Below are 72,089 nucleotides of genomic sequence, written 5' to 3' on the forward strand. Positions count from 1 at the left end.
TTTTTGAAAATGTTTATTTGACTGGAGCAATAACCTGAAAAAGGTAAAGTTAGTTTTTTTATGCCATGTCATGATGCATGGGTTATGTAATGAGTCCCTCAAAATAAATGAGAAACTTTGTATGTTATGCATGAGTTCATTATGAGGTAATGTATGCAATGTATGCATATGTTTATGACATATGATATGTGAATATGATTTATGTTGTCTTGATTGAGAAAATAAATCTCTATGTCTTTGTGATTTTATTGTCGGATCTTGTCTTGAAGATGCTCAGCTGGGGATTTATGGTTTCTGCTTGGGGATGATCAGTAACTTGATGTTCCCTGATTGGGGATGAAGACATTAATAAACCATGTTGGCGAAGAGCAAAGTGTTGGAGAAACGACAGTGTTGAAGATGTAAACTTTGTTGGGGGATCCATATTTGTGTCGGGACGAGAGCTTTTGAAGATATCTTCTTAATGATTACTTTGTGGGGATATGGTCTTATGAACCTGGCTCTGTGGGGAGATGTGGGTGTCTTAAAAGTTGCCCCCAGTATCATTGTAACTTACTACTTGATTCAGGACACGCCACTGAGTATTGATCAAGATGTTGAACTGGACTTGCATAGATTTGCCCCAGTTAGCAGGAACTTTTGAAAGATTCGCCTTGCGAAGATTTTATGAGATGTTCATTATGGGCGATATGCCCCCAGTAATCATAGACTCACGACAATGTCTCACGTTGATTGGGGAGTAGCTTTAGATATACTTGGATGCATGCCCCTGATTGTTCGAGCATCCATGAGAGATTCTCGGAATCTTGACTCGATTGCCCCAGATTGATTGGACAAAACATGTCATGCCCCTTGTATACGTAAGAGACATGGCTTCTTGGAATAATTTTGTTTGTCGGGATAACCTTCAGTCATTAGCCATACCCTGTGCAAGTTTATTCTGATGCTAACATTTTGAAATTATGTAGCAGAATATGTTTAATAATGAATTCATGAGATGCAATGCATACGTCTGTCTTGAGTTTTTGAAAAACATTAAAACTGGAGATGTAAAATCATGATATTTGTAAAAATGCGGCGTTTTGTAAAAAACGCGATGTTTGTAAAAGTGAAGTATCAACTCAGCATTCGTGGTAAACCTTAAGGAGTCAGGATACCTTTTTGGTAACAGTATGCTTTCGAACTAACCATGCTTCAGTTAGGACTTTTAAGGATTGTAACGTGACTCGGTTCACGGTTTAAGAAACAAAGGATAAAGGCTCAAAGTTTATTTATACCCATACCTCTTCATGATGATCTTCAGTCCTAAACTCAGTTAATTCAACTTATGCACTCGGGTTCCAAGAGATTTCTAGATTTGCGCCTTTGATAATGTTGATGGTTCGCAAACAAAGAGAATTTTTGAGATGGCAGTCACTTCTTTCTTTATGTAGTCACAACTTTGTGTTGTTCAAGAATTTATTGACTTCTTCTTTTTTTTTAATCTTTTTGATATCCCTGACTTTTGCCTGAACTGTCTATTTTGAACTTACAGTCAGCGGGATGCCTTGATTTTTGCCTAAGTCTTCTTTTTGATTTTTGACTTAGCAGGTTTTTCTTTGTATATATGTTTTTTCATTTTTTTTGAAAGATATTGACTGCCTTGCTTAATGATTGGTGAACCATCATTGGCTTTTGATTGACATCTCCAACACTTCTTTGATGTGTGCGGATGAACGCTTGTGATTGAAACCTTTGTTGAAAGGTGTACTGAATGATTCTCTTAAAATAGAACGCACAGCAAATTAACTGAGAACTACCCTGCCCCAGGTTATAATCAAGGGTTTTATTTAGTACAAGAAAGAAACTTCTACTTCTTAGGCTCAAAAGGGGTTGACGAGGGATTAACATCCTTATATCTCCACTGTTTAGGAATTGAAACAATGCCTGTACATCGTCAACATAGTCCGTCCAAAAGCATACTGTATGAGATTGCGGTATCATTTTCGTCATCCTCCCTCAAAAGGCTTACAGCTTAGCAGGAGTTGAATAAACACAAAACATATGCAAAGTAAATACGCAATTTAAAATGAGTGATAACGAAATAATGTATTCAAGACAAACATATGCAATGCACTGATAATGATTATTAAAACAGATAATGTCTATCATGATTCGAATGTTTAAACAAACAGAATAAAATTTGCGCATGAAAGTAAATCTAATGATTAAAAGTTCATCCACTTAGACATTAATCAGTCTTGTCGTGATTAGGCATAGGAGCGGTGATCACCACAGGAGTTCTCGGATGGTTGAATTCAATTTCTCCAGCATCGATCATGTCTTGAATCTTGTTTTTCAATGACCAGCAGCTATTTGTATCATGACCAGGACTATCAGAGTGATATGCACACCTCACATTAGGATTATAGCTACGAGGAGAAGTACTAGGATTCTTAGGGGGATCCTTTAAAGTGATCAACTCCGACTTTAGTAGGTGTTGTAATGCTTTAGCCAATGACATATTGATCTTTGTGAATTGACGCTTAGGTACATCTGACTTGCGTCTTTGTTGTGGAACTGGTGTAGAGATCACAATTGTCCCCACAGTTTGGTTATGTTCATTGCGACCTTTCCGATTGTGCACAACATTAGTCAAGTGGAGTTCCTCAGGTGAATTGAAGTCAATGATCTTTTCATCGATTAAGTCTTGAATCTTGTGCTTCAATTGCCAACAATCCTTTGTATCATGACCAGGACTATTTGAATGATAAGCGCATCTCGCATGGTACTTATACCCAGGAGTGGGGTTGGTAGGAAATGAATATGGAGGCAATAGAGTTATCAAGTTCTGATTGAGCAGTTGTTGCGGAACTTGAGACAGCGGCATGGATAACAGAGAAAATGATCGCTTAGGCTTGGATCTTTGATTATCTTGACCACCTTGATGCTTATATTGATTTTTCTCTTTCTCGATCAGAAGTGGCTTCAATTCTTCTTGCCCCTTGGCCAAGTGAAAAATTATTTGGTTATTCTGAGCTTGAAGATTTTTGACAGATTGTTCGAGATCCATTATGCTGAAATAAACAGCGAGGAAGGATGAGAGACCTATTGTAAGAAACCTGTTATGCGATGTTATGGATGCAAATGCAATGTTTTGAAGGATCTATAGGAATTTAGTTAGCAACATTAAAAAATGATTTGGTCGCGTCTTTGTCTGAAGAATTCTGAATTTTGTCTTTGAACGTCTTTCTTTGAGAATCAAGCTCACCATATCGAGTGGGTCATCACCTCTGATTCGGGATACTTCTGAATTTGAAAGCACATGGCTAGAGGAAAATAAATCCTCTTGCCCCTTGATTAGGTACTGTGTCTTTGAATTGGAAGGTATACGGCTAGAGAAAAATAAATCCTCTTGCCCCTTGATTAGGAAATCAACCTTTGATAAGGGCACCTGAAATTGTGCGCCCTAAATTCCTAAGATCCTTAAAAGGGTTAGTTAAATCATGTTATGCTTATGATGTCATGATGTTATGCGAATGCAGTTCATTAGGCATAGTGTGGGGTAGTAAGGACAAACAAGTCCTTTTAACAAAAACCTGCGATGAAACAAAGGTTAGTAGCAAACGCAAACAAGTCACACAAGTCACACAATTTTGCCTTATGGTTAGGCTTGCACGTGGTCTATAGGTATATACCCTCCCCCTGAAGTTTAGTTGGTTCAAACCTGTCCTATATAAAGATCGGGTTCTAGGGAGCTCATATCATTGACCTTTCTCGAAGGCGCTTATCTCAGTTCGGCAATCGAATCGCCAACCGAAAAGGTCCTGAAAGTCCAGTCCATATGAGTGTAGCTTCGAGTATCAACCAACTTCAGTCGGAACCAAAGCCAGCTATCTCGCTACTTTCTAATAGGCCAAAGTCAAGTTCGACTAAGGTTCTAAGGGCAAATTAGTGCTTAATGACACCACGCGGCAGCCAAGCATTTCCTCAGGTCGGATCCCAAGGAACACCAGGACAAACCAATGTGTCACACTAACGATGGCCATCAGATCAACCACATCAGTATACGCTGTGCAGTCTCCTTGATCTCATGCCACTTACCTAAGGTACTCAGATCCGGGTTAGGATCTTTCACACAGCAAAATAACCAAAACAGCCCTGCAAAAATAAAGCAAACAAAGCAAACAATAGAAAACATTTTAAGTGAATCCTAAACTTTTAAGGTAACCCCTCTTTTTAATCGGAAGATCCCCAGCAGAGTCGCCAGTTCTGTAATACGGTGAACTGACTTTATATCGATCGAAATGTCGCGGTTAAGCAAGAGTTGCCACCGACTTTTATTTTATCCAAACAAATTCAGAAAGACTAAAAAAACAGAAAAAAACCTTTTAAAGAAATCTAAGTTCGGGGGGTAATTTATGCAAAGGGAAGGTGTAAGGCACCCTTTGCATCCATGGTTTTCCATGGGCTCTTAATTGCTTTGCTTGCTCGTTTTCAGAAAATGTAGATGAAAGAGGAAAAAATGGGCTTTAGCTCGTAAAATGAGCGTAGCCAGTTTTTTTGAAGAATTTTGAGAAAGAATATAGAAAATAGAGCATGGCAAGGCAATTAGGGGCAATTACCTTAAACTCAGATGATAGGTCTCTTTTTAGCCTTTTAGAATGAAAGGGTCAATCCTTGCCATAGGAGGGCAGGAAGCCTTTCGTTTGGAGGTTGAAGGGTCATCGAGTTATCATTCGCCTTAAGACTGACCCATGCCATAGAGAAGGCAGGTAGTCTAAAGGGAATGATCAGAACAGCCTTTATCGTAGGCAACCAGAGGATACCTCAGCCTTTTCGTAGGCAACTTCCGAGGGTCGAGATCATTTTTTAGTGTATCGAAGGCAGCATCATTAGGGACCATGATCTTTAATCGAGGCAACATGGCTGAGGTATCCTCGTATTCGAGGGACTGGCTATTCTGCAGAAAATCACAAGGCAACAGGCAACAAGGCAACAGGCAACAGAGAGGTTTACCCAAAAGCGTGCGTGTGTGCACCAATCACGTGATCATATTTCAATTATATTATCTTATAATTAGTTATTCTAAATTGATTCAAGACTTGCACTCCCTAAGATTACTAACCATAGCAATATATACAATATAATTAAAACAATACGGGGAAGGGAAATTGTAACCAGCGGAGGAGAGGAGAATTGAAACCAGCGGGATTAAAGCAAAAATGGGTTTGAAACAAGTAATAATATATCTAAGGTTAGGGTTTAGGGTTACCGACACTCGACGCTTTGGCAGTTGACGAACCCTGAAAAGGCAGGAAAAATAAAAAGGCAAAACATAGTGAGTGCATTATCGGTTCAAAGGCCCATTAGGGTTAACCCTAATTTAACAAATAAAAATAAAAATAAAACTTAATAAATAAGTATTTAGAACAGGAAGAACACTTATCTTTTGATTTGATCTGACATGGTTGGCATTCGGAGGAAACCTCGGAGGTAACCCTAAAAAAGGGCAAAGGCAGGAAAGAAAGGAGTGAATGTATGCATAGTTCAAAAATATAAGGGCAAACCCTAAAATCAAAAAGGAAATAAAATAGACTTTAAAATAAATTAAATACTTAGCTTCGTATTTGACGTGGCGCGTAGTCGGGGTGTATTTGAAGAGTCAACCCTGAAAAGGCACAGAAAAAGAAATATTTTTAGTGTAGGGCAAATTCTCATAAACCCTGCAAATTCTCATAAACCCTGATTCGGGCGTAAATTGAATAAAGCAACACAAATCGATTTAATTAATTATGGATTTCGCAACCTAATTAATTAAATCGGAGAGAAAAATAAAAACGGGCTAAAAACATTTTTTATGATTTTTTATGGGTTAAAATAAATAAATATGATTTTATTAAAATATTTAGATAAATTAAAACTAACTTTAATAATTAACATAAATAAATAAAATAAGAATTTAACTACACAAATAACATAAAAGAAATAAACTAATAAATATAATAATTATCTATAATGTAAATAATATAAATTTTATTATTTGTAAAAGATAAAAGGGGTTTTAACAATACAATATAAAGAAAACAAATTTATATAATAAAAAGAAAAAAAATTGAAAAATACTCAGCTTTCGTTCCAGTGTGGTAGCATCTTGGGGGTCCATGATGGTGCTGTGTACTCCCCAACGTTGGATCTGGGTAAAGAGGGATCCAATGGCCTAAGCATGGGGTGTATCGTGGTCTCGATAGTGTTGCACGTACACGATCTGCAAGGGATTTACCATAGGAAAATAAACAAAATAATTTGTGTGAGGCAACCCAACTCCTGGCACTCATGAGAATTTCGAGCATTCCACCACCAGGCCATTATTAACAAGCTGCTAGTGAAACCAATCCAAATTATAACATAAAAAACGAAATTTTGTTAGTTAAATTCAAAAACTCGCGCCCAGCCCAAATGGTCTTCTTCTCCACACGTTCCTTTTTCTGCAAAATGGCATAAACTTCTACCTACGGTTTTCCGCCATAGCTATATGTAAGTACCCTTAAAACCTGTGAATCATCACCGAAAAACACAAGAAAGTGGTCACCCTCAAATATGAACAGTCTCACGAACTCATTGGATCCGCTAATTTGTATTGAATTTGCCCTTGATCAAAACCCCTCTTTGTGAGGAACCAAACCCTAATAATGGCAAACTCTTTATATGTGCGAATAAAAGCAATTAAACCTCCAGATACAATCGCAACGTGATGATAAGCATAGATATACAGTCAAAACTCATTTAAAATTCGCGAGCCTACGTAATCGAGAGAGAAAAAAAACTGAGCAAACCGTTAGTCACAGCCCGCGATTCTGAAGGCGTGGAGCGTCGTTGATGCCTTGTAGCGCTTCAGGAATGGTCGAGGAATTGATCTCTATGCTCGGAATAGCTTGAATTCGCTTCAAAATTTCTCTGCTATTTCACTCAGTTCCATGTTTTTTGGCTTAGAACAGAGACTTGGAGCGGCCAAAAAAAATCCCCTTATGTTCTTGACAAGTTCTCTATATATAATAGGTCAGATTAGGTCTACAAAACTTTGCCAAATCTCCTTGAATCTTGGTGTTGAAGGTTTGAGAAATTTGATTGAGATTTGTTAAGAAACCTTTCCTAAAATTGATCAATTTCAATCTTTTTGCTCCAAATTTTCTAGGGACGAGTTTTGAAACATATTTTTGGCATTTGGATTGGTTTAAATTGATTGGAAATCAAATCTTTAATTAAAAATAATTTTTCATATTTTACAATGATTTATTCAATATTTAAATGAATTAAAATTCAATTAAATAAGGTAAATATTATAAATATAAAATAATTATTTTAAAAGACTATTGTAAGGCCCATGGATAAGTTTGGAGTCAAATATTTGGGCATATTCGTAAAGAGATCCATTTTGAAGCCTTTACTTCACATTTTTCCCTTTGAAATCGACCAACTTTGACAAGGCGTATCTCCCTCAATTTTTAAGATATGGAGGAGTTTCAGGACTTTTTAGAAACCTTAGAGAGTCCTCTAACCTTGTATAGGAGAGTGTGTCTAGGAGCTTCATGTATTGATTTGAATTTGTATGAGAGAAATAATATGGGCAAATTTTGGGGTATGACAGGATCGAATGTAGGCGTTATCATACGATATTGCCTCATTCCACCAAGCTCTGCCCGTGGATATGTGATCAGATCAATCAGGCATACGCCTTCTGTCCGTCACGACCACTCTAGTCCTAGTTCCTATGGTATCACTCATAGCCTGGGTATTGGGCCTTTTACCTCTTGAAACACCCCACCACAAATAGAAATCCAGACAGTCCAGAATATAATGCAGAAAAGTAAAAGCGCACATAGAATGCAATGCAAACAGATAAATATGCAAAGCAATAAAACACCCAAAGATAAACACACAAGCGCTAGGATCGACTCGCTGAGTCCGGACCAGCAACAGGTCGAGACGTCCCCAGCAGAGTCGCCAGCTGTCGCTACCGCGAAAATTAACAGAGTCGCCACTAACATATTTATCCTGAAAAGGAAGGGAATTCCAGCAAACCACAAAACAAAACAACGGTCTCACAACCAGAGAAAAAGGGTGAGGGAGTCGGTTAGTATTAGCACCCCTCCCGCCCATCGTACTCGATGGTATCCACGCTTGTGTCTAAATCTATGGGTGTGTAACAAATCTATGCTAATCTGGACTAAAATGAATGCATAATGTACGGAAAATAAAGGATTATGCTCGCACGGGCCCTACCCCGCTGCTTACGTATCTGTTTTGCAGAATCAGAGCTACCGTAGCTCGGCTAACTAATTTATGTTTGTTTTATGTTTTTTAGGTGAACAAGTTACATTCACACTCCGCTGCTCGACCTTTGGAGACTTATGCTGGGAATGGAGCGGAAATAACAAGCTCTTAAGAAAAGAAAATCAAAGAGTGTGGTTTGTGTTTTAAAGAATGCATGAGGAAAACCTAAGTTAAGGGGGAAAGCTTGCTACCTAATATTATCATACAAAGGGTACCAGTCAAAACTAGAACTACCAACCTACGAGGGAAAAGGGAAGCAAACAATAATATCACACAAACGAGCTCCGCTCGTAAAGCAAACAAAACCAACGGTACTGACCGAATGGTAGAAAAGCGGTCCCTCCATAGCCAAGGGGAGCAACTCAACCCAAGTCAACCAAGCATTAGACCTCGCGAAAATGATCGGGCCATAGACAAGAGGAGCGGATCCCTCTCAGCAACCAAGCCGTCACGGATCGTAAAGGAAAACGGTGCGTGCGTACACCGAGCATCAACGTCGAGCAACGCGAGCTATAGGAAAGGCGGGGGTCCGGCTGCATGAACCCTTTTCCTGACATACTCGATAACAAGATCTTGTGCTGGTTCGGAAGCGAGCAACGCGTAGCGTGTGCATACCGAATGGACTCGATGAGACTAGGCGGGGGTTGATTGCTAACCCTTTCCGCATGCCTTCCATGAGGACTTAACGGAGTGCCATATAGGACTTATTACACCGTGACTCCCTGTCGCAAAGCACAAATGTAAACACACCAACAAAAACAGAGCCTCTTTCGAGGACTTGGCCAGATGCACGTCTAGGTCCTACTTCTCATGTTAAAGGATGATGCGAGAAAGCGATAAAGTGCGGGAAAGATAAAATGAAACGGAATCAATACCAAAATGGATGATGATCCGTAAACTAAAGCAAAGAGAACAAGGAAACTAGGATCCCGCGAGCGAGCTAGCAAAGCAAAAGCAAATAGTCAGCACACCGATTAGCCATGAAACCACACAAATGTCGACATGCGCGTCGAGCATAATCACAATACACCTGCAAGAGGAACAAGCAAACCAAACAAGCAGATATAGAGTAATAGGAACGTGTCTCCAAGATGAGAACACGAAGGGACTGAATGAAATCGTGTCCCGCCAGTAAAGCGGAACACTCACATAATAAGCATCGATCGGTGACCGTCCAAAAGCCTCGCACACTAGCACACACGTTAGAGATAACAAGATACCGCAATTGGAATTGCGTTATTGCTATTCTAAAATAAACCGGACAAAGCAAACATGGAAAAGGTGCGGTAATACGCGAATAAGCATGCAAAAATCGCACCGGAAGCCGACAAAAGTACCATCATGGAAAACACAAAATTCAGAAATACAAATCATTCCACAAAATAGTACATCTCACAAGCTTTCCAACGATATAAAGAACATGCAAATCGGAGTTACGAGTCAAAAGATATGAACATTCAAAGTTGGAAAAAAAACTAAAAAAAAAGCATGTAACCGGTTACATGAATCAGGTAACCGGTTACATCACTGGCAGTGACTATTTTTTGAGAAAAAAGGGGCATGTAACCAGTTACATGAATCAGGTAACCGGTTACATCACTGACAGTGACTATTTTTTGAGAAAAAAAGGGGCATGTAACCGGTTACATGAATCAGGTTACCGGTTGCATCACTGATAGTGACGAAAAATGACCAAAAACAAATCATGTAACCGGTTACATCAATCAGGTAACCGGTTACATCAGCACCAGAAGTGAAAAATCAGCAAAATCAACATTCAAAAGCACTTCAATCATGCATCCAATAAGAGATGTAACCAAGCACGAATTTGCCTCAATTTGTACAGCATTATGAGCATCAAACAAACACAATTAGGCATCAATCCACATAGATTTCAAGTCATCATCAATAATCATCAAGCAACAAGTTCATGCAAACATTATAACAAACACACAGTGCACCAAACTTGTATCCACATGCAATTGCAAGCAAAGATATCAATGAATCCAACATTTAATCATCATCAACATCAATTACGCATAATCAACCACTATATCTAGCATTCAAATCATGTTAACATCAACAATTAAGCACTTAATTCAAGGTTCAAAGGCTTACCGGATGAAGATTTTTAACCGACGTACGAACACGAACGCGAACACGACACGAACGCGACACGAACGCGAAAGCAAAATCCCAAGGGAGAGAGAGTGAGGCGCGCGAGCTAGTGAGGAGAGGGAGAAGAGATTCGAACTTCGATCTTTGATCTTCAATTCATATTGCTCTTGATTCTTGAAGAAAATTGATGAAAGTTTTATGTAATTTGTGGTTTTGATTCAAGAGAATTGAGAGAGAATTGAGAGAAAGTGTTTGTGAAAATTTTGATGAATTGAAATTATGAGTCCTCCCTTGATTTGTGAAGAGCAAAAAGTTTATATAGTATCAACGCGAATTGTCCAAATTGCCCTCGGTGTGTCTTATTTTGGCTCGTTTTTAAGGAAACCCGGTTCGGCTCTGAATTCCGGAATGAAACCAATGCCACTGTGAAGATGACCAAATTCGTGACTTGTCGCCGCGAGAATCACCTCAATCCGATAAGCGACGAAGAAATTACACGCGTTTGAATGACGAGAAACGTCGATTCCTCTGGCGCGACTGTGCAGAATTTTGTGAGTACCGCTCAAAGAACTCAATAAAACTCCGACTTCGGCTAAGAATCTGAACAAGCATGTGTGACGAAGAATCGAAGCTAATGAAATTTCCGAGAGAATGTCGCCGGAATGGACTTCATACGATAAAAATCGAAGGAGTTATGAATTTTCGAACTCGGCGTGACGTACTCGAAAACACACTTTTTACCGAAACAACGCGATGATCTTTAAAATTCAGGGAGTTTTCCGTGCATAATTGGCCTTTGGTCCGAACATATGAAATCTTGGTAATGATGGTACGGAGCTCCAGTTAAATTTTCAAGCGAATCCGACGAGCGGATTAGGAGATATGAATTTTACAAGGTCCGAAACCCTACATTCAGCACTGTTTTTCACTGCGAAACCTCAAGTAATTTGCAAATTTGACGACCTTCCTCAAAGAATTGGCTTCCGAGCCGAAAATGAAAGTTGTAGATATTGTCGAATCAGTCGAGGTCTCGCGAGAACTCAGCTCACATCACCTTCCAAATAGGACTTGTGAATTTTCTCGTATTTACACCGTTTAAACCATTTTTCACACCTTATCTTCTTAAACCCGTGAAAACTCTTTATTATTTCTATTCAATTTTTGAATGACGAAATAAACGTCATTATTAACTTATAGCTCAAATAAAGAGGGCAAATTTTGGGGTACAACACACATGACCTCACTTATGGATGCTACACGACCCATAACACATCTGAAAACATGCCATGCATTCATTTTCACCATAGCATAAGAATTGAAGAATATTCCCAAAACAAGAACATGTGATTATGTAATGATTGCATTTTGAGAATTTATGACAAATGGATGAATCATCAAAGGAATCTTCCCACCAACCAATTGGAACACTCCTCTGCATCAGAAATGTTCCTCAAGACCAGATAAGATCAATGGATAGGGAGCTAGCTCGATTTGGCCATCATTGCATTTTGGAGATTCTTTGAATTTCTTCATGGCCAAGAAACCAAAACTCCCTCATTAAGCAAGCTCACTCTCTCAATCAGTACTGAACCATTTGCCTATAAATAGAGGGCTCTTTCTCATTCAGAAAATACACCAAAGCAACCATATTCCTTGCTTTCTCTTTCTCTTCTCATGCTTATGGTTTTTCAAAGTTCTTTGGCAAGAAGAATCGTTTTCTTCAAACCAAAGCTCCTCTTTGGAAAGTAAGCATTCTAACATCTCAAGGGGGTTTATTTGAGGTGATCCAAGCACCTGGATCACTTCTGTAAGTGGAAGAACACCATTGTTGCTTTCGTTTTGGAGCATATGCAGTTGGAGGTCCATGGAGTAATTCAGAAGGTGTCAAGCGAATCTAAGTGTTCAAACACGTTCCTTAGGGTGTGGTGAAGCTATCCAGATGGCTGCAGCTCATCTGTAACTGCAAATTCATCAACCCCCATGTTCACTTGAAGCTCAATTGGAAAGAGTCGAGTTGAATGATTCAGAGGGATTCAAGTCACAATAAGTGTTCGGTTAGCATCACTGAGTCCCCAGGAAACTTTTAGGATCACTCACACAAGCCCAGGTGTTCCTCATCATCCTCACGACTTCCATTTTCAGAGGTATTTTTTCAAACTCTACCTCACTTATTCAAGTACTCTTTCTTATATATCTCGATACCAGTTTGTTTAGCATCATCAGAGGATTAAAAACCCTCTATCATCATTCATTTATATATCGTATCCATCATTTAATTTTAAATTTAGGGTTCATATGTTCTTTGTGTTTTCTGAAAAATTAGGTAGCTGTAGTTAATATAAATAGATATTAGTTACATATTTAGATTCGTGAGAAAATTTGGAGTGAAATTCATGTTTACACCATCACGTTTGGTTGAGAAACGAGCAAGTTCAGAAATTCAAAAAATGGAGAGCTTGAGGTTGAAGACGAAGATGGTGGGTGGCACCATTTTTGAATTCTCAGGGGAGAGTTTAAAAGATAATTAACTGAAAGCATGTTTTAAACGAATACATCGTTTAGCTCACTTGGTCACATGCACTTCCACTGTCTCTTACCATAAGGTCTGGGGTTCGATCCCCCCCTCGGACCTTTTGTTTTTATTTTTCATTTTAACGCGCGTGTTTCACATATAAACAACTAGGATCCCCCTTTAGTCACACTGAGCGTGTAGCTCAGTTGGCTTTGTTTTGTGTGGTAACCATGAGGGCGTGAGTTCAAGCCTTGGTGGAGACAATCCTAATTTTTTATCACTTTTCACACCTATTTTCTTCACAACTTCACATGATTATTTAACCTATCAAACTAAATTATTTTCACTTCATTTTTTACACACTTATCATTTAATATATCTATTTTATGAATAATCAAAAAAATCACAAAAATATTATTTACTTCATGTATTTTTATTAGGTTTAAAATGTTGTATTTTCCAAAATACTTTTAATACATTTTCATTTGTTTTAACCCTAATTATTTTTTGTAAATGATTTTTATGATAAAACCCTAATCATTTAGGTCTTAATTAGGTATAGATTTTGTCTTTACCTCAATTAGGTTGACTTTTGTCAAATTTCAAAAATATTTCAATCTCTTTTAAACAACTGTTTTTCATAAACAGTAAATCATAATCTTCGGGCCTCTAATAGAGTGTAAGTCCCATCCATCTTTTTATTATTTCAAATCATTCTCAACTGTTTTTCATAAACAGTAAATTATAATCTTTGGGCCTCTAATAGAGTGTAAGTCCCAACCCTTTTTATTTCATACAGTCAATGAAATTGTTTCAAACAGTACTTCATTTTTAACTGTTTCACAAACAGTAGATAAATCTTTGGGCCTCTAATAGAGTGTAAGACCCAACACCTTTTTCTTTTTATAGTTTGTTTTCAAAAACTGTATTTACAAAATCTCCTTTCTGTTTTCAAAACATTCTTCTGGTATTTGAAGGGCATTATTCCCGGTGAAACTCTTCAGATACCTATGTGACCTTTGTCCATCTTCACTTCTTCTATTTTCAAAAACCTTTTACTGTTTATCATAAATATTCAACTGTTATCAACAAAACAACAAAAATTGCTGGTAAGGCTTTGTACATACTTCTTCAAAGGCCTCCACTCCATCCAGGTTAGGCTTTACAAACTTTCAATTTACAGTCTTTATTTAAATTATTGTCAAATATAGAACTGTTTATATATTTGTTTAGAACTACGTTTGAGTGTAAACCCTAGGACAGTTAAACTGTATATATATTATAGGAATATGACCTAGGATTGAGAATGTCTTCCCGGTGAAGGCTCTTTCCTAATTAGAGATCTGTAGTTCAAACCCCCAAGATGAATTATTCCCGGTGAAACATCTTGGCAAAAACCTTAGAACCCAAAATAGGACACATCCACCCAAAGAGGAATTATTCCCGGTGAAACCTCTTACCCATTTGCTTAAAGCCAAAATAAGTTCAAAACCACATAGCTTTCTCTTGTGCTATAACAAGGACCCTCGATGACCCTCGATTAGCCTCCTCTTGGGCTTTGTACAAGGACCCACAGGCTTCTTAAAAGCATTCCCAGCTTCCTCTTGAGCTTGTATACAAGGACCCACCAGGTTTCTTATAAACATAGGAACAAGTCTTTAGTTACCTTTTAGCCTATCCTGGTGAGTTTCTTCCTTTCTTTAAACCAGACTTTAAACAAGCTAAGATTGTCTCAATCTCATACTGAGCACACCTTTTGGGATGAGAGACATGGACAGTCTATGTTACCCTTATCTTCATCAATCTTCCTTAGCAGAGTCTAGGATCCATGTTTTGTTTATCCTCAGTCAGTGTCAGCCTTAATCTTGGGTTTTAAAACAAGAAGTCTCCACTAGATAATCTTTCTGCCATTCATTTTAACAAAAACCCCTGGAAAGGGTCAGCCTCCAAAATCACTCCTTCAAAATCCAAAGATTTATTCCTTTAAAAGATAAATTCCTCAAAAAGAGTCAAAACCCCTGGAAAGGGTCAGCTTCCAAAAACATGATAAAAATTCAGTCTTTTAATAGTCAATTCCTCCAGCTGAGTCAAAATCCCTGGAAAGGGTTAGCTTCCAAAAAACATAAAAATAAATTAGTTTGTTAAAACCTCTAGCAGAATAAAACTCCCTCGGTGAGTCTTCCATTTTTAGCCACAACCTTGGGCTTTGTACAAGGCAGATCAACCATATTTCCCTGTGTCAAAGATTCCTAATCTCAAGGATCTTTTCCCCATAGAGTCCTCCATACTCAGTTTCTTTAAGAGTCTGCCACAACCTTGGGCTTTGTACAAGGCAGAAAATAATCTTTCCCCTAGCTAGAGTAGCCGCAACCTTGGGCTTCATACAAGGCACAAATTAATAACCACCCTCAGTTAAGAGTCAGCCACAACCTTGGGCTTTGTACAAGGCACACAAAATAGAGTCATCCATAGTCTTAAAAAACTCAGTTATCCTCAGCAGTCAGCCACAACCTTGGGCTTTGTACAAGGCACACAAATAGAGTCTCCCTAAGTAGAGTCAGCCATAATTCTGGGCTTTGTACAGAACACCAAATAAAATTCATCAAATAAACACTCTCCAATTATAGTTAGCCTCAATTCTGGGCTTTGTACAGAATACAAAAACCCCTTAGTTTAAATTCTCCCCAGTAGAGTTATCTTTCAATAAATCAATCAAAAAGCCTCAAGCTTGGGCCTCATGCAAGCCAGCTAAAGTCAAGTCTTTTATACAGTAGATAGACATAGCTTATCTCTATAGAGAGATATTTTTACTACCCTACCACATTCAAACAAACAAACATTACATTTCATTTTAATTTCAATCAAGTCTCCCATTTAGGATTTTGAAAGGCATGGGCTGGCAGTAAAACCCAGACATGTGATTAACTTTCCCTAATTTGGACGAGCATCTTTCTTTCATTTAAGAGATACTAGCATACTCTTAATGAAATGAATTCAATCATTCTGTCACTCTTTTAATGTTTGTGGTAGAATAGTAGAAATACCTCTCTGTAAAGATGATTTTATGTCTCTTTACTGTAAACAAAGATTTAATTCAAAGCTTCAACCTTGAGCTTCAAGAAAGGCACCAAAAATAATTAATTTCCCTAGTTAGTTCCCCGAACTACATTAAGCTCTGAGTTCCACTAGGGATATGTAGGCATGAGGTCCACAAGGAATCTCAGCGAGCTAATAAAATACCAAAAATAGTCAGTTTGTCTATCTATCTGTCTGTCTGTCTTTTCAAATCAATTCAATTCTCTCTCCTAATACAAAGGAGAAACTTTCCCAATCATTAGTAATAAACACAATCACAATGACACAGAGAAGGTTCCCGTAGAGTACTACGAATATGTAGGGTGCTTAAACTCTTCCCTATGTATAACCGACCCCTCGAACTCCAGAATTTTTAGTCTAGGTGAAATCCCCACACTTAGCAAACTCCTAGGGTTTAGTTGAGATCTTTTTTCCCCTTTCCTACTCGTAGGACAAATAAGAAAGTTTGTGTGATATCGTAGGAAGAACTGAAACAAAATTCATCCCATCCCGGGCGCATTCTCCTTCCAAATTTCGCGTGAAGGGTCTAGCATGCCGTCCTCCCAAGTGAAACGGGGAGGTAAAAAAAATGAAACCACAGAAAAATGGCGACTCTGCTGGGGATATAAGTGTTAAAAACCTTGGTTTTTCATCCAAACCAATGGTTGACCTGTTGCTGGTCCAGCCCCAATGAGGAATTAGGGATGCCAAATTCCCCCTCAAACAAGAGAGGTCCTGCCTAACCTCTGTGTCATTTCATGTGATTGTTGCATATATATTTGTTTATTTTGTTTATTCTGTATCGGGAAAGGGCTTGATTCCCCCTTGTGGTGAGAAATCCTATACCCGGATTTGAGTGCAGCATAAGATAGGATGGAGGATGTCTTCCCGGTGAAGACCCTCTAATCTTGGTTTCCAAATCTACTCTTGGGATTTGCCTGGCTGGTTGTGATTAACTGCGCCACTGCATTCCGAGACTGATTTGTACTAGGAGGACCTAGAAACACATTAACCCCACTTAAAGCCTTTTTTAGGACATAGAGCGGTGATTACGGAAGTAATTGTCACGCAGATACTACACTCGGAGAAAACTCTCTTATAGATACCAATCAACGTATCTTTAAGGTTGAGCAAAAACTCTGAGACCCCTAGAACCCGTTCTACAGGTACAAAAATCCTTATCCTTAGTCTACCATTGGGGCGAGGTTTGCGTTTTGACTTCATGACCACTATACCCTTCAACGCCATGTTTGTTTAAAACTCTTGTGTGTGCATTCATGCATTCATTCATTCATTCATCATAATAATTAAAACAAAAAAAAAGTCTTTTTCGAGTCGTTTTTCAAGGAAACTAAATAACGAACGTTTTGAACTTCATAGAAAGAGAGAAACGGAGAAAGGACTTAAGGATCTACATCATGGATTACGGAAGAAAGAGAGCTAGGAAATACACCTTCAAGATTCCTAAAGTCGAGGAATTGGAAAAGCTCGGAAAACTGGTGGTCAACCCCCAGGCTTTCAAGGAGAAGTATGGAAAGCTTCTGCCTCTTCTCAGCACTAACATTATGTATGGGATCCTTCCCACATTGGTGCACTTTTACGATCCAACGTATCACTGCTTTACCTTTCCAGATTATCAACTCATGCCTACGTTAGAGGAGTACTCTCGTCTGATTGGAATACCCGTGTACGCGCAAGATCCGTACTCCGGTTTGGAAAAGAATCCTGACGACATTATCGTTGCTGCAACTACTCCTTTGAACGTAGTCGACATCAGAACTCATATGGTGAGTAGAGGAGGAATTCAAGGATTACCCTCCAAGTTCTTGTTAGATCAAGCTCGTTACTTCGTCAGCATCCAAGATATGAGCACATTTGAGGAAATATTGGCTTTGCTTATCTACGGATTGTTTTTGTTTCCTAACATTAACGATTTCGTCGACATCAACGCAATTAAGGTCTTCTTAATTGGAAATCCAGTTCCAACCTTGCTTGCGGATGCTTATCACTCTGTGCATTCAAGAAACCTGCAGCGAGGAGGATTAATCACATGCTGCGCACCGTTGCTATACGAATGGTTCGTATCTCACCTGCCAAAGTCTAGCACTTTCTGGAATATGAGGGATGGCCTATACTCGTCACAAAAAAATCATGTCTCTCACTCATACAGACATTGATTGGTGTAGTCCTGACAACGACGAAACCAAGATCATCTTCAGTTGCGAAAGTTATCCCAACGTACCCCTTATTGGAACTAAGGGAGGAATCAGCTATAATCCAGCTTTATCCCGTCGTCAATACGGCTATCCTATGAAAAATATTCCAAGTAGTATCCAATTGGAGGGTCTGTTCTTCAAGAACATCGACGATCATGGTAACATGCTGAAGAAGGAAATTGTTCAAGCCTGGCGTCTTGTTCACACAAAAGGGAGAAGATTGTTAGGAAAACATCTTTGCATCTCTTTGAATCCTTACCTTCAATGGGTACGCGTCAGAGCATTCAAGCTCAGGATACCATATCAACATCAAGAACCTATTCCCCTGAGGGAACCAATTTACCTTTTCTCCACCGATGTTGAAAAACTGCAAGCGGCATTAAACAAGGTATGCCAAGAAAGGAATGCTTGGAGGAACAAGTATCGAATTGTCAACACGGAAAATATTGAAATTCAGAACATCCTAAGAAGGAAGGATGAGTTACTTGAAGTACTTGATCGACAAGTGACACAATCATCACTTTCTCATCATATCCCTCCTGCTTCCTGGATCATCGATCAGCTCACGTCAGAGAACGCTCAGCTCAAGAAATAGAAGAAAATGTTAGAACGTGAAGTCGGCTCATCATCAAAGTTTTAGAGTCCTTTCTCTCAGTTTCTTTGTATTTCCCTTTTCAAAGTGTGTAAAAACGGTGTTTTCGCTTGATTAATAAAAGTTTGATGTTTCATAACGTAATTATGGTGTTTCCTTGAAAAATATAACTTAATTACATATCATGCATCGCTTTAGTTGTACGCACCGACACGAGAATTGTCGTGTATCTAATAGTCACTTTCCTTTCTCCAAAAAGAGAGGAGGAGAAGGAGGTGAACCAAGACTTTCAAGCTGTCTCATCCATACAACACTCGTTCAAGTCGCAAGAAAAGAATGGAAGACTTTGAGCAAGAGAATGAAGAACTCAGAGAAGAGATTAATACTCTCAAAGGTACTATTGAAAGACTCAATAGTATGGTAGAAGCCCTGGTGGTTGCGCAGAATCGACCAACGCCAGAAGAACCGCAAAGGACTGTGGTTTCCGAGATTGTTTCTACTCCTATTCCTCAGTATACCATGCCGCCCGATCGACCTTGGGGCATGCCGTATAACTTTACTCCATAAGGGTACATACCTCCAGCTTCTGAAGCTCCAAAAGTCACCATGGATATGCGTCCACCGGAGGGTTACAAACCTCTGGAAATTGAAGTTCCAAGAGCAACGGCAATGGGTTTCACACAACAGAATGCTGAGATACCAAGATCTGCTGTCATTGCTTCTCCGCGACCTATTATGCATACTTTTCCTCCACAGGGCGGAGAAGTATATCATTGATAACACGATTTTATATCGTATATTTAGCTTGAAATCCGTAGATATTTATAGCGTTTTCCGTTTATTATATTGATTTATTATGATATTACGCGAGTATTTGCTTTGTTTCAGGTTTTACACTCTTATTATGACTATTTGTGAAAAGGAGAGGAAATGGAGCTAAAATGACCACTATTTATGCCTAAAAGATGAAAAATGGGTGCTGAAGTGAAAAGGAGGTGTAAATAAGGCCCAAATGTGCTAAAGGAGACCCAAAGGCCCAAAGAGACAGACCAGCCCACGAAGAATCAATTGTGCGTGGCCCAAATCACACAAGCAAGTGGAGACGCACGTCTCCAACGTTCCATGCCACGTCACCAAAGAGGAGACGCCCATCTCCAACCACTCCTAGATTCTCTCCACTTGAGACGCACGTCTCAAGTCGTGTGCTGAGTCTTCCCCAAAAAGTGGAGACGCACGTCTCCAAGTCCTAGTCTTAGAAGTCCCTATTTTCACGCATTCCAACTGCAGTCCCTCGCCTATAAATAGAGCCTGCCACTTCAGTTCAAAACGTCCGATTTTCTGCTAACGAAGTGCTGCCGAAATTGTTCCGCGCTTATTATTTTTCTTCCTGCTTTCATTCAAACAGTTTATTTTCTCACAACAATTTCTACACCGGAAATTGTTGTGAACCTTTTATAAATCTAGCCTTACGTTAGATTTATCGCTTTTATTTCCTTGTTTTAATTTCCGTCCGTTTAAATTCCGAAGAACGATCCAGCCAACCTGTGGTGGAAGTTCGGTACTTGAAGATTCAATTGCAATTTATTTTATTCAGGTTTATTATTTACCGCCTTTATTTATATAGTTATTGCATGATATATTATATGCCAATTAACATGCCTTTTATTATAAGCCAAATTAATTTATGCATGCTTAACCGTATTAATATGTCTGGCTAATTTACTAAGATATCGGTATGTAAAGTAAGTTAACTGTGGGATCCGAAATAAATTGGCTTAAACTATGTTTTATTAAACTATGTTTTGGTTTGTATGTCTAATTTAATTAGTAAGTCTTAAAACCAATAGAGCGAAAGTTTGAGGGTTTAAGACGGTCAAAGGTTAAAATCAATAGAGCGAAAGTTTGAGATCTTTAACTGGATAGTAGACATAGGACATTAGTTTTAAGGATGGCGAAAGCGTATTAAAACTAATTAGCACTTATTTATTTTCAAAAAATGTTTTTACACCCGAGCGGGATGGCGAAAGCGTACGTTAGGGATATTAGCATGTTCCGAGTCAACAGAGCGAAAGTTTGAGATTAGGAGATTTAAATAGATAACAACTTCATAAAACAGACATTTTATTAATTACGTTGTTTCCAAAAAGCTTTTCTAATATCTAATGGGATGGCGAAAGCGTACATTAAGAGTTAGGATAGTAATCTAAATCAACAGAGCGAAAGTTTGAGACGAGGATTTTTAACCAATTGAATTAGTAAAGATTTTTAATTGAATTATGCATTAGCCAATGGACCTTCGGATCACCTAAAGTTAAACGAAATACATACTGATATCTGTTTATTATTATATTTCTTATTATTCACAATCACTCTCCCTTAGGAACAAATCAAAATATTAGTAGCCTTAGCTTTACATAGTAACCTTAGATAACGGTAGATCGATTCATAGTCCCTGTGGATTCGATATCTTTTAAAACTACACGACACGACTGTGCACTTGCAGTCATCAGACTAATAGACACGTAAAGTCGCGATCAAGTTTTTGGCGCCGTTGCCGGGGACTATTTAAGTCGATATCGTAACTCACTGTTACACCGTAGAGACTAGGGCAATTCTTTCCTTTCTTTCTGAACGATTGTATGCCAAATACTCGTTCACAAGGAGGAGATTTAATACAACGAATTAACGAGATCGAACGTTTCATTAACGTCAAACGTCGAGCTCGCAATCTTCCCGAAGTAGCACCAATTCCGACTAATCAGGAATTGACCTTTACTGATCAAATCAATCAAATTACCCCGAAGTTAGAGATGGCTGCTATTCATCCTCTTAGAGACTATGCCGCTCCTTCACGCGCTGAACCGCACTCAAGTATCGCACCACCTGCGATTGAGGCGAACAATTTCGAACTGAAACCTTCGTTGGTACAAGCTGTTCAACAGAATCAATTCTCTGGAAGCCCTGCAGACGACCCCAACCTCCATTTATCTGTGTTCGTGCAATATGTCGACACTGTTAAAGCTAACAACATTAGTTCTGAAGCTATTCGATTACGTCTCTTTCCTTTCTCCTTGAGAGATAGAGCTAGAGCGTGGCTTCAATCCCTGCCTTCTAATTCCATAACTACATGGGACGAACTGAAGAGAGTATTCTTAGCGAGATACTTTCCGCCTAGCAAAACTGCTATGCTAAGAGGTCAAATCAACGGATTTACCCAGAAAGATAACGAATCACTTTTCGAAGCTTGGGAACGTTATAAGGACATGCTTAGACTATGCCCTCATCATGGACTCGAACCATGGCTGATCATCCATACTTTCTATGGCGGTCTCCTTTATAACACTAAAACGACTATAGATGCCGATGCTGGCAAAGCACTAATGGACAAACCCCATGATGAAGCATACAACCTCATAGAGAACATGGCACAAAACCATTACCAATGGGGTGGAGAACGAGCCGCTCTAGAGAAAACCCAAACCAAAGGAGGAATGTACGAAGTAAGTGGTATAGACCGCGTTAACGCCAAAGTAGACGCTTTAACTCAAAAGATCGAAAACTTAACCATCACTCCATCAGCCACCGCTGCTGTCGTAGCACCTAACTGCGAGATTTGTGGATTAACTGGACACGCAGTTGCCGAATGTCAACTCTTGACTGGAATCCCATCTGATCAAGTAAATTATGCTCAAGGAAACCCTTATTCTAACACGTACAACCCTGGATGGAAAAACCATCCGAACTTTTCATATAAAAACAACAACGCGTGGTACGCGCCTGGACAAGCACCTGCTGTGCCACTTGGCTATCAAAAAGCGCCTGTAGCCGCTCAAAACGCCCCTAGGAAGTCGAATCTAGAAATCATGATGGAGAACTTTATAGCTTCCCAACAACAAACCAATAAGGACTTCCTAAATCAAAATATCCACAATAGCGAGCAACTAAAACAACTATCGAACAAAGTAGATGCCTTAGCTACGCATAACAAGATGCTAGAAACTCAAATTTCACAAGTAGCTCAACAACAAGCACCTACTGCTGCCCCTGCTGGCACGTTTCCTGCTCAACCACAACCTAATCCTAAAGGACATGCGAACGCGATAACACTACGAAGTGGAACGAACTACGATGGACCTATCGATCCGAGAAATCAAAACGCACCCATGTCCCAACAAGAGCCAGAGGAAACCCAAAAGACATCAACTGATGATCAAACTGCTAAGACTAATGAGAACAACAACGAAGTGGAACCTGAAAAAGAAAAACCTTACGTTCCACCACCACCTTATAAGCCACCAATTCCTTACCCTCAGAGATTAGCTAAATCAAAAACCGAAGCGCAATTTAAAAAATTTGTAGAACTTCTGAAACAATTAAACATAACCATACCGTTCACAGAAGCCATAACTGAAATGCCTTCGTACGCTAAATTCTTGAAAGAAATCCTATCGAACAAAAAGAAACTCGAGGATAACGAAACTGTAACACTTACCGCTGAATGTAGCGCTATCATCCAAAATAACATGCCTCCTAAACTGAAAGATCCTGGTAGTTTCTTTATACCCATGCGTAATAGGAAAAACCATTATAGAGAAAGCCTTGTGCGACTTAGGAGCCAGTGTTAGCTTGATGCCTCTTTCAACCTGTAAGAAGCTAAATCTGGGTGAGCTTAAGGCAACGAGAATGTCTCTTCAACTAGCTGACCGATCAGTTAAATACCCTGTAGGAATGTAAGAAAATATCTCTGTTCGTGTAGGCCAATTCTACATCCCAACTGACTTCATCATAATGGATATCCAAGAAGATTCTAACATCCCGATCATATTAGGAAGACCATTCTTAGCAACCGCTGGTGCAATTATAGATGTCAAGCGAGGAAAGCTTACCTTCGAAGTAGGAGAAGAGAAAATAGAATTTATTCTTTCCCAATTCCTAAAAGCACCCTCTATAATTGACACATGCTGCTCTGCCGACATAATCGACGAGTGTGTTAATGAAATAAAATCCGAACCAAATAAGGAAACTGAGATCCTAAGAATTCCTATACCGCCAATTTTTGAAGATGACAACTGGCGTGGGGAATATCAAGATAACCACCTGAGTGAATGTTTAGGATTAACTCCTGATCCTATACCTGGGCCTAAGAAACCTGCTATAGAGCTGAAAACACTACCTACCGATCTTAGGTATGAATTTCTAGACGAAGAACTAAACCGACCAGTTATAGTTAACGCCAATTTAGGACAAACCGAGACTGAAAAACTACTTAATGTCCTAAGAAAATGCCCAACCGCTTTAGGATATAACATATCAAATCTGAAAGGAATAAGTCCTTCCCTCTGTATGCACCGCATTATGCTCGAAGACGATTGTAAAACCTCTAGGGAACATCAAAGGCGAATAAATCCAATTATGAGCGATGTGGTTAAAAAGGAAATCCAAAAACTGCTAGAAGCCGGAATAATATATCCAATATCCGATAGCAAATGGGTTAGTCCTGTTCACGTCGTACAAAAGAAAGGAGGAGTTACTGTAATCACTAACGCAAAAGGCGAATCTGTAGCACAACGTACCCAAACTGGATGGAGAATGTGCATTGACTATAGGAAGCTAAACAAAGCCACCCGAAAAGACCATTTCCCGTTACCATTCATAGATCAAATGCTCGAACGCCTAGCTAAACACTCACATTTCTGTTATCTGGATGGATACTACGGATTTTTCCAAATTCCTATCCACCCCGACGACCAAGAGAAGACCACGTTTACCTGTCCTTATGGTACATTCACTTATAGATGAATGCCTTTTGGGCTTTGCAATGCACCCGCAACCTTCCAAAGATGCATGATGGCAATATTTGCCGACTTCCTGGATGGAATAATGGAAGTCTTTATGGACGACTTCTCTGTCTGTGGAGGAAGTTTTGAAACATGTTTAGAGAACCTCGAATTGGTACTTAAACGATGCGTAAGCGTAAACCTAGTCCTTAATTGGGAAAAATGCCATTTCATGGTTCGACAAGGAATTGTACTTGGACACATCGTATCCGATAGAGGGATCGAAGTAGATAAAGCCAAAATCGAAATTATCGAAAACCTTCAACCTCCCAAAACTGTTAGAGAAATAAGAAGTTTTCTAGGACACGTTGGTTTTTACCGACGTTTCATTAAGGATTTCTCTAAAATAACCAAACCCTTAACCGAATTACTGATGAAATACGCCGAAATCATTTTTACTGATAAATGCACTGAAGCATTCCATACGCTTAAACAAGCATTAATCTCTGCACCGATCATGCAACCTCCCGACTGGAATGAGCCTTTCGAAATAATGTGCGACGTAAGTGATTATGTTGTAGGAGCCGTTCTAGGGCAAAGAAAAGATAAGAAACTACATGTCATATACTATGCAAGTAGAACCCTAGACGAAGCTCAAATGAATTACGCCACGACAAAAAAAGAATTATTAGCTGTCGTATTCGCGTTAGACAAGTTTCGTTCTTACCTGGTAGGAGCCAAAATAATCATATACACTGACCACGCCGCTATTAGGTACCTCTTAACCAAGAAAGACGCCAAACCGAGACTATTAAGATGGATTCTGTTATTACAAGAGTTCGACCTAGAAATTAAAGATAAAAAGGGAACTAAAAATGTCGTAGCAGACCACCTCTCTCGATTGGAAAATCTGAAACCCGAACAAGTACCAATTGACGATGATTTCCCTTATGAAAGACTCATCGCTCAGTTAGAAGCTAATGAATTAGAACCATACCATTCAATCACTGAAACCAATAACTTCGCAGAAGTAGCTTTAGCCAGCTCTGACACACCTTGGTATGCAGACTTCGTAAACTACCTAGCTGCTGGTGTACTTCCTCCTGATCTAAGTTACCAACAGAAGAAGAAATTTTTCCATAACCTAAAACATTACTATTGGGACGACCCGCTCCTTTTCAAAAGAGGCCCCGATGGAATCTTTAGACGTTGTGTACCCGAGGAAGAAATAGGAAGCATAATAACACACTGTCATTCTGCACCGTGTGGAGGACACCATAGCACATCTAGAACCTGCGCCAAAATCCTTCAATCTGGACTCTTCTGGCCCAACCTGTGGAAAGACGTTTATTTTGCTGTATTAAATTGTGATAGATGCCAACGAACCGGAAATATCTCGAGACGTGACGAAATTCCTCAAAAGGGCATTCTAGAAGTAGAAATATTTGACGTCTAGGGAATAGACTTCATGGGCCCGTTTCCATCATCATTCGGAAATCAATATATACTCGTAGCTGTCGATTATGTTTCGAAATGGATAGAAGCTATCGCTTCTCCTACAAACGATACACAAGTAGTTATTAAACTCTTCAAAAACGTCATCTTTCCTAGGTTCGGTGTGCCAAGACTGGTAATTAGCGATGGTGGGTCTCATTTCATTTCACGAATCCTCGAGAAACTCCTTCGAAAATATGGAGTAAATCATCGAATAGCTACACCATACCATCCTCAAACAAGCGGACAAGTAGAAGTATCTAACCGCGAAATAAAACAAATATTGGAGAAAACTGTTGCTATATCTAGAAAGGATTGGTCAACCAAGTTAAATGAAGCTTTATGGGCTTATAGAACAGCTTTCAAAACTCCAATTGGAACTACCCCATTCAAACTCGTTTATGGAAAATCATGCCACCTCCCGGTAGAGGTAGAACATAAGGCCTATTGGGCCATTAAGAATTTAAATCTAAACTACACCGCCGCTGGTGAGAAACGACTTCTGGACATAAACGAATTAGACGAACTTAGACAAGACGCTTACGAGAACGCCAAAATTTATAAAGAGAGAACGAAAAAATGGCATGACAAGCGTATATCTAGGAAAAATTTTAGCATAGGCGATAAAGTACTTCTATTCAATTCTAGATTAAAATTATTTCCTGGTAAGTTACGATCTAGATGGTCTGGCCCTTTCGAAATCACTAAAATATTTCCGAGCGGAGCGATAGAAATCAAAGGAGAAACCGTCAAACCATTTTTCGTAAATGGGCAACGTCTTAAGTTTTACCATCATCTCGAACACGATGAAAATATCCAAATTTTTAAACTTGACGAGCTGCCCGCTCATTCGAAAAAATAGTTTTCTATTTTAAATCGTCGAGCTTACGACATAAAACAAAGCGCTTGGTGGGAGACAACCCACAATTATTTTTATTTTTAACTTTTTATTTTTATATTCTATTCTATTTTTGAATTATTTTAATTATTTTTATGTTTTTCCTACATTTTATAATAATCACTATAATTATAACCGCTATCTTTAAATCGCAAAAATATTTCCTTTTTATAATTATATCTATTATTATAACTTGTTACATTTTTATTTTATTTTTCTCTTTATTTTCCTTTTTAAACAACACTAGCCTAGTTCTAACTTAATCTTAATATTTTCAACTTATAGGTTTTCTTAACTACTAACTAATCAAGATGCAAGAAGTTGATAATATGGAAGTTGTGTTCCGTGGTAGAGGACAAGAAGCGAGATTTGCTAAGCTGGCCGAGAGGCAAATGGATTTGACTTGCTGCCCTCACCAGCCGACTATGGAAAGACTTGGTATCGAAGAAAGCGTCATGCACTTGCTGAACCAAATCGGTTGGACCGGTTCTCACCTGTTCTGCAAGTTTAGTACCTACCGAAATCTCACTCTGGAATTCTTGAGCTCCTTGACTTATCTTCCTAACTGTGGACAAGGGCTGAGGAAAGGAGTTATCCTCTTTCGACTCTTTGGTTTGGAATATAACTTTTGCATCCGAGATTTTGCTGAAATGTTAGAATTACCTCATGGATCAGATGCATACACCACAGTAGCTGAAGACAGTCTTGCTTACTGGGAGTTGGAGAGATTTTGGGGCAAGATCACTGGAAACGACAACCCTGAAGTGAACGAGTTTCAATCTGAGAACATCCATAACCCTGCCTTCAGATACTTGCATAAGATCATCGCTCACTACATTTTCGGTAAACCCGATAATATTACTGAAGTCTCTAGAGAAGAATTATTCATCATGTTCTGCACCTCTCAGAATCGTCCGGTCAACGCCATCGCATTCATGCTAACAAACTTCGAGCGCATCACGCAAGACGAAGTTTCATCTATTAGGATCGGCGGATTTGTCACTATGATGGCTAATGCTATAGGACTGAGAATACCTCTACTTAGATTGACACCTCTTGGTTCCCACAATTCCATGGACATTCGTTTCTGCTTTAATCGAGGTATCATCGGTAACCTTGGACCTGATCAGTTTGATTTACTCATTGATAATAAAGTATTAGATCAGTTCACCTTACCAAGTCCAAGAACGAGTGTGCACAACCCTGCTAACTGGCTTTACTATGGTCATATTCCTGAGAGAGAACCCTCACCTGAAACCCCACAAGCTTATGAACATTTTGATGGGGAAATGCACGTATCGGAATCTGAGCCTGACACTCCTCCTGGATACTACGAACCTATGCCTGAGGATGATCATGTGCCTGAATATGAGCCTCTTCCTAAAGATGAACCCATTCCTGAATAAGAACCTCTTTCTGAAGATGAACCCATTCCCGAGTATGAGCCTGAGACTCCTTCTGAAGATTCTGCTGATGATTATACTGAAGATATGGCTGATGTCGAGCTTGAACCACAACAACCTGCTGCATCCACCGCATCAGTGAACCAAAGAATGCCTAATCAGAACACACATGAGCAAGCCATCAATGCACTGCAACAAGATGTACAACATGTGCGCAACGAGCTACACACTTTGCAAATGCACTTCTTCGATTTCATCGACACCGTCAATGCTCAATTCGACGAAGTTTTCAAACACATTTATTCTAATGTGCACAACAATAGACGTGGCTAGATGTTACCGCTTAGATTATTAGATTTTATTTCTAGTTTTAACAATTTCCAATTCCTAGTTTAGAATTTAATTTTCTGCATTTTTACATTCTGTTTCTGTCAACATTCAGTACCAGTTTTTAATTCGAAATGCAATATTTTATTCATTACTGCTACTGTGTTATACTATTCTGCTGTCTGACTGCTATATATTTATGAATACATATAACTCACTCAGTCTGGTATTTTGCTGCTTATAGTAACATCACTTGTCCCATCTGTGCTATTCTCATAATTTTGTATCTGTCAGCTAGTGACTACAGCACCACATGCGAAATGGGCATGTCCCTAGGCTAGGAGACGCACGTCTCCACCTCTGTGGGACCAGACTCTGCATGCAAAGGACAGGAGACGCCCGTCTCCATGCTCTGTCCCCCAGCAGACTGACTGCCTGAGACGCGCGTCTCCCAAGGGCAGCAGTCTGCGTTTGACCACGCAGAAGAAGCATCTTTACTCCCTTTTGAATTATGAATTTGAATTTCAAAATTCATCATTCAATCTTCTTCATTCTCCCCATTATTTCTTCCATTTAAACACCATAAACCTCATTCATCCTCCATCATTCACCTCTTTAACCCCACATCATTTCCCATTTCTCTATTCCATTCAAACTTCAAACATCACCATAACTCCATTTTAATTCTACATTAACCACACCATTTTCAAACCTCACTATAAAACCACACCACCACCACTCTTTTTCTTCACAACCTCCAAACCATTTTCTACTCTTCTATTCTCCATACTATTTTTCTCTCAAAACACATCATGCCTCCACGTTCAATCATCCGTAGTGTGCGTCCTGAGAGGGCACCTCCCGACCTTTCACATATTATCTTTCGAGAGGATGACAACGATGCTCAAAGAACCAAATACCTTGCATTCTATGAACGTTCGGTTGTTCCCACAAAATTTGTGAACATCGAATGTCTAGAAACTCTGGGTCTCATAGATGGTGTCACCCGTCTACTCACTAAATCTAGCCTACACCATCTTTGTACCGAACCCGTACCAACTTATGAGCCGCTCGTCTTAGAGTTTTTGAGCTCTTTCAACTACGACACTCCTTCTGATCAACTGCTCTTAACCGGTAACATCCAATTTCGGATGTTCAACCGTGAATTTACTCTGGATCAAGAAGTAGTGGCTACGTACTTGCATTTTAATAATGTACCAAATGCTCTCCGCACAATCTTTCAAGAACTCGATGGTCGATCTTGGGAAGACCTTGCTTTCGAATTTTGGTTTAATCTTACTGGCGAAATTCCTACCGGTTGGAGGGCTCTACATGCTTCTCACATTCAAAACCCCGCTATACGTTATTTTCAACGTGTTTTGGGGCACACTATTTTTGCAAGATCCAACAACCACAAGGTAAACCAAAATGAATTATTTTTCCTCTACTGTGCGCTAAACAATATCCGTTTCAATGCCGCACCTTTTATGCTCCAACACATCCAAGGCTGCATCAACGCCCCCGCTACAAACCCCTTTCTGTTTGGCGGAATTATTACTTCCTTGGCCTGTGCCTTAGGTCTTGGTGATGACCTCATCTCCCTCACTCATCTCATGATGCCTGCTCAATCACTCGACCTCACTTACTGCCGTGACTCCCACTTGGTTTCACCCCGTAATGATGGCCACTACACTTTGGTCGTCAACAAAGTTCTGATTCCTTATGTCGTCCTGCCATGCCCAGAAAGAATCAACATCCGTTATGTTCAGCGTTGGAGGCTTATTGATGACAACCCTCAAGATAACCAACCTGAACATCCTAATGAACCTGTGGATGCCATGGAAGAAGAACTCAACCAAGAACAAGCTGATGTCAACCAACCTCCTCAAAACAACCCTCCACCTATTACTCTTGATGCCATGTATGCTGCAATTCAACGACAAGACCAACTCTTTCAAGCTATGCAGACAAATCAAAACGAAACACTAAGGCTTATTCGAGAGATGCAACAAGAGCACCGTGACTATGCTATTAGGAACGAAGGCCAATACACCGAAATTGCTACACAATTGCATGATCTCAACATTCGTGTAAATGGATCTCCTACTGATAGACGTCGCCGTGTTTGTACAAGAGGCGCAAGCAGTTCTCGCAACCGCAACACTGAGGAGTAGTTCACATGCATTGAGGACACTGCATCATTTAAGTCTGGGGGAGTCGTATTACTTGCTTTATTTTTATTTCCTTTTAGTTTATTTCCCTCCCTTTCAGTTTTATTTCCCTTCCTTGTAATGTTTTTCTAATTAAATAAAGAATATTTATGGAATTTCAAGCCTTATATGTATAATTCCGTAGTTATTACAATTTCTTCCATTTTCTTGAGCCATAACAAAGTATTTGTTTTACCTTATAGTTTTATTTTTTCTTAAATAATACAAAAACATGTGATTTAATTTTATTTCTCATATAAAAGTGCAAAAAAATATTTTATAATATTAATATTTTAGTTTAATTTCTCATATTAAAAATACCAAAAATATGTTTATTTATTTTAATTTTCTTTTAGATTTTAATTTGCTTATTTTTACACTCTCTTTAGTTGATTTTGATTAATATTTGTTAGTATATTTTTGTCATTTATTCATGCATCATTATATCTATATCCGTGACTAATATTTTCTTGATTTTTGTGAGGTACTACCATCTTTGAGGATTTTATTATGGACATTTATAATTCATTTCAATTTTTGTATATATTATTCTTATATTTAGCTTTAATTTTCAATTGGATTGTAATAATTAGTAGTTAATTTTCATCCTCATTCGTTTAAGTTTGTAATCTCCATCCCCGAGGCCTTGTAATAATTTTTATCGCTTTTCTTTATCGCTTTATTTTATTATTTCTCGCATGCTTTAACTATTTTTCAAAATAAAAGAATATTAGGTTCTTAGCCGTTTTCTATCATAAGTCGATCGCACTTCACGCATTGCCATCAACCGTACTTACACATGCACACTTGCACAGCTTGAGACTGGACTTTCTTACAGATGACCTACTCGGTTAATCATTCTGGTTGATCGTTTAGAGGCTAGTCTTTGACTAGTTCACGTACACTCTTATTTTACCTCCTTCATGTTCATCCCTTTATGCTTGAACTTGTATGCTTGTTTGTATGGATTTTACCTGTATGACCTTGTATGTTTCCATTTATTTCTTCAATTTTCCACTTTTAATAAATGTCCACCCCCGCATTACTTGGACCATATACCAAACCCTCAACCAACTCTTTGTAAGCCGATTGCCTCGTGCATCGCCATCGACCTGTTTTCAAAACTCTTTTCATAATAAAAAACCTCGACTTTTGTCGAGTGATCTTCTTTAAAACTCTTTTGTGCACTTGCACTCTTTTTCCTTTAAAATTATTTTCAATAAAACCTTTTTTCAAAACTTTTGAGCAGAACTACAAATGCTCTGACTTCTCCATTGCACTGGGGAGGTATGTAGGCACAAGATACAACGTCTTGCCGAGCAAACTTTGTAAATATTTTCTTTTTCTTTCTCTTTAGCAAACAAAAAATGGTTTTAACATAAACATAGATTTTCAAAAGGTTCTTGTGGAGTACCACAGATGTGGGGGGTGTTAACACCTTCCCCTTACATAACCAACCCCTGTATCCAGATTTCTTTTTGTGGGTTTTTTTGAGTTTTTTCCCTTTCCTATCTTGGAGACAATAAAGTTCGGTGGCGACTCTTGCTTTTTAACGAGTTAAGTTAACCAATAGCTTAATCTCAAATTTTCCGCCGCTACAGCTGGCATTCCCTTCCTCTTCAGGATAAATATGTTAGTGGCGACTCTGTTAATTTTCGCGGTAGCGACAAGTATCCAAGTAATTTGTAACATAACTTTGTTGTATGTCCAGGTTTCTCGCAGCACTGGCATATGACTCTTTTAACTGAGTCAGGTGATGCTGGCCTTCAATTAGAGGAATAATTGTTGTTTGAACATGAATACTAACCTTTCTTTACATGATTCCCTTTTGTTCTTTGGGGCATTTGCAATAAAAATGGGAGTGGTATCCTGATTTTCTTCACTTTGAAGGTAAATTTCAAAATCAATTAGAAGATCATGCAATTCTTCAAAGGAAACTGATTTTCCTCTTGTACGAATTGATGCTGCAACTTCTCGTAAAAAATATTTAGAATCAAGTTTTTTTAACAAACAAGTTTTCTTTTAAAAAATGAAGAGTTGTTTAATTATTAGAAAAAGTATGAGAGATTTTTTTAAATTTATGTGAAAATAAAATTATAATTTGATAAAATAAAATAGAGTGAAGACCCATTTTAGTCCCTCACATATATTGAAGAGTCCAATTTAATCCTTGAGAAAAAAAAAGTCTCAATTTAATCCTTTACAAAATTTAACCGAGTCATTTTAGTCCCCGTATTAATATTTTTTTCAAACCAGTTTTTTTCCCATACTTTTAAACCGTGACTGGTGCCATGTGTATTATTTATGCCACGTGTATTATTTACAAAAGTAAGAGACACCCATTTTGGTCCCTAACAAAAAAAAGGGACTCAATTTAGTCCCTTACAAAACTTAATTGGATCATATTAGTCCCTATGTTCAATCATACATTATAGTACCACCAATTTAAAACTAGGGAGCAAAAATTTTACATCCTATCATATACATTATAGATGTACCATCACAAACAATAATTAGCTTGCACACGACGAAACCATGAAATTCAAAAGATATTGTGCTAACAATATAATTACTTCATAATTCAAAATATTATAGTATCATCCAATTTCAAAATATTGCACTGACAAATAAAACTTTAAAATCCAAAATATCTAGTATCATCGAAATAAAATCAACAAAACAAACAAAGTACCATAAAATTGCAAAGAACATCGTACCAACAATTACAACTTAAAAACAAAACATTTGATGATGTCATAAAATCTATAAGACAAATTTAAATTAATAGAAGGAAACATCAAGTTGGCCGCCATTGTGTAAATTTAGGAGTAGGCATGAATCCATGACTACTAGGCCCTGTTGGTGGTCGGATCGATGAAGTTCCAACTGTTGAAGGACGTGCAATGAAAGACGGTGTTGGTAGCCAAACTGGAGGAGGTGATGGTGTAACAGGAGGTGGTGGATGGTGTAACAGGACGTGCAAGGAAACTATTTTAAGAAACAATCATGAATCACTAAGTGGACATTTTTAACCATTCGATTAAAATTATATCAAAGGTTATAAATGAGTGTAACTATTAATGTAATGTATTGGTGTAATTTGATCCCTCCTTATATATATATATATATATATATATATATATATATATATATATATATATATATATATATATATATATATATATATATATATATGGGACGTATCAAATAAGAACTTTGGTTATTATAAGAATGAGAACTTTTAATAACAACCGTACGATTTAAAATCAATGCTCAGATTTTATTTAAATTTTAAGAGATAGTAATTAATAGATAAATTCTGCTTTAAATACACATCACATTAAAACAAATTTGAGCATTGATTTTAAATCGTACGGTTATTATTAAAAGTTCTCAGTTCTCATAATAACCAAAGTTCTCATTTGATACGCCCATATATATATATATATATGTATATATATATATATATATATATATATATATATATATATATATATATATATATATATATATATATATATATATATATATATATATATATATATATATATATATATATATATATATATATATGTTAGAAATTTGTATGATAATCCTGGATATCTCCAAGAATCGTGTTCGTTCACTTTCCGAACAAAGTATTTCGACCCTATACTTGTCTGGGTTCACGAAATCTTTGCGGGAATAATTCTTGGAGAATCAATCTGTTTCTGACAATGGAGAACAGATCAGAATGTAGAGGAAGTATATGATTTCGTATTTCAAATCGAGACCAAAAGACTCCTTATATAGGAGACCAATAATAGAAACGAACAGACACACCTGTTCGGTAAAACAGTTATGTTGGTTGGAAACGAAGCACCTGTTCGGTAAAACGGTTATGTCCGTTGGGAAAGGGTGCAACTATTCAAACGAAAATTTTGCAGCGGAACCCCAGCCAGGGGCGCTGCCCCTTGGACCCCGGCAGGGCGCTGCCCCGCACCCCGCCAGGGGCTCCGCCCCTTGGAACCCCGTTTCTATTATTCGTATTCAATTGTACGTTTGGCTCCACGAGCGTGCACTCCGCACTACCCTAACTCGTTTCAAGCTTAACGCATAATTGCATCGCCCTTCAGTAAATCACATTACCATCAAAATTACATTGATAATACTAAAATCACCAACTATATATATATATATATATATATATATATATATATATATATATATATATATATATATATATATATATATATATATATATTAATTTTTATTTAGTATTTACATCGACTTTGCACGATCCGTACCAACGCAGAGGTCCTTTACTAATATAAATTAAATTTAGACTCGATTCTTAAACAAAATATATAATATTATTTTGGTAATATCGAAACAATAAATAAATAACAAAACAACAAAAAATACACTAAAAACACTATCACACCATAAAAGGATAAACCACAATCAACAAAAAAAGATTCCCTTAAAAGAATGACAATAACACTCTGTCTCATTTTGAAGGTATATTGTTGTTTTCAGCAAAAACAAAACAATTGAATCATATAACAAGAAGAAAATATTATCTATTTATTAAAATATTAGTTATAACAGTTCCAAAACAAACCGATAAGATGAATTATAAAATCTATGATACCATATCCTATACGCTAAGTTTTCTTTCTTTCACTTCTATATACATAAACACAAACTCATTAGACCAAAACAACACTTACCAAAATGGACTTTCTTCTAAAACTCCTTTTGTGCTTAAGCATTCTATGCATCAATATGGCTTCTTCTTCATCATCACATAGAAAACAATTAGAGAAAGGTATTAATTTGACAAAATTTGTCTTCTATTTTATTGTGTTTTACTTTGTTAATTCTATTTCATAGATTGATGTTTTTTATTAATTTAATTTATATGTAGGATTTGTTGGTGGTATTGAAGATGAGAAACAGAATCCAGTTGATGAAAATGTTCTTCAGAAACATGCTGCTTTCTTTGATCTCAATAAAGATGGTCTTATTTATCCATCAGAGACTTTCCAAGGTTTTTTTTAATTACAAAAATGTTTTTAATTCTTTCATTCTATATTGTTAAATGAATTAAATATGAGATCAATATCTAAGGAAAACAATATTTCATTAAAATTTACATAATTTAGGACTGATTTCGAATTTCGAATTAGCTCAAAACCCTTTTCTACAAGGAAATTGAGCTAACGCCAGAAAAATCTGTGCTATTCATATTCCTAAATTTGTAGAAGGAAATAAAAGAGACAAAAGAAGGGATATAATTTAGGTATTGTTTTCCTTCTGTGCTTGTTGATTGTGTTGTAAACTAATTATCATTCTTTAGGATTTTCAGTACTCCCTTTCCTTGCATCATGGTTTTAAATTGTTAAATTAAGCTACAATAGACAGTAACATCATGGTCAATTTCAAGTCCGCACTGCTGAGGCTACTATTATCCGCTTTAGGTATGAGAATTTTTACGATTTTGTCCTTTATAAAGGCGTCTTGTTGGGTTGTGGTGTAGGACTGATGTATGAATAGCACAAACGATAGACAATAACTGAGCTAGATAAAGTTCAGACACAGTGCAGTGTGTTTTGGTACAGTGGTGTAAGGTGGACCTAAAAGACTAGCACTCAAATACCAAAAAGTCCGTGAATGAGTGAGAAGTAATTCAAAAGCGAGAAGGAATAGCATACCTTAAATAGCACCTGCCGGATTTTATATAATGTGAGCGGTTAAAACCATCTCCGTTTGAACCGACCGACTTATGCACGTTGCTGTTTGATTAATTCAATGTGTGATTAATGCTTGAATAACATGTGATACTTGAATGAGGTCTTCACTATTCTATATGTCATTCCATGCTGTGCGTGTACTTAGATCTTTTATCACGGATTTTGTGGGCGGCCCAAAACATAAATCATGAATGAAATAAAGTAAAAGAAAAAGAATAAATTTGATAGTATTATTAACAATTTTGGTTAATAATGAATGAATGAATAACAGCAATGCGTGAAATTGGGAGTGGGGTGATGTTATCAACTGCAGCTGCGGTTTTCATCAATGGGCCCCTAAGTCAGGCTACTCGCCCTGTAAGTTAATCAAAATTTATATTATTAAAGTTTGAAATATTTTATTCTCCTAATTAGTCTTTTGTGAGCACTTAGGCTAACCTTTATTATATGGTTGTTATTGTGGAGTAGGGAAAACTCCCATCTCCACTTTTTCCAATTGAAGTTAAGAATATCAAACTAGGCAAACATGGCAGTGACACTGGAGTTTATGATAGTGAAGGAAGGTTTGTTGAATCAAAGTTTGAAGAAATTTTCATCAAACATGCACATACACATCCAAATGCTTTAACACAAGATGAGGTCGAGGAGTTGATAAAATCAAACAGAGATCCTAAAGATATCCAAGGAAGGTTGGTTTGTTGAATATGATGATGCATATAACATAAGTTAAATTTATTTTCACTATAGAAATATAATAACCATTAATGTATGCTCATATATGCAGGACTGGTGGCTTTGTTGAATGGAAAGTTCTTTACCAACTTGCAAAAGACAAGAATGGTTTACTTCAGAAAGAAACAATTCGCGGTGTTTATGATGGAAGCTTGTTTGAAGTGCTCAAAAAAGAACATTCAAAGACAATTAATGCAGCCTAGTTATAATTTATCTATGTAAACAAATATAAAAAAGTTTGTTTATAGAATGAGAACCGCTATGCTTACACCAAATTGTAACACCGTAGTTTGAAGCACTATTTTGTAAATGGCAAAAATTCCAATGCATATGATAATAATAAAATAAGAAAAAATAATAGATGGAACCGTATATAGATACGGTGTAAATGTCATACTTGGTGTCATTTTAGCATTTCTCGTTATAGAATAGATCAATTTGTTTTGAGTTTCATGGTTCATTATTTGTTAAGGAATGTATCTCTATGTATGTTAATCATGATCTATCATGTTGTGTGATATACATATTAGACAATATTGAAATGAAAATTTATATCAATTTCATGAGTGGTTTTTGTATTTATTCATACATTATGATCTTGCAAATCACTTAGAACTCTTTGATTTTTCTGCAATGTCATTGGAAACAACTACTATTTACAAATTTTTTTGAAGAATTTATAAAGACTTGTATAATCCAAAATACGGTTGGTTTGAAAATGTTGTGTTTGTATCATTGGTTCCTTACAATATACAGGGTATGTTGGATCACGATTTTAACAACGTTGCCACCAAAGAAATTACCGGGTCGAGTCGCGGATCGGTACGCTTTCTTTAAGACGTTTCGCGGTACTGCCAAAATTATGCAAAGCAGCTCTTAATAACCACGACGCCTCCAGGATAAAACAGCCCAGTTCTATACTATACGATTACTACTTGCACGGTAGATAATCGGTCTAGAAATACACCCTCAAATGGTACTACGACCATTCAAATATGGTATGAATACCATCTTAGTATCTGGTATAAAGACCAGTCGTAGTAATTTCTCAAACCAAGAGAAATTTCAATAATTCTCTAAAGAGAATCCAAGAAAAAATTATACTTATAATTTCTCAACTCAAACGAGGAGAAATTAACATTATTCTCTAAAGAGAATTCAAGAAGGTACTCGGAAAATTCAACGAGTAGAAAGAAAGAGGGAGAAGTTGGCGCTTCGACAATTCAAAAGACGCAGAGTTATGAGAGTGAGGAAGGAAAAACTCAAATTAAGTTTTTGGTGTGTTTTGGAATGAAACAAGTGACTTCATTATATAATGAAATAAACTAGCTAAGATTTCTAATCTAAGCAATGTGGGACTAAGAAGTTTTTTCAACTAATATACAATGTGGGACTTCACTTAATGAACTTTTTCAATTCATCTCCCTATATTGGAATATATGCATAATGTTCCAACAATCCCCCACTTGAATTTAAAACAGTGTTTCAGAAATAACGTCAAACGTTTCTAAGATTGTGCATATGCAGAGGTGTCTACGGCTTGAACCTTTGCGTAGCAAGTAGGATTCCGATTCAACAAGAGTGACACAATTGTCTTGAACTCTATCTCAGACATCAAACTCGCACACAACCTTTTCTTAAGGTGTATTCTTAATAGCCCGTGCTTTTAATGGCCCTGCACGTGTATCCCGGTTTAGTGAAGGCTCTAGGAATTCTGCCTCGAAATTCCATAGGAACCGGCCTCAGTTCCACAATCACATAGGTGAGTCTATCAAGAGTACTCCTGTAGCCTAGGTACTCCCTCATACAAAGTATAGATCTCATTAAGAGTTTCTATTATCTCATCCTCTTATTACTTCAGGATTCATGCTTCTTTTATTTACTCTAGCATGATCAGCTCATATTACTCACAACTTGTTATTACCCATTGAACCTATTTCTTGGGATCTCCAGTCATTTAGGTCGGGTTACCATCATGAGCAACTCATTTCTGTATAGGCATTAGTCCCATCTTTTTTTAGATGTATTATGGACTTTCTCTCTAGCTAATCCTTTCGTCAAAGGATCTGCTAAGTTTTCATCAGTGCGTACATGATCCATTCTTACAGCTCCTTTAGAGATACAATCTCTAAAAGCATTGTGCTTTCTTCTTATTTGACGTCTTTTACCATTATAATAACGGTTCTCAATTTTTGCAATAGCCGCGGTACTATCGCAGTGGATCAACACAACTGACATAGGTTTTTCCCATAAGGGAATCTCAGCTAGCAAGCATCTTAACCAACTTGCTTCTTCACTAGCATTTGCTAATGCGATCATTTCAGACTCCATCGTGGACTGAGCCAGGATAGTATGCTTATTTGATTTCCAAGATACAGCTCCTCCAACTATGTTGAATACATAGCCACTAGTAGCTTCGGAATCACCTGACAAGGTATTCCAATCTGCATCACTGTATCCTTCAAGTACAACAGGAAATTTCTGATAATGTAGACCGAGATATACGGTCCTTTTAAGGTACCTCATGACTTGCTCAATAGCTTGTCAGTGCTTGTTACTCGGTCTACTCGTAAATATGCATAACAATCTTACGACATATACAATGTCGGGTCTAATACAATCAGTGGCATATCTAAGGCTGCCAATGATGCTCGCATATTCAGTTTGTCTCACACTTTCACCAGTGTTCTTAAACAGTTTAACACTTGGTTTATAAGGTGTGCATGCAGGTTTACAATCAAAGTATTTATATTTCTTTAAGATCTTCTACACATAGTGTGATTGATCCTAAGAAATTTCTTGCACGGGTCTCGTGATCTTTATACCAAGAATCTCGTGATCTTTCATATCAAAGTTGTTACTCAACAATGATTTCACATCATTAATGGTCTGAATGTTTGATCCAAATATGAGTAAATAGTCTACATATAGACATATGATAGTGTAAATGCGATTCTCAAGTTTGTAATAAACGCATTTGTCACTTTCATTCACTTTATACCCATTCGATATCATTAAGTTATCAAACTTTTCATACCATTGTTTAGGAGATTGCTTTAATCCATACAAAGATTTGTCTAACTTACAAACCTTGTTTTTCTTGTTCATGGATCACAAACCCTTCTGGTTGTTCCATATAGATTTCTTCTTCTAAGTCACCGTTTAGAAAAGCAGTTTTAACATCCATTTGGTGTACTATTAAATTATAAATAGCAGCAATTGAAATAAGTACCCTAATGGATGTTATTCTAGTGACAGGAGAGAAGGTATCGAAGAAATCTACATTTTCTCGTTGTCTAAAATCCATGGCTACAACAAGCCTTGTATTTATCAATAGTTCCATCATATTTTAGTTTCTTTTTCAAAACCCATTTACAACCGATTGGTTTGCAACCAGGAACCAAGTCTACTAAGTGCCAGGTCTTGTTAGATTCCAGAGAATCTATCTCATCATTAATAACTTCTTACCATGAGTCTACATCCAGAGAAGACAAAGCTTCTTGAAGATTTATTGGATCTTCTTCTACATTATAAGCCGCATAGTCAGGCCCATAATCTTTAGAAACTCTTACTCTTTTACTTCGTCGAAGTTCTATTTCTACATTTTTGTTGCTTTCTGTGCTTCTTATCACAAGAATGTGACTCGATTGAGTGCCCCCACTATTTCTCAATTTGAAGGGAAATTCATATTCATAGAAATCAACATCATTTGATTCTATGATCGCTTTTGCATTTAGGTCATAAAACCTATATGCCTTACTGTTTGTTACATATCTAATGAATACATATTCATATGCTCTATTAGCGAGTTTAACTCGTTTCGGATCCGGATTTCTGACATAAGCCAGACATCCCCAAGTTCTCAAATAAGACAAGATTGGTTGTCTTTTCTTTAATATATCATAAGGAGATATATTACTCTTTGACTTGGGAACTCTATTCAGGACATAACAAACAGTCAATAAAATTTCCCCCCACTAGTGAGGTGCAGCACCAGAATTCATCATAATTGCAACAAAAAATTCAATAAGAGTTCTATTCTTTGTTTCTGCTTTACCATTTATTTCAGGGGAATATGGAGCAGTCGTTTCATGTACAATTCAATGTTGTTTATAAAAATTATTAAATAAACTAGAATCATACATATTACCTATCACTACAAATTCTTACTAAATCATTTTCAAATTCTTTACAAAGTTTTTGAACTTATCAATTTCATTCACAAAAATATCATTCTTTATGATGATGGTGTACAAATCTACCCCAATAAATTGACTAAATATTTCCTTATTTATAAGAAGAAGAGAAAACATAAACATGATTCTTTATAATATCAGAAGTATACATGACATTCTTCAAGATTAAAGTCTTTTCATAGGTGGACCATGTTCCACTTCTCCAATATCGACAACATTAGTGGTGTGGGCATCTCCCAACAACACTTTCTTATCTTTAGTATTCGTGTATGTTTTAAACATAACACGATCATAACAACCACGACGAGAGACGCCTGTGTTTATCCACCAACCATCAAATCTATCAACCATGTTGATTTCAATGATCATATGAATAAATTTTCCATTAGCCATGTTAACTCGTGCATTACGGGCCACACCAAGTTCAAGCATTACATGCTACATCTCTTAGCCATATGACTTAGTTTTCCACGGTTGAAACAAAAGAAAAACCACGTCATTTCTTTGAGGTGGTGGTTGTTGTCTAGTTGGAGCAATTGGGGCCATAGAAGGGTTCCCATTCTTAATTCGGTTCACAATATTGCAGTTCTAATTCTATAATGATTTGCCATATGGCTTTAGAACCATACCGAATTTATTTTTGTTGTTTAAAGCAACCAAGACTTTTCTATTTAATCATGTCTCTGATATTCTTCTTTAATGAGAATAATCAGTCTCTAAATAAAATATTATTTTATTTTCTAACAAGGCATAATTCATAAAAACTTTCAAACTAGGGGCAGTTTGTCAATAATAAAAGAAATTCAAATTGCATATAAATACATACCTTCAGTGATGATCTTATGAGCAATATTTTGAAGTTCGTGACTTTGAGTTTCTATGGACCTTTCAACTACCATCTGATACTTCACGTAGCTGCTAAAATCATTCTTCTGTTCTCCAGCTTCTTCAATGTCATACTTGTTTTTCAGAGTCTCTTAAACATATTTTGAAGTATCACAATTACTGTAATAGTCATACAGATCATTTGTGATTCTATTCAGAATGTTATAATCATTCTTTCTATAAGGTGATTTCATTCCTAAGCTGTAAATTGTTCGCTTTAATCTGTGCAGCAGATTCAGCTTCAACACTATTATGTGTTCCTTTTGATCCTCAAATTTCTTACCGTTAGTATGTTCGGTTGATCCAAAGGGAGCAACAAAATGTCCTCGGTCAAAATGTTAGCTATTTTTTTTTTTCAACATTAAGAAAAAAATCATCATTTGTTGCCAACATTTGAAGTGACATCTCTCAAAAATGACGGTTTGTCAAAGAAAGTATCCGCAGAAGTACCAATAATTTCTTCAGTAGCCATGGCAATTCGAAACGTCTTAAAATTGTTGGATCACGATTTTAACAACGTTGCCACCAAAGAAATTACCGGGTCGAGTCGCGGATCGGTACGCTTTCTTTAAGACGTTTCGCGGTACTGCCAAAATTATGCAAAGCAGCTCTTAATAACCACGACGCCTCCAGGATAAAACAGCCCAGTTCTATACTATACGATTACTACTTGCACGGTAGATAATCGGTCTAGAAATACACCCTCAAATGGTACTACGACCATTCAAATATGGTATGAATACCATCTTAGTATCTGGTATAAAGACCAGTCGTAGTAATTTCTCAAACCAAGAGAAATTTCAATAATTCTCTAAAGAGAATCCAAGAAAAAATTATACTTATAATTTCTCAACTCAAACGAGGAGAAATTAACATTATTCTCTAAAGAGAATTCAAGAAGGTACTCGGAAAATTCAACGAGTAGAAAGAAAGAGGGAGAAGTTGGCGCTTCGACAATTCAAAAGACGCAGAGTTATGAGAGTGAGGAAGGAAAAACTCAAATTAAGTTTTTGGTGTGTTTTGGAATGAAACAAGTGACTTCATTATATAATGAAATAAACTAGCTAAGATTTCTAATCTAAGCAATGTGGGACTAAGAAGTTTTTTCAACTAATATACAATGTGGGACTTCACTTAATGAACTTTTTCAATTCATCTCCCTATATTGGAATATATGCATAATGTTCCAACAGGGTATTGTAAGGATCTAATGTTCCTCCTGAACCATGTAGCATCTGTATTGGTTGAAGCATCATTAAGTTGAAGTTTTGTTATGGACGACTAGGGTGTTGGTGATGGTTTCTCCTCCACCATGTCAAATTTCTCCGATGCTTCTATTATGTAGTATTTGTGTTGTGAGAGATAGAGTCCATCTTTGACACGGATTAATTCCACACCCAAGAAATAGTGAGGATAACCCAAGTGTTTGAGTGAGAATTGGTGAGATAAGGCTACAATGAAGTTGCTCATGAATTATTCATCATTTATTGTGAAAAGAAGATCATCTGCATATACCAGAAAGTATGTGATGATGTTGTATGCTGTATAGATAAATAGGGAGGGGTCACTTTTGCGAGTGAGAAATCCATATGAATTAATGAAAGACTTTAAGGAATCATTCCAAGCATGTGGAGCTTGACGTATTTCGTAGATTGCTTTGTTCAATTCACACAAATGATTTGGAAATTGTGCATTTTTGAAACCTGGAGGCTAAGCCATGAATACTTGTTCTATGAGAGATCCTTGGAGAAATGCGTTGTTTACGTCAAGTTGGTACATGTTCCATGAGCGACCTAGTACAAGAGGTAGGATGGCCTTGATAATTTGAGGACACACCATAGCGGCAAAAGTTTCATTGAAATTAACACCATGACTTTGAGTGAATCCTTTTTCTACTAATCATGCTTTGTAGCGAGAGATGGATCCATCTGGGTTCCTTTTAATTCCAAACAACAATTTGCAGCCTACGACATTTTGATCTTTTATAGGTGGAACTAAAGTCCATGTACCATTACCAATTAGTGCATCCAATTCTGATGAAATGGCTTGTCTCTGATGATTATGCTCCATTGCTTCCCTTACGTATTGGTTTGAGACTTTCTGGTAAAGGGTGTTTGAATGCAACAAATATACGTTTTTGTTTGAAAATGTTGGGTTTGTATCTAGTGAAAATCATGTCCCTGGCTTATTTGTATGTGTGCATTGTAATTGGAAATAGCTAAATCTGTTCGAGAGTTTGACTGAGAATTACCTGGTGAAGTATTGAAGGGAACCTCTGGTTCAGGGATATCATTAGGAATATCTAGTGAGTTCTGATTTTGTTCAGTTGGATACAGATTTTCTAAAGTTTTTAAATGTATGATCCGGTAAGGAGGCAAGGTAAGTATTGATTAAGTGACTTTAGGACAGATTGATAAGTGATATTTTGATAGGGAAATTAATCATCCAAGAATGATACTTGTATTGAAGTATATATTTTTTATGTTATAGGGTCAAGACATTGGTATGCATATTGAGAGGTGGAGTTACATATGAATATGTATGGTGAGGATCTTTATTGTTGTTTGTTTTTTATGTAAGGTTTTAGCTAAGGGAAGCAAAAGCATCTAAATGAGTGTAAGTGATAAATGTTAGATTTTGTTTTATAGAGGACTACATAAGGTGACTGCATATTAAGAACAAATGTAGGTAATCAGTGAATCAAATTTGGAGCAGTAACAAAGGAAAATGACCAAAACTTTTGTGGTAGCTTAACATGATGAAGAATAGTACAACCAATTTCGACTATATGTCGATATCTTCTCTCAGATGTAGCATTTGATTCAGGTGTGTGAGGTGGTGTTGTGAAATGAGATATTCCTAGTTGAGTTAGAAAATATCTTAATTTAGTGAATTCACCTCCATTATCAGAGTATAGAGAGACAATAGGTAAATTAAAGAAGTTTTCTATGATACTTTTGAATCTTGGAAATATGGATGAGAAATTTGATTTATTTTTCAATGGATACAATCAAACATACTTAGAGAAATGATCTACAAAGACTAAATAATATGAAAAATTATCTAGCGACCTAATGGGTGCAGATCCTCATACATATGTGTAGATAAGTTCTAGTGGCTTTGAGCTTTTTAGGCTGGACAACGAGAAGGGAAACTTGTGACTCTTTGAAGTTTCACACGAGATACAGGAAAATGCATGGATCAACTTTAATTTTACAACATAGTTCAACAACATCCAATTCAACAATATTCAGTATGGCAACATCGGATACACGAGCATCTAGTTCGGCAATATTAAGTTTCTTTACCAAAGGATCGAACATAACTTTGGATATGCAATGTTAAATCTCTTGAAGTAAAGTTTTGCCGCCTATTATGATCATCCCCGGCTCTCATTCTTACAATTATTTATAGGAAGAATATCAATTAATTTGGGTCTGTATTATTTATGACCAAATTATAAACTAAATCCCATAATTTGGGGTTGGGCATGTGTTTAGCAGGTTGGCTACAATCCCATTACCATAACTTCATTTCTACATTTTGCACTTCTTATTTGATTTCATCCCATAACTTTCTATCTTAAAATTCAAGAATGTGTACCTGTTGTAGCTTCAAACTAAAATTAATTCTAAAAAATAAAATCAATTTTATTCCAATAGAACTAAACATATTAAAATTAATATTTTATATATGTTCCTAATCAATTATAAAGCCTCTAAATGTGAAACCAAATATAGTTGAAGAGTGTACTCTTAGAAAACAGATTAACTACACAAAATGTTTTTGACAAAACCCTATGAACTCATTACTACACTTTAAAGCTTTGTTTTTGATAGGTTCATGAGCCAACTGTTGTTGCTTTCATCAGAAACAAACAATTGAATCATATTCCAAAACTAACAAATTTTATCTTATTAATATTACTTATGACAGCTCTAAAACAGAAAGATTAGACAAAAACACAAAAGCCATGATACTATATCCTATACGCTACGTTTTCTTTCACCTATAAATGCATACACACAAACAACACATTAAACCAAAAGCAACACTAACTCAAAATCACTTTCTTCTAAAATTCCTTCTTTTTTAGTTAACTATTCTATACATCAATATGGCATCTTCTTCATCAGATAGCAAGCAACTAGAGGAAGGTATTATGTTACAAAATTTGTCTTCTTTTCTATTGTGTTTTACTTTGTTAATTCTATTTCATACATTAATTTTTTAAAATGTAATTTACATGTAGGATTTGTTGGTGGTATTGAGGATAAGAGACATAATCCAGTTCATGAAAATGTTCTTCAGAAACATGCTGCTTTTTTTGATGTTAACAAAGATGGTCTTATTTATCCATGGGAGACTTTCCGAGGTTTGTTTTGTTTTTACATAAATTCTTTTACATAGTAAATTTGGTTGATAATGAATGAATAAATAAATGAATGAATGAATGGACAACAGCGATGCGCGAAATTGGGAGTGGAGTGTTGTTATCAACTGCAGCTGCTGTTTTCATCAATGTTTCTCTCAGTCAGACTACTCGCCCGGTAAGTTTATTATGTCAATTTTTCATTTTCATTGAGGACATGCGTTAACATTTATTATATGGTTGTTGTTGTCGTGTAGGGAAAGTTTCCATCTCTACTTTTTCCAATTGAAGTTAAGAATATCAAACTAGGCAAACATGGCAGTGACACCGGAGCTTATGATAGTGAAGGAAGGTTTGTTGAATCAAAATTTGAAGAAATTTTCATCAAACATGCACATACACATCCAAATGCTTTAACGCATGACGAGCTCGACGAGTTGATTAAGGCAAACCGAGAGCCTAAAGATTTCAAAGGAAGGTTGGTAATTTGTTGTATATGATGCATATGGAATTACAAATTTTAGTATTATTAATTAGTCTTTTTTTCATTATAGAGATATAATAACCATTGATGTATGCTGATATATGCAGAATTGGTAGCTTTTTTGAATGGAAGATTCTCTACAAACTTGCCAAAGACAAGAATGGTTTACTTCCTAAAGAAACAATTCGCGGTGTTTACGATGGGAGCTTGTTTGAAGTGCTCAAAAAAGAACATGCAAAAACAATTAGTTCATCCTAATTATAATTTGTCTGTATAGACGCAAGAAGCAAACGTTATGATATAAACAAATATACAAAAGTTTGTTTATAGTAAGATGTTCACATATGTAATTTACAAAATATGTCAATTCTTTTTCAGTTTAATCCTTCATTTATTTGTAAAGTAATGTATCTTATTGTGCTGTGGAATATACATATTGAAAAGACAATTTATATCAAGTTCATGCAAACCTAGGTTTGCTTGAATGCTGTTTTTTTCTCACTTGGAAGTTGATTCTGTTTATAGTTGGTAGTTTGTGCTTTGCTGTTTGCTGTCTTTATAAATTGCAGTATGCTAAGTCTGGTGGAACATAGATGCTGCCAAGAAATGGTGAACTGTCAGCAACATAAAGAATAGTGGTGGTGCTGAATTGTCACATATTGAGGCAAAGCTACAAAGTACAGACATTTGGAATAATAAGGATGGAGTGGAGTTGATATCAAGCTGCTTGGTTATATTAAATGTTAAACGTGACATATTCTTGACATTTCCAAAAGAAAAGAAAAGAAAAGAAAAGCATAAATTATTATTATTATTATTATTATTATTATTATTATTATTATTATTATAATTATTATTATTATTATTATTATTATTATATTGAAAAAAATTAACTTTTACAAAGGATAACCACTTTTATATATAAAGTGGAGAAATTAACTTTGCCACCTCCCAAATTGAATTTGACATCCTTTTATATTTTGATAATTCTCAAATTGTCTATCAACAAATTTGAGTTAAAACTGCGAATGAAATTTCTTGTAGTTCATTCAAAATTTTCGGAAACATACATTTCAAAAATTTTGGTAAAAAATACAACTATTTATTAAAAATTTTGAAATTTCCTGTAAAAATGCACACATTTCGAAATTGCTAATAAAAAATTTCATGAATTTTTACTGAAAATTTCAAAATTTCTAGTAAAAACACTTACATTTCGAAATTGCTGGTAAAAATTAATTTCTGGTATTTATTTCAAAATTTCTGGTAAAAACTCATGGAAATTTAGAAATTTCTGATATAGTTTTGAAGTTTTCGGTAAAAACTCATATTTTTTTTAAATTGATAATTTTAGGCAAGAGTATAATGGTAAAAGCATGCCAAATAGGGAGTGCTAAGTATAAGTGAGGGGGTGACAAGTTAATCCCTCATATAAGTGGTGGATAAAAATAAAAAGTGCTAAGAGTGTGTTTGGATGAGGTAATTAGAAATTTTAAGAGAATTTAAAATTTAAAGTAATTCAAATGATTCAATTGAAATCCATTCATTTTAAATTATTTTGTTTGGATGAAGTATTAAGGTAATTCATTGTTAGATTTTTTGGGTATTTTTTATAAAATATAAATTTTTTGGACCAAATTAAAAAATTGAAAAGTAGGGACCAAATTGCAATTTTTAAAAATTTGAAGGACCAAATTGTAAAATTTAAAAATTATTAAGGACCAATTTGCAATTTTTTAAAAAATTTTGGGGTCAATTTTATAATTTTGGAAAATATGAGGACCAATTTGTAAAATTTGAAGAAATAATAATAACAAATACATTTCATGGAACATGAGAGGAATTTCAAATTCTTTAGTTTTTGGTGTCATTTCAAAATGATTAAATTTAACTTAGATGAAATACTCCATAAATTTCCATCATTTTAACAATTCTTCATTTTTGTATCCAAACAATGGATTTTGGTCAAATCATTTTAAATTCCCTCAAAACATTACTTTCCCTCATTAAAATGCTCCATCCAAACACACTCTAAGGGTGGCCAACTAAATTGGGCCAATATAAGTTAAAGACTAGCTAGAAGCCCAATATTAAGATGACCAAAGCTATATTTTATCACCCCCTTCAAACTGAAGTGAATGTTCTTCAATCCAAATTTACACAATAGAGAATAGAAAAGGTCCGCGGTGGAGTGACCTGGTCAAAATGTCTGCAACTTGTTCCTTTATGTTTATTGGCATGAGGTGAATAATGTTTTGTTTGATCTTACCACGCACAAGATGGCAGTCCATTTCAATGTGTTTGGTGCATTCGTGGAAGACCGGATTATTGGCCATATGTATGGCACTTCAATTATCACAGTAAATAGATATGGGTTACTGATATGAGATACCAAAATCTATCGACAAGAGTGAGTTAAATAGAGAATTTTACCAATTACACTTTGAAAAACAGAGGAATCGGGAAGAGAACTTGCCATTGTATCATGAAGGTTTTTGTTTGGGGCCATTGGAGTGGAAATCAGTTTCAATCCAAGTAATCCATACTCTTGTAGGAGATCTAAGGTGCACTTCTTTTGGCATAAGGAGATAACTTGAGAAGAACGTATTATTTCAATCCAAAGAAATACTTCAAGTGCCCAAGATATTTAATAGTGAAAGTTTTTAGAAGCGGCAATAGAGAGAAGAAGTCTAATGGTTGTCATCTTCATAATTGAACTAAATGTTTCATGATAATATAGGCCTTTGGTTTGTTATAGCCCTTAGCTACGAGGCGAGCCTTATATCTTTCTATGGAGCCATCCGCTAAAAAAATAAGTTTGAAGATCCATTTACAATTTATGGCTCTTTTATCATGAGGAAGAGTGGTTAATGTCCAAGTATTATTGCTTGTAAGGGACTGAAGCTCATTGGAGATAACAAGTCTCTAATTCGGGACGACAATAGCCTCATTATATAAGAGGTGGGTTCAGAAATAGTGGATAATTTTAAAGTGAAAAATCCATTATTATGAGAGAGGTTATCATATGAAATTTAATGTGAAAGAGGAAATATAGGATTACCTATAGAAAGAGGATATGTACCTTGAAAAAGAGAACATTGATAATACTTGAGATAGGTTGTGGTTTGGAGGTCCTGGTGGATTTTCAGATTGAAGGTTCATGAGAGGTAGAAAGTTTCAATTGGTTGTCAAAATTTATGTGAGAATTGTTCTGATTAGATTTAAGGGAGTTAGATATGTGGGGTGGAGAGCTAGGATTAGGAATATTGGATATGATGTAATCATTATTGTGAGATGGAGTGGGAATGGTAGGTTGATCAATGTAGTCAAAAGAGTAGTCTTGGTAAGTCGGGAGAGTAATATACTGGTTTGGGGTTTGTGTATCAGTGAGTTTAATGTGATAAGGGAATATAGTTTCATAAAAGTCAGTGTCACGGGATAGGAAAATTTGCTTGTTTCGTAGGTCATATAAATGTGACCTTTGGTACTAGGTTTCACTACTACAAAAAGTATATACAACGATGTCTATTTTACCACGGTTCTTTGAAGGACCGTGGTGACATCGCTAAAATCAGGCGCCATCATTTTTATTTATTTTTAAAATAAAAATATTTTACTATTGGATAGAAAAATCTTGATGAAAGTTTCTAAAGTTCATGAGTTCAAATCTCAATGCCAACCAATTTGTGATTTCTTCAATATTATAGTGGCACCTTTCTGTATGATTTATTTTTAAATTAAATATATATTTGATTTCACTACGGTTGGTTATTCCAACTATTGTGATATCTTTTACCTTTTTTATTTTTATTTTTATTTTTATAGTGGCGTTTTCCAAATGTCACTACAGTTTTTTAAACCAACTGGTGATATATATTTTTCCTTTTATTTTTAAATTTTTAAATGGTTAAAAATAGACGCTTTTTATAATGTTTACTTAAATAAATAAGATATCACCATGCATGTACATTATAAAACTCACAATACTTAGCTTGTTGTTGTTATGGTTTTTGTTATTCTTAAATGTTTATGTTGTTATTGAATGTGTAGTAGACACATTGTTTTTGTTGTTTATGTTGTTGTTGTTGAATGTGTATGATGTTGGAACAAGTTTGGTTTTACATCTATATTTCTTAAGTTTTTATGATAACAAAGTATAGAAAACAATTTTGTACACTAATCGTTTCATTAAGTGAGCAGAATCTGAAGCTAGGGAAAATGAATATGGACTTTAGACAAAGTTGGACATATCAAACAATAGACTCTGGACTAAGCAGATTCTGAAATATGAGTGAAGTAGACTATGGACTCTGGACAAAGAGACTTTATACTATGGATAATCAATGTTGAAATAGGAAGAAGTGTTCATCTGGATAATCAAGACAACGCATCTAAATCATCAAACCATATTCACTCTGATGTCGCAAGTCTCATCTTCACTAGACTCTGAAGTCTATATCTACAATTTTTTGAACTCTGATCAAGCTTCAAATCATCTCAAATACAAAGCCAATGATTGGGAGAATAATTAGTGAAAGAATATTAATGGAGATAGTGCATTCTAGCGGCAAAATCAAATGTTTCTATAAAAGGAAAAATATGTTGAGAAATCTTAAAGGAATGTACTACCAATGAATCTCCATGTTTTGCAGCTCAGCCTCGCACCAATACCACAACTACAAAATTGATGAAGTTTCTGTTTCCATTCACTAACGGTACTATTCATCATCTTCAAATTTCATCTTCCAACGGTATTATTTATCATTTATTTAAAGAGGACATGGAAATTTGAAGAGATAGAGATTTGGTGAAAAATAAATTGTGCACAGTTGTATGAAAAGAATTGCTGAGAAAATCTTTGTGTGAAAACGATAAGAAACTAAGAGAAAGAAAATAGAAATATCATACAACACTCACTACACTTAGATCTTTTCATTGTATATTCTTCTTAAGAGTTAAGTATGAATTTCACATTGTGTATATGCTTGTTGAGAAGCATTTGTGTAAACACGCAATCTTTATATTGTAACTCTCATTGAATTCCTTGAGGGACTAGGTTTAGTTAGTAGCCTCGAGAAGTCATTGACATTTTGTATTTGAGATTGTATTCCTTGGGGGACTAGGTTTAGTCAGTAGGCTCGAGAAGTGATTGATAGTTTGTCTTTGAGTTGTAATCTGATTTATTAGTGGGTTAAGTCCTTATTGAGAAGGAGAACTCACTTTGACGAGTGGACTGGATTAACTTACACTACTAGAAAACGCGTAAACAACGTCATGGTCACCACGGTACTTTACTACACCGTGGTGACATCTCTAAAATAAGGCGCTACCATATTAATTTTATTTTTTTATTAAAAATTAATTGTATATAACAACGGTTGAGCAGTCAACCATGCTAAAACCATCAATCTTTCATGGGTTCGAACCTCAGCGCCATCATATATATTACTCCTTTAATGTTAAGGCGCGCCTTTTCTTTTTTATTTATTTTTATATAAAAAATTTAAAGGGATATGACTATGGTTGGTACATTCCACTATTGTGAGATATTTATAATAAATAAATACTTATCAATATGGTTGATAGATAACTGTTGTGAAATAATTTACCCATATATAAGTGAATTAACTCTCACTTATTGACTGTAGCATTGTTTCCTTCACAGTAAAACCCTAGCACCCATTTTTTTCTCTTCTTCTTCACCATTAGCCATGAATCTTATGCTTCATACGTTAAGGCATTCTTCTTCTTACATCTTATTGTAAGATAGTTCTCCATTATCTCGTTTGTTGCATGTTGTTTTTGTTGATTAATTGTTCTCATTTTTTCAGATTCGTCTTCACTACCTTAACAAAGACCATACTTTGGCTATGGTACATATTGTTTGTGTAGCTATGGAAAAAAATATAAGAAGCATGAAGCTATGATGAAAACTCCATTCACCTTGTACTTCTTCTTCATAGCTTCATAAACAAGATGTTTTTCACATGATTTTCATAATATTTTTTCTCTTCTTCATCGTCATAAGCTTTGCTCTTGTTATTGTATGTTATTGTTGATAAATGTTTGTTGTCATGATTTTTTTAGATTCGTCTTCACCACCTTAATAAAGCGAATGCGTGGCTGTGGTTTGTGTAGCTATGTGTCGCTACCGCGAAAATTAACAGAGTCTCCACTAACATATTTATCCTGAAAAGGAAGGGAATGCCAGCAAACCACGAAATAAAACAACGGTCTCACGACCACAGAAAAGGATAAGGGAGTCGGTTACATGAGGGGAAGGTGCTAGCACCCCTCGCGCCCATCGTACTCGATGGTATCCACGCATATGTCTAAACTAGTGGGTGTGTAAAGAAAACTACAGTAATCTGGACTAAAATGCATGCCAAATGTAGGGAAAAGAAAGAGTTGTGCTCGCACGGGCCCTACCTCGTTGCCTACGTATCCTTTTTGAGGAATCAGAGGTACCGTAGCTCGGCTAACAAGTTTATGTTTGTTTTGTGTTTTTTAGGTGAACGAGTTACATTCGCACTCCGCTGCTCGACCTTTGGAGTCTTACGCTTGGGAATGGAGCGGAAATAACAAGCTCTTAAGAAAAGAAAAATCAAAGAGTTTGGTTTGTGATTTAAAGAATGCATGAGGAAAACCTAAGCTAAGGGGGAAAGCTTGCTACCTATGTTGTCATACAAAGGGTACAAGTATAAACTAAACTAGCAACCTACGGGGGAAAAGCAAAATGCAAACAAGAATATCACACAAACGAGCTCCACTCGTAAAGCAAACACCTACTGACGCAGGCCAAGAAATAGAAAAGTGGTTCTGCCATAGCCAAGGGGAGTGGATCACCCGAGTCAACCAAGCATTAGACCTCGCGCAAAGCGATCGGGCCATAGACAAGAGGAGTGAATCCCTCTCAGCAACCAAGCCGTCACAAATCTAAAAGGAAAACGATGCGTGCGTACACCGAGCATCAACATCGATTGACGTGAGCTAAGAAACGCGGGGGTTCGATTGCATGAACTTTTTACATGACATACTCGATAACAGGATCTTGTGCTAGTTCAGAAGCAAGCAACGCGTAGCGTGCGCTTACTGAACGGACTCGATGAGACTGGGCGGGGATTGATTGCTAACCCTTTCTGCATGCCTCCCATGAGGACTTAACGGAGTTCCTTTAAAGGTCTTATTACACTGTGACTTCCTACCGCAAAGTACAAATATAAACATACCAACAAAAACAGAGCCTCTTTCGAGGGCTTGGCCACAAGAATGCCTAAATCCTACTTCTCATGTTATTGAATGATGCGGAATAATAAAATGCGGGAAAAGATAAAATGAAACGAGATCTATACCAAACGGATTATGATCCGTAAACAGCAGCAAATAACAAAAGAAAACCAGAGATCCCGCGAGCGAGCTAGCAAAAGCAACAGCAAACATGTCAACACTCCGATTAAAATCCGCGTAAGCAATCAAGAGTCGGCGCGATAAAAGTAAATCAAGCGCCAACGTGTGCATCGAGCACAACGAATACCATACACCTGCAAGGGAAACAGAAATCCGGACAATCAAGTATAATGATAAAGGATGCGTGTAGAAACGCGAATCAGAGATAGGATAAATGTCGTGTCCCGCAAATAAAGCGGAACACGAGAGCGGCTATCGACCAAAGCCTCCATGTTACCTTGCATACTAGCACACACGTTAGAGATAACAAGACACCGCAATCGGAATTGCGTTATTGAATTATAAGCTAAACCGAAAATGGATAACGAAATAGAAAGTGAACACATAGCGAAATCAAACAAGACAGCAACATGGAATAGCATTCAAAAGCATATCGAATTTGTGCACCAAAACTACGAAAGCCAAAATAAGTATTTACATGCACAACGGTACATCGAAACGGCGAAACCGGGTAAAAACAGTAAAAACTAAACTCGTCAGAATTAAGCCAAAATTTTATTGCAAGGTTAAAACGTGCTAAAGAAGTCAAATATGCAATCAAAATTTACAAAATCGGCCCGGAAGCACGACTTTCGGAACAGGGGCAGTAGCGAAAACGGTAAAAAAAAGTCAGCCGAAACCGAAAATAAACTGTACAAACAGCTCCGAAAACATTATTATGTATGAAAAACATTGTTCACATGCTCAAAAACGCATTGTAGATCAAAAGATATGGTCAAATGACACAAAGCCGACACGACGCGCGTAAATAGCAAAACCGAGCCAAACGCAACCATAACGCGAAACAGAAAAAAGCAGCAGCTCAAGCATCATTTATTAGCATCCAAACATGTCATGTAAACACTTAGAATCTAGCAACCATCAAATGCAACAAATTTCATGTCAAATATGCAACAAAATACCAATCTTCATGAGTCAAAAGAAAGGGAATGTAGTGCAATGGGATCATGGAAAATTCTGCATAATAATGATAGTAAAACAGTCCCAAAACTCACCACAAATCACACCTAAGCTCAAGAGAAAACCTCACAACAATTAGCACCAAATGGCATATGTTTACAAGTGGAATTATGACATAAAACATGGTTTCCAAATGGTAAATCCACAATTATAGATCCACATTAATCCATTTATTTTTATGAAATATCTTTAAATAGCATTTACAAACTAGCAACAAATCAAAACTATGTACATTCATGAGACAAGTTTTAAACTACTATTTTTATCACATTTTCCAATCAATTTTCATGTCAAGTATCAATAATTCACAATCAAAATTTCCAACACTTAAACTCTTGTGTTATCATTGTTTTTATGCATTTTTAAAGTGTCAAAACAACATGAAAACTCCATTAAATTCCCAGCAACATTATAACATTGAAATGGCACTAGAAATGTCAACAAATCAACACCAAAACATCACCAAAAATTTCAAACAACTATGTGTTCATATAACCATATTTTTATGACTTTTTTGAGGTTCTAAATCCACATCAAGACACCATAAAGTTCCAGCAACAATTCACATATTGAAATGATATTATAAATTCACAAAATCAACATAAAACCATAATTTAGTATCATCAATTAGCAACCACAATAACACCACTCAATATACTACCAATTATAGTCAAAATCACCTCTCACACTCAATTCAACAAACATGTTATGTGCTAATTTTGAATTCAAGAGCAACATCAACAATTGTTAACATACACCACATTTAAGTTTCACATTTGTATCAATTAAGCAAGATCAACATGAATCATTCAAACAACAAGCGACTATTATCATCAATTATAAAAAATCATCCATTGACAATCAAACATCATCATCAATTATTATATTAATTCGGATCAAGCAACAAAATCAATGATCTAACAAGATTTATAGTGAATTTACCGGATCAAATGAAGAGATTAATATCGGATGAACACGAACACGACGCGAACACGAAACGAACGCAAATCCGAGAGATCTAGGGAGGGAGAGTGGCGCGATATCCTAGGGAGAGAAGAGAGAGGCGTGTGACACTTCAATCGGAGGAACGGATCCTGATGCTTGCTTTGATCTTCATTTGTTCTTGAGATTTGATCTTGAATTGATGATGATTGTTGAAGTTTTTATGAGTTTTTGTAGTTTTGATTCAAGAAAATTGAGAGAGAATTGAGAGAAAGTGTTTTTGATTTTTTTTGGGTGAATTGAAGTTATGAGAGAAAAATAGGGAAATGACTTATATAGTGTGAGTGGTGAAATGTCAAAAACGCCTTTAATTATCTCTTTTTGGCTTCTTTTCGAGGAAATGTGGCTCGGTGCGAAATTCAAAAATGGGACCAACGTCAACTCGAAGATGACTAAATTTGTGACTCGTAGTCGCGAGAATCATCTCAATCCGATAAGCGATGAAGAAATTACGCGCGTTTGAATGACGAGAAACGCTTATTCATCTAGCGCGACTGTGCAGAATTTTGTGAGTACCGCTCAAAGAACTCGATAAAACTCCATCTTCGGCTCGAAATCTGAACAAGCATGTGTGACGATGAATCGAAGCTAACAAAATTTCCGAGAGAATGCCGTTGGAATGGACTTCATACGATAAAAATCGAAGAAGTTATGAATTTTCAAACTTGTCGCGACATACTCGAAAACACATTTTTCACTGAAAAATCACGACGCTCTTCAAAATGCTGGGCATTTTCTGTGCATAATTGGTCGACGTCCCGAACATAAGAAATCTCAAGAATAATGGAACGGATCTTCAGTTAAAATTTTGAGCGAATCCGCTGGACGGATCATGAGATATGAATTTGCTAAGGCCCGAAAACCTACATTCAGCATCATTTTTCACTGTGAAAGCTCAATTAATTTGCTAATTCGACCACCTTCCTCAAAGAATTGGTTTCTAAGTCAAACACGAAAGTTGTAGGGAGCGTCGAAACAGTCCGGGCTACGCGAGAACCCAGCTCTTAGCACCTTCCAAATAAGACTTATGAATTTCTTCGTATTATCACCGTATAAACCAATCTTCACGTCACTTTTCCTTAAAACCATGAAAACTCTTTATTACTTTTCTTCCCTTTTCGAACGACGAAATAAAAGTCTTTGATAACTTATAGCTCAAATAAAGAGGGCAAATTTTGGGGTGTAACACTATGAAAAAAAATAAGAAGTATGAAGTTGTTGTGGAAACTTTATCCACCTTTGTATTTCTTTTTCATAGCTTCACAAACTAGATGAACTTCATAATTGTTCCATTTTCACGATAATTTTCTTTAAAAGGTGCGTCCTAAAATGTATGTTTTTTTATGTTGTTGCATGTATTTGTAGATGAAGTATAGTTTATTATATTAACAATATATGAAGTATAGTTTATTATATTGATAGTATATGAAGTGTAGTTTATTATATGCTATGTATATTGTTTGTTTCATTAACATTTCACTGAAAATACATTCATTTAAATTGACATAGAAACTTATAATCTGAAAATTAAGTTGTATTTGAAAACTAACTTATAAAACTCAATGTTTTCCGGATTGCTTGTGTCTCATCATTTATTTCCTGCTCTTTAACACATAAATTGTGGTTCAATTGTATGATTTGAAACAAGTTCCCAGAGCTTGGTGTGAAAGACTTAACAATTTTCTTTTGAAAAATGGATTTTCAAGAAGAAAGGTTGACACGGCTATGTTCTATAAATCATTCAAGAATGACATTTAAATAGTCCATATTTATGTTGATGATATTATATTCAGTTCTGCTAATATTACTCTTTGCCAAGAATTTTCTAAGTCTATGCATGCAAAATTTGAAATGAGCATGATGGGTGAATTAAAATACTTTCTAGGAATTCAAATCAATCAACGTTCAGATGGAACCTATATTCACTAGAGCAAGTACATAAAATAACTTCTGAAGAAGTTTTAAATAGCTGATAGCAAACCAACCAAGACTCCAATGCACCCAACTTGCACTCTAGGAAAGGATGTGGAAATTAAAAAGGTAGAACAAAAAGTGTACAGAGGTATGATTGATTATCTCTTATACTTAACTACTTCTAGACCTGTCATCTTGTTCAATGTATGTTTGTGTGCTAGACTCCAATCAAATCCTAGAGAATCTCACTTAACAATTGTTAAGAGGATCTTTATATATCTAAAAGGTACTATTAACCTTGGTTTGGTTTATAAGAAATCACCAGTTTACAAGTTAGGAGGTTATTGTGATGTTAACTATGTAGAGATAGACTTGAAAGAAAAAGCACCAGTGGAAGCTGTCACTTTTTGGGTGAAAATCTAATCTCATGGTTAAGCAAAAGACAATCAACCATTGCATTATCAGCAACAAAAGTTGAATACATTAAAGCAACTGGTTGCAGCACTCAGATCCTCTGGATGAAGAGTCAACTAGAAAATTATCAACTAAAAGAGAGTAACATTCCTATCTTCTATGATAATACCTCTGTTATTTGCTTATATAGGAATCCCATTTTACACTCAAGGGCTAAATACATTGAGATAAAACATCACTTTATCAGAGACTATGTTCCTAAGGGTTTTTAGATTTAAAATTTAATGATATAGACTAGCAATAAGCTGGTATATTTACAAAACTCCTTTCTGAATATAGATTGTATTTTATTTTAAGGAATTTGAAAATGGAAATTTGTCCTTATTAAGTGATAATATAGTCTCAGTATGCGTAGCCTCTGGATGGTAAAATGTGACTCTGGGAATTTTGACTCTGAACCAGTTAACCCTTTGATGTTAGAATGTTCCCTGGATTAGAAGGGCCTAAGCTAGAATCCATCTGGAATTTTTTGTCTTCTGGACTTTGAGTTATTAATGGTTAAACTCAAGTATTTTTTGTAGTGGCTGCTAAGCGTAAAAACTGTCTCATTACTTCCTTAAGCTTTCAAAAATGCTTGAATATCCTTTGGGTATTATTTTTTATTGGGTAAAATAAAAAACACGATTTGGCGCCCCATATATCATTAATTAATTATAATAGCAATGATCATCCATATTCAAATGTGTCGTGTTATAAAAGTTTTTTTTATTTTCAAGATGTCGATTGAGTTCTTTTCCGTTTCTTTCCTGAACTTTGATTCGTTCAAATCTTTTACACTTCCTCTCCTTCACTCTATTTAAACACCCAAATTCACTAATCACTCCTTAAAATATTCTCTTGTCTTTCAAAACTTCTCTGAAAATTCTTTTCTCTCCTTCAGTTTCTTAAATCTAAACCTAAAATGTCTTTAAGGAACTTTCAAAGGTGACGAAAACTTTCTGTTCACTATCTTTGAAAACTTTGTCGACATTAAAGAAATGTTAGAACAAGGGCATAATCTTAAAAAAATTGTCTCCTATCAACAATGGGAAAACTAATTTGACATGCTTTATGGGCCCATTTACCCCGCTCTTGCAAAGGAATTCTTGGTAAATGCTTCCATCAAGAAAACCGAGCAAGATACTTCTAAAATCCAGTCTAAAGTCTTTGGGTTCCCTATCATCATTACTCCAACACTTATTGCTAATGTAATAAGGTGTAAAGAAAATGGTGTTTATGTTAAGTAATATAGAAGAAACAACCCCTTTCTCTTTGAGATCTTAAATCGCATATATTCTAGACATGAGAGACCTCCAAGTGCCTCTACTCTCACTTCTTTGGCAAAAATATGGCATCAGTTGCTGGTGAAAAATTTCCTACCAAAAGAGATGGATCAAGACTTGCTCACTCATGATGACATGCATTTTCAATTTCATGAAGAGATAGATCATGGACTCTCGTGAGGTAATGTCTTTATTCATCCCATATGGAATAGTTATCTCATAAATTTTCTCTCAGGAAGGGATAGTTAAGAATGCTCAAAAAGTGGGCTTAACTGATGCACTTGTAACTACTTGGGGCATGAAAATGGAAGTCGCTGATAGCTCTAAAGGTCAGAGGCAAAAATCCATAAAGATTGAGTTTGGAGCTGGACTCTCAACTCGTTAGCCTTTCCTTTATTGTATCTAGGGGTGGCAAAACGGGTCCGGCCCGCGGGGAAAGCCTGTTTTACCCACACTTTTTCGCGGGGCGGGGCAAGGTTTTAGGCCCGCTCTCTTTAATGTGCCCGCCCCGTCCCACCCCGTTTTTTTGTGGGCTTTTGCGGGCATTTGTTTTTTCATAGAATTTTACTATTTTTAGGCCTAAAAAGCCGAAAGCCCGTGGGCTTTCCCCGCCCTCACTTTTTTGTGGGGTGGGGCAAGGTTTTAGACCCGCACTCTTAAAAAAGCCCGCCGCCCCGCCCCGCCCCATTTTTTCGCGGGCTTTTGTGTAACACCCCATTTCTACCCGACAAATATATATAAATCAGAGTTTTTTTTTTAAATTTCTCGACAAACAAATGAGGCGTCACATAATCACTTCAACAATAAATCACTTCATCGCATTTAGCGGATACATAGCACCTTTGAAACAGAATAACTTATTTTATTAAAACACAGCGGAATCACTTAAATAAGTATTCAATAAAATATCTTCAGTTAACTTATCATTTTGTTCAACCAAGATAACACAATTAAACAACAACATCATGAATGACATAAATCGTTCCCCCCAGAGTGCTACGTATCAGAGCGACAACCGACTCGAGTAATGGCAACTAAATCTTCATACTTGAATACCTGCACGTTACCAATATAAAGGCAACGGCGAAACAAGAGAAAAGGGTGAGATATCAAATCATATAAGTGAGCGCATGATAAATTGTATATTAGGATTCAGGCATATAAAATCGTTACATCGCAAGTATCAACAGTTACCATACACATCATACTTCCACAGTTCATTAATCTCTCATACTTTTCATCGCACAACAAGTCATAATTATGTAAATAGTATCATCCAATAAATTTCACATATTCAAGTATACACGAAGTTCAATCGTATAATAATCACAGGATTCAATACTATTATTCCAAATATATACACAATCCATCATTATCACATATTCTCGCATTTAACCAATTACGTATTCAAACATCACCCCTTCTCAAATATCAACTAATACAATTATCACTACAACACCAAGTGTACATAATCAATTACCAAACTCATACACATAGCATCACAACATCAATGCACATAATCAATTTTTCACTCGTACACTTATCACAACATAATGCACATAATAAACTATCACATAACTCTAATGTGACTCAATGAAACATGTGACACTATGCATGTGGTACCAATGTGAAATTCTAAGTTTCACCGGCCTCCGATTCATAACTCTAGAATCTAAGCCACACTTCCGATCCGGACAAGACCAAAGTCCACCAATTGTAAACATATAGTTTACGGCTTCCGATTCACTCTAGAATCCAAGCCCGCTTGTGTTTCAAAGCAAATCCACCTGTGTTTCAAGGCACACTATGATATGAATGTATGTACAATATCACAAATATATGCAATTAAGATCATCTCTACCATCTTAACTTTCCGCATATCTCAATAATTCAACTCTATGAATTATCCACTAATTGTACACAACATTCGCAACACACACATCATTAATATATAAGAGGCCAATTAATCAATTACGATTCACACAATCCAATTAACCACAGAGAATCAATATTAGCACAACATCATGACATCTACATATATTATTCTCAACATACATATTCAAGCCAAAACACAATTACGGACGAATCCTCAAAATACCGTAATTTACCGACAAACCGAATAATTGATCCAACTTCAAGTATATTCCAATCAATTAAACTCATTGCAATTAATTTAACTATTAATTTAACCAATTAATATCAAACTATATTAATTTAATTCACTTCAATTTCTACTCCATTTCCAATTTCTAGCATTCTATTGCTCAAAACCATTTTTATTGAAAAGAATATCACGCTAGCTTTCTAACGCCTCGAACGGAGACTCAAACGGAGTTACGGTTCAAAAGATATGAATTGTTAAAGTTCCAATAAAAAAAACAAACACCGACGTTATACACTGACAACTCTAAACATGTCAGAATTACTCAAAACAAATAAAAATATGACTCTTAATAATTCAAAACAACTTTGACAACTTATTGCCGACTCTAACAACTCTATTGACAACTCTAACAACTCTATTGACAATTCTATTAAATTATTATAATTTATTTATAAAGAATATTTAAACCAAACACAATTTCAGTCGATTCGTAAAATATCATAATTTCAACAAAATAACACCACCATGTTAATCTACTAATTAAACTTAGCTACCACGTCAATTTTCATTAAATTCCGGGCAACTAATTATACCGTTTAATTCGGCTATTTCGATCAAACGGGACTGTTTATTAGTTCTATAAATTACTACTTATATTATTCCAATTACATTATCTACTTCTTTTTTTATTTATTTATATCTCATTCTAAAATGATCATTCATTTCCTTCACTTCATCCCAATATTCCTATTTTAATTAACAGTATGCAATGTAGCTCACTTTAACATTGGATGCTTTGAAACAGATTGCAGCAATTGTCAATAAAACAAATAAAGGAAAACAATGGATGGACATTCCACTATACCAGGGCGGACGTTTCAAAAGAAGAAAAACAAGTGTGGAAACATAGAGACCACCGTCTCCACACACCAATTGCCATAAGGTGATTGAAAATAATAGAATCACATATACTTTCTTAAGTAACAGTAGAACATGAAAGGAAAATGATGGAACAGAAGACAAAACAGAAATAGCCTAAGTGGTGTTCTTCATTCCCCTCTCATGTGATACTACTAAGTATCTATATTAAATAATAGTATGAAAATAATAAACAGAGCAATATATTTGGAACAGGAAGGCAACCAACGAAACAACACATTGAATTGCAACCTATTTTTCTAAATCCAACTTCTATTTTTCTATGAACAACAATGATCAACACAAGATAATGCAATAAATCTACACACCCAAATCCCCACATACAATTGTTCATAAGCCCCATTATAAGAAGAGAACCCCACCCTTACCTTATCAATTGAAGCAACTCAAATGGGTCTCCGATTCACACTTCCGATTGGGCACCATAGATGGAAATCTTCAAGCTTTGTTCATCTTCTCCAAAACTTGCCTCTTTCTCCTCTATTCTTGTTTCCTTCATTATGACAACTCTCCTCTTTCTAAATCTCTAAAACCCTAATTTAAAACCAATTGGGCTTAGTGTTTAAATCTTCTCTTTATTTATTTTCACAAACCAACTTAGGCCCAATAAGATTATTAACTCAAATAACCAATTATAACACTTTAAATAATATTCCATCGATATAATAATTCCGACTTATAAATAATATTATTCTTAATATTATTTTTCCGATCATCCGACTTCAATTTAATAATTCCAAATATGCTCTTAAATAACACAGACAATCCAAATTCGACGAATATATCATATTTCCGGTCTAATCTTAATTACTCAGAAAATTCTCAAAACTTCAAATATTATTCCAATAATATTTCTAATACTGAAAATATCAAAACTCTTGATTAAATATCGATCTGCTATCCCGAACTAATACCGACTAAATCGTCTCAAAATACGAAAACTTCACTAAACACTCTAAACGTCTAGATTAAGCGAATAATCGAATTTCCGGGCGTTACATTTTGCGGGGCGGGCCTAAACGGGGCGGGCATATCCATTTGCCACCCCTAATTGTATCCACCTTCTTCCTTTCTCAATCATCACCTTATACTTTCTCCTCTGAACCATCTTCTCTCATGTTATGTTTATCTTTGTCAGTACATATTGTGTAATACTGCTGATTAATGAAATATTTCTTGTCTTTTTCAATCAATATTGGTGTTCTTATATTTTATCTGTCTATTTTTTTATTGATGACAAAGGGGGAGAAATGAAATGATATGATTTTGATTCATTTTTTATCCCATGATAAAGTCCCAAGCATTTAAACAATATTGTGGATTATGTTGAAATTATTGTGCTTAATTGAATTTTATGTTAATTCAATTTTTTTTCTAAGTATTAAACTCAGGGGGAGCTTGCAAACCTCACTCTGGATGCTTAAGCTAAGGAAATTTTGAAAGTCCAAAACTCAAGGGGGGTCTTACAAGCCTGACTCTGTTTTTTGGCTGATTATTTATTGAGTAAAACTTATTCATCAAAATACTTGTATTTGTCATCATTAAAAAGGGGGAGGTTGTTTGAACAAGTTTGTTAATACGTCTATATTCCTTAAGTTTTGATGATAACAAAATATAGAGAACAATTTGTACACTAATCATTTCATTAAGTGCGTTGAATATGAAGTTAGGCAAAATGACTATGGACTATGTACAATGCTGGAAAAATCAAACTTAAAACTCTTGAATTCTGAAATTTAAGTGAAGCAGACTCTGGACTCTGGACAAAGAGACTCTGGACAATTAAATGGAGAAATATGAAGAAGTGTTCATCTGGATAATAAAGACAACACATATGAATCATCAAATTAAATTCACTATAATATCGCAAGCCTCGTCTTCACTAGACTCAAAAGTCTAAATCTACAAGGCTCTGAACTCTAATCAATCTTCAAATCATCTCAAATTCAAAGCCAATGATTGGGAGAACAATTAGTGAAAAATATTCTTGGAGATAGTACATTCAAGCAGCAAAACCAAATGTTTCTATAAAAGGACAAATATGATGAGAAATCTTAAAGGACTATACTACGAACGAATCTCCATGTTTTGCGACTCAGCCTCGCACCAATACTACATATGTAAAATTGATTTAGTTTCCATTTCCACTCACCAATAGTACTATTCATCATATTCCAATTTCATCCTCCAATTGTACTATTTATCATCTATTTACAAAGGACAAGGAAAATTGAAGAGATAAAGATTTGGTGAAAAAGAAATTATGTACAGTTGTGTGAAAAGAATGATGAGAAAATCTCTGGTGAAAATGATAAGAAACCTAGAGAAATAAAAGAGAAAGATCATGTAACACTTACTGCACTTAAATATTTTCCTTATATATTCTTTTTAGGTGTAAAGTCTGAATTTCGTATTGTGTAACTGCTTATTGAGAAGCATTTTTGTGAACACACAATCTTTATATTGTAACTATGATTAAATTCTTTGAGGGGCTAGGTTTAGTCAATAGCCTCGAGAAGGCATTAACAGTTGGTCTTTGAGTTATAATCTGATTGATTAATGGATTAAGTCCTTATTGAGAAGGTAAACTCACTTTGACGAGTGGGTTCGATTAACTTATTTAATACTGAACTACTATAATAATTCTTGAGTATTTTTATCATTGTTGAGTTTGTACTTTCCTGCGCAAAAAATTGTTATATGTGAAACTCAATTCAAATCCCCTTTATTGTGTTCTTGAAACTTCATATGAGACACCTTTGTTATCTTGTTGTTGTTTATGTTGTTATTGTTAAATGTATATGAGAAACATTTTGTTATGTTTTAGTTGTTTATGTTGTTGTTGTTGAATGTGTATAAGACATATTGTTGTTCTTGTTGTTGAAAGTGTATGAGACACCTTTTTATATTGTTGTTGTTTACGTTGTTATTGTTGAATGTGTATTAGACACATTTGTATTCATGGTTATATGTGGAAATAGTATTATAGGGTTTGACAAAATAGTTGGATTTGACCAAGTGGTTCTATTTGAAGATGAAAGAGTTGTTGCTTATGTTATTGTTATTATTGTAGTTGTTGTTGTTTATGTTATTATTGTTGACTGTGTATGATACACATTTGTATCATGGTTGTGGAAATAATATTATAGGGTTAGATGAAAGAGTTGAATTTGATAAAGTGTTTCTAGTTGAAGATGAAAAAAGTTGTTGTATATGTTGTTGTTTTTATTCTTGTATATGCTATTGTTTTTTAATGTGTATGAGACACAATTGTATTCATGGTTGTGGAAATAGCATTATAAGGTTAGATGAAAGAGTTGGATTTGATCAAGTGGTTCTAGTTGAAGATGAAAGATTTGTTGTTTATGTTGCTGTTGGTGGTGGTGTTTATGTTGTTGCTGTTGAATGTGTATGAGACACATTTGTTATGTTATTGTATGTTTTTGTTAAGATTGGTATAATATTTTGTTGTTTTTTTTAACATAGATGAACTCTTCATCTAGCGACCAAACTCATACAAATGAAACTCGTACAAATAAATCTCAAACTATAAAGGGAAAAAAGAAAACAAAACAAAGAGGTGTTATATTAATGGCTAAATTAACAAAAGTTATCAACTCGGGTAACAAATTATTGATCGAGTTTAATGTCGTAACTTGGACATGTTATGGTGATAATTTTTTTACTTTTTAGAAATTGTGTTCCTTGGACGTAGTAAAATGAATATTTTGATAGATGATTGGACCCAAGTATCACGAAATGTGAAAGAAAGCATATGGACAGACGTTAAGGTATTAATTTTAATTTACATGATTCGATATTATTTTTTATAATTACTAATGCATATTTATTAGTGTAACTGTAGTCAAATTTTGAGTTTACTTATGATGATAAGTTGGAGAAAAAGTGGATCACTTATGTTGGTGAGTGTTGGAGGGGCTTTAAGTCACAACTCATGCATGACTACATTATGAATCCTAATGTTGATCTTGAGCATTCAACCGTGAAATATAATTTTTTTGGCAATAAGGTTTGGAAACAGTTTGTGAAGTCTTGTAGTTCTATTGATTTCTTAGTTAGTAGTTATCTTATTTTATGATAATTTTATGCTTATGCTTTATAGACACAATCATGCAAATTAATATTTTCACTATGTTTATAATAGGTTAAAAGTGAATCAAGAAAGCTAAATAAGACAAAAAAAACAAATATCCTCATAGATTGTCTCGTTTACATGAAACTTGATGAAAAATTGATTAATGAAAAAAGACAATAACTGGGATATGAGGACTCCATGAGTTATGATCACATCACATCTCCGCCATCACAATATGAGAAGTGGAAGAGGGCTCGACAAAGACCAAATAGAGAGTTCATTTCACATGACTCACGAGCCGTCGCAGATAAAATTATAAGTAGGATTTATTGTGCGTATGATTTGTTATGTGTAATTTAAATTGCTTTGGTAACAATATACATTATTCATATTGTGTAGGATTTGTTGATTGATATGGCTAGTCGAGGTTCTTTTGTTCCACAACCACGACATGACATATTAGCATAAGTATCGGAACAAAGGAGCATGGTGGACGTGTATGTGGTGTTGGAGAAGGCATCAACCTGAGATTATTCTTTGGTACATCGAGAAAAAGCACACACATGCAAAAGGAAGAGGTGGACGGGATTGTTGAGAAGAAGTTAGCAAGTGAACGCGAATCGTAAGAGAAAGAGTTGGAAGATTTATTAGAGGTGTATCATAAGAAGTTGGAAGATGTGTTAGCATAGGAGCAATAAACTCGCAAGAAAGAGATGAATGAGCTTGTTGTTGTATGTGAGAATAGTATTTTATCTGAAATGTAGGATATATTGTGTTGAATCTGTTTTTTGTTGTTATTTTTATGTAGAGATTGGGTGGATCTAAGCGTGTACAATTGAAGATGATGATCAATTGCTTGAAAGAGTTGTTGTAGGCGGTGTGAGCACAAGAGGAAATTGTTTAACCGCCTATACTGATATCCATAATGAGATATTGATCCCTTACGAAGATTCAATTAGACAATTGGTATGCCACGTTATGGATAAGAAATAACTAATTATGAAGATTCAATTAGACAATTGGTATGTCACGTTATAAATAAGAGTTCGTCTTTGATTAGATCATATGATCGAATGTCAAATCATCTATAATTTCATACATTTACATTTCAATTTATGACCTTAAAAGTTTTTTTTCTTACTTTCATAGTCATTTAACTTAATTGTTCTTTTATTCTAAATAATCTTTTTCTCCACCAAATCGACCATAAAACTTTTTATGGTTAATTTCAAGCATTAAATTCAAAATCAAGTGTTGAGTACAACATCATATGCTAAAATAATTTATAGACAATTTAAACTTTCAAGCGAAAAGGCTTATGATCAGGTTCCGTGATAAAGATAAAGTTAGAATGTCAAATGGTTATAAAAATAATATGTTGTATTTTCTTATAACAATTATTATCTTCAATAAAAATGATTTTATTGTACTTTTTATAAATTTTTAAAAACATTTGATTTATTTTTTAGTTAAATTTTTTTTTATAGATACTTAAAAGTTTTTATTTTTTGGTTTTATCACCGCCGGTTTAATTTGGTTGGGAATTTGGAAGACAGTTCTGACATCAAGTGGTTTCATCCCTCTCTCGATCACAGTTGCGGGAATCAAACCATACTTAAACGGGTCAGACCCGTTGGGCATGCCCGTTTTGCCCGCACTTTAGCGCGGGACGGACCATGATTTAGGCCCTCACCCTTTAATGTGACCGTCCATCCCGTCCCCATTTTTATACGGGCTTTTGCAGGCACGTAAATTAATATAAATTTTGGCATTTTTAGGTTTAAAAGGTGTAGTGCCTATGGACTTAACCCGTCCGCCTTCACATTTTTGCAGAATAGGACAAAATTTTAGGTCCACACCTTTGACTATGTCCGCCTCGCTCTGCCCCATTTTTATACGGACTTTTACAAGACAGGTCTAACCGGGGTGGACATGCCTGTTTGCCACCACTAAAGTATTATATTTGTGTTCTTTTTTTTGCTTTATACCACCAGTTTAGTCCGATTCAGGGGCGAGTTCTGACATCAAGTGGTATATTTGTGTTCTTTTGTTAAACTTTCAATGAATATTCAGTAAGATAATATAGCGTGTTTTTTTCTTGTTAAATTTTTATGAATTTAAAATTACTTAATATATTATGTAATATTCACTTTCCGAGATCAGTAATATTTTGAAAAAAATAGTCAAATCTTACATTAATTAGGGAATAGAATATGAAAAGAATGAAATTGGTCTCAAAAACACAATTCCGCGTCAAATATAAATAATCAGTGGGACATCCATATATTCTATCTTTATCTTTATCAAAAACAAGATGAGAAAGAAATAAAGGAAAACGTGGTGGATTCCAACTAATTCATTCATGTTTATTCTAACTAGTAAGAAACCCGTGCTATCGCACGGGTCCCGTCTAGATTCACATTACATGTGTATCAAATTATTATTTGTAATTAGTAGGAAACCCGTGCTATCGCACGGGTCTGGCGGGACTTCACATTACATGTACCTAATTATGACTTAAAAAGTTCCTTTATATATATATCAAACATATATATTTAACCAAAATGCAACTCAAACTTAGTCATTTTAATCCCAAAAACTTAATAGTTAACAACAAAAGTGCTAATAATACATCTAAACTTTTAGCTCTTTAAATAAAATAATAAAACATATAGATGGTACAATCTTCAAATGCTATATTCTTAAATTATCATAACCAATCAGTAAGAAAGCCTGCATCATATACCTGCGTAGTAAAATGCATAAAATAAGATTTATATTTATCAAAACTTTGGAAAATAAATAAATAAAGTGTGTAACATATATAGATACAAAGAATGAGTAACATTAATATATTTATAACTTATAATCATTTATCAAATTTTAATTCATGTGTTAGGAATATCAAACATAATATAACTTATTATGTCGTTCATAAATATTCACGTAATTTCAATTATATATTAATAAGATGTACCAACTTCATATTTATAATAAATCGTACAATTATTTTTATAACTTCAATTTTATAAAACAGTAACAAAAGAAATAGTTAAAAGATAGACATTAAAATGATCAATCAATAACTGGTATCTCATAGATACGTTCACATCTACCCGTCAATTATTTTTATAACTTCAATTTTATAAAACAGTAACAAAAGAAATAGTTAAAATATAGACATTAAAATGATATGTCAATAACTGTATCTCGTAGATACTTTCACATCTACCCGTCAATTCAGATGAGTTAAGAACCCAGTTGAATCCAAATGAGTTAATTCTAAAAAAATTTAAACCTATTTAAAATATTAGCCCACTTTCCCAAATATAAAAGATATGACAGCTCCCGTTAAATGCTTAAAAGTTTCTACATTTAATGCATATTATTATAATATAAAAAATATGAGTTATAAGTTTAAAAATATATAATTTTAATTAAGAAATTAAACATAGTTAGAGAATAAAATTTATCAAACCTATTTGAGATATTAGCTCATTTTTTCAAACCTACCATGTATGACAGCTCCCTTCAAAATGATCTGTCAATAACTGTATCTTATAGATACTTTCATATCTACCCGTCAGTTCAGATGAGTTAAGAAACCCCAGTTGAATCCAAATGAGTTAATTCTAAAAAAATTTAAACATGTTTAAGATATTAGCCCATTTTCCCAAATATAAAATGTATGACAGCTCCCGATGCTTAAAAGTTTCTACATTAACATATTATTATAATATAAAAAATATAATTTATAAGTTTAAAAAAATATAATTTTAATTAAGAAATTAAACATAGTTAGAGAATAAAATTTATTAAACCTATTTGAGATATTATCTCATTTTTTTCAAACCTAAAATGTATGACATCTCCCGTCAAATGCTTAAAAATTTCTATGTTTAATGTATTATTATAATAATTAAAATTAATTATCACAATTAATATATTTTATATTTTACATTTTTATAAAGAGCCAAAACTTATTTTTGATGTGGTGATAAAACTTTATATTATGTGTACTAATTAAATAAAATGATAATATATAATTGTAGAAATGTAAAAAGAATGACAATTTTCTATTTTTCATAATAAATTTATATATGTTTCTATCATAATTATCTCATGTTCTTTTATCATATACAAATATTTATAACACTTTTTAGTATAAATGATAATTCTATCATAGAAAAAACTTACATTTTTTAATAAATTGAAATTTTAATATAATTTATTATATTTTAATAGTAGTTTTAATTATAGTTAATGTGTTACTAAATTTTAAAAAGAAAAACTTAAATAAAACTTTAGTAAATGACTAAAATATTTATTTTAGTAATAAAGTCTATGTACAAACATCATAAACAGATTGATTTACATAAAAAAATTAAATTAATCATGATTGGAATTTTGCAATATTTTTTGTTGGATAATACTCTTTCTAATTAAATGTAAATTTACTATCAACATCTTTTACGATTAAACACAATAATTGGAAGATTTTAAAATTAAATTAATGTATTATTTAATTGTAA

General features: G+C 35.4%; 2 protein-coding genes and 1 non-coding gene across 3 annotated transcripts; 2 read left to right on the plus strand and 1 right to left on the minus strand.

The window, feature by feature from the left end:
* Positions 1-22,011: 22,011 nt before the first annotated feature.
* On the minus strand, positions 22,012-22,118 carry LOC131600811 (small nucleolar RNA R71). Its single transcript, XR_009283418.1, has one exon. It is a non-coding gene; the product is annotated as a small nucleolar RNA R71 (small nucleolar RNA).
* Positions 22,119-35,580: 13,462 nt separating this feature from the next.
* On the plus strand, positions 35,581-37,796 carry LOC131595933 (probable peroxygenase 5). Its single transcript, XM_058868470.1, has 5 exons — positions 35,581-35,745; positions 35,845-35,967; positions 36,942-37,027; positions 37,139-37,359; positions 37,455-37,796. Exons 1-5 carry the CDS (start codon positions 35,652-35,654, stop codon positions 37,603-37,605), a joined length of 675 nt encoding a protein of 224 aa, XP_058724453.1. The 5' UTR covers positions 35,581-35,651; the 3' UTR covers positions 37,606-37,796.
* Positions 37,797-46,488: 8,692 nt separating this feature from the next.
* On the plus strand, positions 46,489-47,840 carry LOC131600301 (probable peroxygenase 5). Its single transcript, XM_058872484.1, has 5 exons — positions 46,489-46,640; positions 46,736-46,858; positions 46,948-47,033; positions 47,113-47,333; positions 47,447-47,840. The coding sequence occupies exons 1-5, from the start codon at positions 46,601-46,603 to the stop codon at positions 47,595-47,597; spliced, it is 621 nt and encodes a 206-aa protein (XP_058728467.1). The 5' UTR covers positions 46,489-46,600; the 3' UTR covers positions 47,598-47,840.
* The last annotated feature ends 24,249 nt before the right edge of the window (positions 47,841-72,089 follow it).

This window comes from Vicia villosa, linkage group LG4, assembly GCF_029867415.1.
Source record: "Vicia villosa cultivar HV-30 ecotype Madison, WI linkage group LG4, Vvil1.0, whole genome shotgun sequence".
Lineage (NCBI taxonomy): Eukaryota > Viridiplantae > Streptophyta > Magnoliopsida > Fabales > Fabaceae > Vicia > Vicia villosa.

Excerpts from the sequence above, each read along its gene's own strand:
- LOC131595933 (XM_058868470.1), top strand. The coding sequence starts at position 35,652 with ATGGACTTTCTTCTAAAACTCCTTTTGTGCTTAAGCATTCTATGCATC. Across the intron at positions 35,968-36,941 it reads TCCATCAGAGACTTTCCAAG|CAATGCGTGAAATTGGGAGT; the intron begins GTTTTTTTTAAT and ends AATGAATAACAG. Across the intron at positions 37,028-37,138 it reads TAAGTCAGGCTACTCGCCCT|GGAAAACTCCCATCTCCACT; the intron begins GTAAGTTAATCA and ends ATTGTGGAGTAG.
- LOC131600301 (XM_058872484.1), top strand. The coding sequence starts at position 46,601 with ATGGCATCTTCTTCATCAGATAGCAAGCAACTAGAGGAAG. Across the intron at positions 46,859-46,947 it reads TCCATGGGAGACTTTCCGAG|CGATGCGCGAAATTGGGAGT; the intron begins GTTTGTTTTGTT and ends AATGGACAACAG. Across the intron at positions 47,334-47,446 it reads CCTAAAGATTTCAAAGGAAG|AATTGGTAGCTTTTTTGAAT; the intron begins GTTGGTAATTTG and ends TGATATATGCAG.